This window comes from Mus musculus, chromosome 8 (genome assembly GCF_000001635.26).
Source record: "Mus musculus strain C57BL/6J chromosome 8, GRCm38.p6 C57BL/6J".
Classification (NCBI taxonomy): domain Eukaryota; kingdom Metazoa; phylum Chordata; class Mammalia; order Rodentia; family Muridae; genus Mus; species Mus musculus.
Window position 1 is genome coordinate 68,779,939 of NC_000074.6, and position 72,089 is coordinate 68,852,027.

The 72,089-nt window shown below is 42.5% G+C and overlaps 1 protein-coding gene and 1 pseudogene across 13 annotated transcripts; both read left to right on the forward strand.

Annotated features, from left to right (window-relative positions):
* The first annotated feature begins 13,990 nt into the window (after nt 1-13,990).
* Nucleotides 13,991-49,472, forward strand: Ints10 (integrator complex subunit 10). 13 transcript variants are annotated; one of them, NM_001359129.1, is made up of 19 exons: nt 13,991-14,210; nt 14,673-14,740; nt 16,779-16,882; nt 17,821-17,960; nt 22,378-22,459; nt 22,945-23,085; nt 24,876-25,047; nt 27,524-27,693; nt 28,438-28,571; nt 30,641-30,794; nt 31,973-32,055; nt 33,628-33,780; nt 34,319-34,427; nt 39,350-39,429; nt 40,717-40,879; nt 42,219-42,312; nt 44,252-44,329; nt 45,114-45,191; nt 47,339-49,472. In NM_001359129.1, exons 1-19 carry the CDS (start codon nt 14,082-14,084, stop codon nt 47,493-47,495), a joined length of 2,289 nt encoding a protein of 762 aa, NP_001346058.1. In that variant the 5' UTR covers nt 13,991-14,081; the 3' UTR covers nt 47,496-49,472. The 13 variants fall into 13 exon arrangements, with proteins under 13 accessions (NP_001346058.1, NP_001280720.1, NP_001280721.1 ...); XM_006509741.3 differs by having other exon boundaries at nt 13,992-14,210; nt 30,638-30,794; NM_001293791.1 differs by lacking the exon at nt 45,114-45,191.
* On the forward strand, nt 18,928-19,635 carry Gm15549 (predicted gene 15549; annotated as a pseudogene).
* Nucleotides 49,473-72,089: the final 22,617 nt, after the last annotated feature.

A 72,089-nucleotide genomic window follows, 5' to 3' on the forward strand; every position in this document is an offset into this window, starting at 1 on the left:
TTTGTTTTATGTGTGCACTTGTGCTATGAACCTTCCTCTTATCACCACTTTCACTGCGTCCCATAAGTGGGAACATTGTGTATTTTTTCATTGGGTTTTAGAAAGTCTTTAATTTCTTTCTGACCCATTTTTCATTCAAAAGTGAGTTGTTCAGTCTCCATGAGTCTGTAAGCTTTACATTGTTTCTGATGTTGTTGATACCCAACTTTAATTTATGGTGATCTGATAGGATGCATGGAGTTATTTCAATGTTCTTGTATCTGTTGAGACCTGCTCTGTGTCTGAGTATGTGGTCAGTTTTGGAGAAAGTTCCACAAGGTGCAGAGTAGAAGGTATTTTTTTTGTGTGTTTGGGTGAAATGTTCTGTAAATGTCGGTTAGATCCATTTGGTTTATAACATCTGTTAGCTCCAGCATTTCTCTGTTTAGTTTTTGTCTGAATGACATGTCTATTGGTGAAAGGTGGGTATTTAAGTCTCCCACTCTCAGTATGTGAGGGTCATTATGTGATTTAAGCTGTAGTAGTGTTTCTAGTACAAATTTGAGTGCACACTATCTTTTTAAAGTAAATAGAATATATTTAAGTTTAAATTTCAGTCTCAAATTTGAGAGTAGGCCAAGGTGGTACGTACCTGTTCTCCCAGTGCAGGTGCAACAAGAGTTCAAGGTCATCCTCTGCTCTGTCATGATTTCAAAGCCAGCTTGAAGTTTGAGAACTCTCTCTCTCTCTCTCTCTCTCTCTCTCTCAGAAATCAAGGGAGTGGTCCTTAAAAAATGGTTCTAAGAGTGAAGTGGTTGTTTTATAAGTATGAAGGTCAAATCTGTATATCAAGCACATGGGTAAAATGCCTGGCAAGATGGCATGAGTCTGTCACTGTAGGCCAGGGAGGTAGAAACAGGCAGATCACTGGGGCTTATAAGCCAGCCAGCCAAATTTAGTGAGAGACTCTTTCTCAAAATGTAAGATAACAAGTAAAAAAACCAGACATCAACCTCTGACCTTCACACATGCCCAAATTCAACAGAGAGAGAGACAGAGACAGAGACAGAGACAGAGAGACAGAGACAGACAAAGAGACTGAGAGACTTGTAGTCTACAATGGTAAAAATGCTTATTTCCAAATGACTGCGTTATAATTTATCTTTTTTTCCATGTGCTTTTCTGCACTTTTCTAATTTACCACAATAATTATTAGTTATTTTTGAAAAGTTAAGCATTGCTTGACTCTGATGAATAAAAGCAATGGCTTTTGCAAAGGCCTGGGGAATAAAATTTGAATGGTGAACTGTTAGATTTATGGGATATGTGGATGATTTATAGTACTGATTCACAAACTATTACAAGGTGCTCTACAGTTAAAATTGAGTAATAGTGGCCTTTTCCTATTTGAAAGTTTCATTTATTTTGTTTAATGACTTATAACCAAATGTAAAACATCCAAGTTATCAGCCAATATACATGCCAATGAATTATTAACATGCCAAACAGGGTCTGGCAGCAATAAAAGTTATGGGGGAAATTTAAGCCATAATTTGGACAAGAACATCAAGAAAAATCTCTGCTTTCAGTCCCATCAGAATTCTTACTAATGTAGCATTTTCTAAAATAAAACTTTTCTCCCTATTTCCATATGTTACAAATTAAAAGGCATAGGTTTCTCATATCTTGAATAATTAGCAAATATTAGTCAAATAACAACTGTACTCAATAGTGCAAACCATTAAGAAAACTTTTAATCATGATGTTTGACTTCAAAGAATTTGGAGACATAAGGACTGTTACAATTTGGGTAGGGGTTGTCCCCACTTGTTCTCTAATAGAACAGTGTTGGAAAAGTGATGGGACCTTAAAGGCAGAGAGCCTGGGGCATTAATCCTACCTCCCACGAGTGAGGCACATATCAGGAGACTGTGATAGCTTCCTTAAGAATGGATTGTGTTGAAGTGAGCTTGTGTGAGCACTCATAGCTGCACACAGTCAATCTTACTCAAGGTTCTGGGAAGGTGTGCTTTGAGTTTATTAGCTTCTGGGAATTTTTAAATGTCCTCCCTGGTTTCTCCACGGCTATTCTGACCGCTCCATGGTGAATGGTTCCATGTCCACAAGTTTGTACAGCTTCTGAGTTCTGTTGTTGGTCTCAAGTTTCATTCCATTTTTACTTGGTAGGGCACAAGAAATTATTTCGATTTTCATGTTTTTATTGAGACTTGTTGAACACTATAAAATGTGAACTATTTGGAGAAAGTTCACAAGTTGCTGATAGAAATGTGTATTCCCCAAATGTCAGGTAGAATATCCCATAGATATCTGTCAAGTCATTTGCTCTGTGTGTCAATTAACTGTAAGGTCCTTTGTTGAATTCTTAAGTTGTCTTCAAAGATTGTTCCTCCTATTCCTGTGTCTTTATTATCTCCTACAGCTAACTTTGCCTTGAGGCCCACTCTATTTGATATGTGTTCAGCTACCCCTTCTTTTTCAGTTCTGTACACTTACAGTATTGTGTTTCATCCTCATTTTAGCCTGTGTGTGCATTTACATTCACCCATAAAGAAGAACAAAATTATGTCATTCACAGGAAAGTAGATAGGACCGAAGGTCATTAACTGAAAAAAAAAAAAAGCCAGACAATGAAAGACAAATATATTATTATTGGTCATGTATCTAGATTTAAAAGTGGGTGGGGGGGAGCTAGTGTAAAAGCATGTGGGAGTGTGTTGTGAGTATATGTATGTGTATGTTTGTGTGAGTGATTTCACCTACTTATGATAATATAGAGAATTTAAGGTGAAAAGGGGACCTGCAGTAGGTGGAGGGACTACAGAGGATTGTGGGGAGGTAACCTGCACAAACTACACTGACACACACTTGGAATGTTCTAATCAAGCCTGGCCTGGTAGTTTGCAATCTATTTAAACAAATTAATTTTTAAATGACTTCAACTTTCCCAGCTTGCTCTCATCTGATTCCTTATAATGCAATTTCTTCTGCACACTCTTACACAGTTTTCACTATGTAGTGTCATAGTGGTACCACTATGTATTTATACTATATACACTGTGGTACAGAACCAGGCCTGGACCAGATACCAGCATCATGATGTTTGAGTTTCACTGGGTATTGTGTTATGTCAGAACCAAGTGGTCCAAGACAAAAGGCTTTATGAAAACAACAAAATGTATCAATGATTCAGAGAATATAATAGACTTAATTATAAGTAGAATAAAACAGATTTAACTAAAAGTAGAACTAAAGGTCCCTTTCAGCTGGGACCTCAGAAGTTGTCCCAGGAAACAAAAAGGTTATGCCTGTGCCAGAAATTCTTATGAAAAAGTGATGAGCTGGGTAGTGATGGCGCATGCCTTTAATCCCAGCACTTGGGAGGCAGAGGCAGGCAGATTTCTGAGTTCGAGGCTAGACTGCTCTACAGAGTGCGTTCCAGGACAGCCAGGGCTACACTGAGAAACCCTGTCTCAAAAAAACAAAATTAAAAAAAAAAAAAAAAAAAGAAAAAGTGACAGATTTTTTTCAGAGTTTAAGATAAAACACCTCAAAAGAAATCTGTAGATGTATTTTTAAAAATCTATTTTATTGGGTTCTTATACTTCTACCTCCCTTCCATCTCTTACTCCATCTTAATCCCTTCCAACCATCAACACAAAGTAGGAGAGAAAGAAGGTTTGAAGGGGAAGGTAGCAAAAAATCTCTATAGGCTACTTCCTGCTGACTAGGGACATTGAGTTCCTGGGGCAAGTTCAATCTTCATTGTCAGGCTACCTCCAACTTCTTTTCATCTGTTTGCTCATGACCACTTGACAAACCTCAACAACGGGGGGAGCAGCAGCCTTCTTAGTGCACCCTCCACCCTCTCCAGGCCCTGGCAATTATCCCCTATCCAGAGTCCCCAGAATTCAACTATCTGCAGCTGGCAAAAAGCATGACCCTCCTAGAACTGAAGACAATCATAATCAATATGACAAACGGAAGCAGCCCAATACCCCATACCTGGGATGAAAACAAAAACATATTCACATAACATAACTGGATTTTTGTCCAGACCTCATTACAGAGGTCTGGACAAAGATGCTTCCAAGAGTAAGCAGGAGATGCCTATCTATGAGTAAGCTGAGCACTCCTACAGGCAATAGAGTGAAACTACAGAACTAAGACTTTTATGGCTAAGATGGCATGACAAGCTGGCAATTTCTATGTATTGCAGAGCCCAGCTCAACAAGGCTTCCAGTACTATCCTAGAATGAAATCATACAAGAAGAAATTGCCTAAGCAGGTAATTTATTTGTTGTTTAATCTCATGGTAAATACAGCCTCATCGTCATGGAAGAACTGATTTTTTGATATCTGGACTGCTGGTAAAGTTTAGAATTGGGGGTCCTCTGGCCCCTCAATAACCTTCTTCATGAGGTAGAATGAAGAGACAGAACCCACTTTATGGAAGGCTGGCATGCTCTTGATGGTAATGAAGATCAGATCAACAAAGCTGACTAAAAGATGAACTAAGGCATTGGCTATAGTATGACTGTAGTATGACCCATTGACTAATGATGGCTGCTGGCAATAAACAAACAGATAAAAGTTAACATAAACAGATAAAGAATTTTTAAAAAGAGAGAGAAGCCTGATACAGGAACATAAACTTTGGCTCTTTTCCCCTCATTATTAAGACTCTTCTTGAGCACTTGGTACTGCAACAGAAGCATGGAAACGCTATGGTATGGTCTCATGTAGTACAGGTTAGCCCAAACGTGCTGTGTAGTTCAATATGATCCTGAGTTCCTTATTCTCTGGCTTCAGTCTCTGGAATGCTGAGATTACAGGTGTGCTCTATTTGAACCTGGTTTTATATGGTTCTGGGACTGAACCCAGGGCTTTGTGTTCTCTAAGTAATACTCTTTATCCACTGAGCTGCATCCCTAGACCAAGATTTTTTTGAATCTAAATATACTATACCTTTTTCACTTTTAGCACGGTAGCAAATTACTAGTTGTAAGGAAATCTCAAAGCTGTAATTCTCCAGGAATCCCAACTTTTCTCTGGTGTGATTCTAAAGCTAGATTTTATTTATGTACAAACTGCACCTTCTCATGCCCTTGAATAACCCAGAAAATAACAGAAGTCCTTGAGATATCATAAAAAAATTTATTTCCTGCTGACTCTTGATGGTCCTAAATTCCACATGGCATTGCTGTCAGTTTTCATAAATGTTAAATTAATTTTGACACCGAGCATCTAGGACAAACTTTAGAAGAATTGCAGGACTGAATACCTTAGGGTGTCAGGGAAGTGTCAGTTCGGCATGGTACTGACCATCAGGATTCATCTGTGTTAAGTATTGGGAAATTCTGCAGTTGCTTCAAAGGCTTGTAGGCTCCAGGAGCATGGCCAGTAAATTGCAGTGAACTTTGACAAATTTCAGCCTAGTGCTGTAGAGAAATTATGAAGAGCCCCAGCCCAAGTCCTATGTCAAGCTGCCATAGTGTCCCTAAGGCATATAGTGTCCCTAAGTGCCCACAGGAGTCAGAGTGGGCAAAATAGACTTTGCTCTCCAAGTGGACTCTCTGTGCTCTGACCACTGTTGGGCACTCAACAGAAGAGAAAATGGGGCTGGAAGTCATTGTCAGGTCTCTCACACCATGACTTCTTTGTTAATGCCTTTCTACCATCAGCTGGGGATTTTAAGAAACTCTTGAAAGGCACAATGCCAGTGCATGTAGATCAAGGCTCCGACTTTTGTATTATGAGGTTCCAAAAGTGGGTAACATTTGTTTCATTGTACAGGATCGAATGAGTGCTCCCATTAGCTTAGCAGAGGGACTTCATGACTTCATAGGCAGAAAGGATCCAAAGAAAGCAGAAATGAGGAATGGCAAACAGATGGCCCCTTTCAGCCATTCATCTCATAGAACAGAGGAACTTTCCTACATTACATTTACAGTAATTGACCCTCTTACTGGCTGCTAGTTCTCTTCTATTTTTTTTAAGAAAGCGTTTACTTTTTTTCATTAAAACATATTTACATCATTTTCCCCTTTCCAGTTTCTTCTTCCAGACCTCTCACCTTCTGCTCTCTTGAAGTCATGACCTTCCTTTATCATTTTCTTTCACTCTCTGTTGTCATTCTGAGTATATAAACATGACCTGCTGAGTCTATATAGTGCTGCTATATGTATATGATTTCAGGGCCAACCACTTGATATTGAGTGAACAATTAGGGGGTTAATCCATAGGTAGACTATGTTTCTTTTTATCATTCCCTAGTTGCCTGCAGTTCTCTGTTAGGGAAAGGAATGTTAGCATGTCCATAGGTGTTGTAGTTGTTTGGGTCATGTTTAGGCATCCATATCATTGACATGTCATTGGGGAAGCATCCCTATTATTTCTAGGAGACAATCTCACAACAGATGTCCTGGTCCCTTGGCTCTTATAATCTTTCTGCCCCTTGTTCCTCCATGCTTCCTGAGCTCTAGGTGCAGGAGTTGTGTTGTAGATATATTAATTGTGGCTGGGCACCCCTCCCTCCATTCTCTGCATTTTAATCAGTTGTGGTAATCTGTAGTGACCTCCTTCTATTTCAAAAGGAAGTTTCTGTGATGAGGAGGGAGAGCTACACAGATCTGTGAGTATGAGAATAAGCATTTAGAATGTAGCTAAGAAACTATGGTGACTTAGTAAAGTGGCTGTAGTAGGTTCTTCTCCAGGATGCTTGACCTCACTAGCCCTGAGTAGTTGGCTCTGTTTCCAGTCCCAGGACTGATTTTGTTCCAGTTGAGAAAGCCATAAGTCCAATCACACAGCTCTTGGCATCTACTAAGACACAAATGTCACTCTTGTACCCTTAGGATGGTCATGCCATGCTGGTCACTGCTGTGATTCATATGTGTCACAGTCGGGTAGGACTCTCGGTTGCTTCCTTCCCTTGAAAGCTTGCATTGCACCTTCTTGTACTATGAAACCTAGTCCTCAGGAAGGAAGATTTCACATCGGCTCTAGCTCAGGGCCTCTGGGTCCTGGGTCTGACTGACATGCATGGTGTTTTCAGCAGTAGAGACTCACCTTGAACCTCCAGGGGGCAACCAAGAGCAGGTCCAATGAGAGATCATGTCTCAAAAAGTAAGGTGGAGAATAAATGAGAAAGACACTTGAAATTGACCTTTGGCCTCTACACACACACATGCACAAGGTATATATAGTGCATGTGTACACACACACACGCACACACACACACATGCTATATTAAAAATCTTTCTTTGTTGGGAATGGTAGCATGCTCCTATAATCCCAGGATTGAGGAGGTGGAAGCAAGAAGACCAGTTCATAGCTTGGTAAATATATTACTCTTGGGCATCTCCTGGAGAAGAGGGAGAAAAATAGATCTATCTGAAGGTAAAATTAGCAGAAGAAAGGCCAGAAAATTCATCAAAAAGACCAAAGAAAGACAAAGGCAGCAAGGTTTGAGAACTATGAGCTGAAGAGAAAAGCCACATGGAGCCAAACACAAGTCTCTGAGTGAATCCGAGGAATGCGTGGTAGGACATGTTACAATTTAAAGGTTGTAGAGAAAACCATGAGTGATGTGCCCAGTTTCACGAGAGCTCATGAATGCAACAAGGAAGCCAAAAAGCATGGACTTCCTTCCATAGTGTGATACCTCTGGTCTGTGCTATGAGACATTAGCATGACATCCAGGCCATGTAAATCTTATTAAAGATTTACTCAATGTTAGAAAGCTTACTAGAAAATAATCACAAACTTTTTCAGAGGTCACCTTACCTAACTGAATCTCAAAAGCATCCACATCTTCCTTATTTAGTCCCTACATTTAAAATCTAACTATGATTCCACATAACACTTCCCATCTAAGGATTTGGGGTACTGTATGAGGGGTGTTTTTAATTCTTGTTGTTTTGCAGATTGAACCTAATCTGCTAGGCAGGCAGTGTTCTTACCACTGGGCTATATCTCCAGCCCTGTTTTCTCTTTGTTTTGAGATAGGGTCTCAATAAATTGTTCAGGCTTGTTGGTCACATTTGCTTCTCTGTTGGGGTGCTGGAGCACTGCCAGCTTTCAGGGGAGGCAGAATGATAGGGGTCCCAGCCTGAGTTCTTCTAGGCAAGAAGCAGCAAGATCTGGGATGGGTGCTGTGGTTCTTAATCTTCTGTGTACACAGATGCCACTGGGGACCAAAGGGAATTGAGAACAGAAGCTATGGGTGCCAAGGGTAAAAAGAAGCTGAAAGAAGGTCTCCTCTGGGAAATTTAGGTGAGGCTCTTTACAATGAAGGCCTCATCTTGTGTTGATCCTTAATGAAGGAAACAGTTCTCTATTGTCCAAACTATTTTATTTTATGGTGAATGTGAATGCACACATCTTACTCAGGATAAGCCAGGGATTAAATACCTTTTACAGGATGGAATGCCCAGGAAGGGAAACCCAGGAAGTATACACTTGGTGCCTATCCAGATACCTTATTATCATGGAGCACTCCAGGTTTTTATGTACTTGACTAATTGTCATGGTCCTCTCAGTGGAATGTCATGGTCACCTGTTCCAGGACAGGTAGAACTTGGCAGGGAGCTGTTTCTATGCCTACTATTCTCAATTCTGAGATTCAGCAACGTTTTGAGCTTGTTTCAACCTTACCAGTTCTTTTGTCTAGTGGCACTTGCCCCACACAGGCTGACCTTGAACTTTCTAAGTATATGAGGATGACCTTGAACTCCTAATCTTCCTAGTTCAGCCTTCCAAGTGCTGATATTGGGCTTTCTTGTTTCTTAAAAAGGAAAATCAGAAAGTTTAATTACAGAATCAGATATTTTTGTCATTTGAAAAATTTACATAACACTTCATATATTAAATAAATAATGAGAAAATGCTTAACCTATCAATCTTTTTTTATGACACATAATTTTTAAGATAAAAAAATTGTTCTGATCTGTTTAAGTTCAATTTTCTAAAGCTGGGGGGGGGGGAATACGCATGTAAATAAGCTTTAAAAAAAGTCAGTATTCTGCCTATAAATAGGCAAACACATTTAGAGTTCTTTTTAGCATATTCTACAAAGTTCCAAGTACTTCATCACCTGGAAAGCCATCACATAATTTTGGTCGCTCCTGGCATTATTGGAGAAAGTAAGCAACATCCTTAGGACCATCAAGTTTCCAGGAGCATGATACCCCAATAAACACAACACATCACAGAGTGAGCACGTGAACCATAGCTAACGTCAGCTCAGCTATGCATCGAGGCTGCTAAAGAAACTAAATCAAATCTCAAAAAAATCCAAGTTAAGAGGAAGGGTTTATACATTGTCTTAGCCGGTGTTCTTTTGCTGTGAGGAAGGAGCATGACCACACCAACCCTTATAAAGGTATGAATTTAATTGGGGCTGACTTACAGTTTCTGAGGTATAGTCTATTGACTTCATGGTGGGAAGCATGGAGGCAGTCATGGTGCTAGACAAGAGCTGAGAACTCTACATCTGATCCACAGGTTTCAGGAAGAGAGAGCTCTTTGGCCTTCTTTGAAACCTCAAAGCCCACTCCCAGTGATATACTTTCTCCAACAAAGCCATATCTCCTAATCCTTTCAAATAGCACCACCCCCTGGTGATCAAAGATTCAAATCTATGAGCCTATGGGGGCCATTCTCATTAAAAACACCACATTACATTCCTGGCCATATCTGACGGTAGCCAATTTCAAATGTCCTCATACTCTATCACAGTCTCAAGACTGCTTAAAAGTCCAAAGTTCAAGGTCTCTTCTGAAACTCAAGGCAACCTCTTTAACTGTTACCTCTGTAAAATCAAAATCAAAGAGCAAATCATGTACTTCCAGCATTCAGCAGCATACAATACTCATTGTTATTCCAAAGGGGAGAAAAAGGAGCAAAGTAAGGAAATACTGGACCAAAGCAAGACAGAAAAACATCAGGGCAAAAAAATTCTGCATCTCCACGTCTGATGGCAAAGTGGTCTTCAGATCTCCAACTCCTTCCAGCTTCATTGACAGCCATATACTTCTCTCTCTTGGCCTGTTTCCACATGCTGTTATCAGTCCTCCTTGACAGGTATCCCATTACTCTGGCATCTCCAACATCTTCTTTCCAATGAAATCTAGACTTCAGTTACACAGCTTCTTATGATGGTCTCTCTGGGCCTCCATGTAGGGACACTCCTGACATGTGCCTGGCCTCAGTGGCTTTCCTTTCCACAGGAGGATATTTCACAAACACCTTTCTTTCATACTTGACTCTGATAGAACCTAGTGGGGAAACCCCCACTCAATTCCCAATTCGGTGTGCACCCAAAGAATCACGAAAAGGCCTTGATGTAATTACACGGGGTAGTTTAATGACGGAGCTCCGGACCGACATGCATCCCACACAGGAGATAATGGATGTTAGCCACGAGGCTCAGAAGCTAGGGTTTTTTATGGGGTAAGGGGCTTAGGGGTGTGGAATTCAGCATAGCAACACACTATTGACTTATTCAAACATCAGCAGAAAAATTACATGTACGTGCAGGGTGTCAGAGTTCTGTGAGTTGTTGACTCAGTTTAGATAGCCCTGTTATGTCCTCACATTCCTCTTATCTTTATGGTCAAGATGTTCCCAGGAATGTTTTAACTGTGGAGTATTCCCGGGTTTGTTTTTCTTTATTCTCAGCCCCAGGCAGCCTCTAGGCTCACAAACAACCAGCAATTTCTGAGTACTTTGTATGACTTACAGGTCTTGAAATTTCATCTTTCTTTCAACTCTAAAGCCAAAACTTTGTTGTCAAAGCTGACAAGGTCTCGATCTTGCTAGGGGTAGAACTTGACCTCCTTCTTCAGATACATACATTTTCACCAGTTTTCTGGTTTTGATGTTTACTTAGCTGCTTAAGCTTTTCTTTAATTTTAAATTTAATTTCCCACAATTGGAAGCTCAGCTGGGTAGAGTCTTGCCTGGAAGTCACCATTCCCTTTATTTCATTTAGCATTAGGCCTTTCTTTAAACTTCTTAATCTCCTTGGGCACTAAACTTAGCTCCATTACACTTTTTGGTGCTCGTTTCCTCCTCAAACTGTACATTTTATATTATTTCTTTCGCAGCTTTCTCTTTTTCATTATAGATCTGTATAAGAGTGACTTCTAATAACACAACAGAGTCAATACTAAGCTGTCTTGAAATCTCCTCTCCCAACACCATTAATCTAAAACTCTCCAACTTAGCCTCAGATAGATTTATTTTTTCAGACAAGGGCAGAAAGCAGCTACATTCTTCACCAACAACTATCTTTAGTCTACTTACTAACATTCTTCTCTGAAGCCCCTTGAGCTCACCTGTCATAACGGGCATCTTTCAGCACTACTGCCTTTGGTGCTCCTTGTAGTATGTCCCATTAAAACCCAGTCAAAGTGTTCAACTGCTTTTCTAGTCCAAAGTTCGAACATTCCACCAACACGCAGTATGGTCAAGCCTGTCACAGCAATACCCAACTCCTGGCACCAACTTCTGTCTTAGTGTTCTATTGCTGTGAAGAGACACCAATGCCAAGGCCAACTCTTATAAAGGAAACATTTTAATTAGGGCTGGCTTACAGTTTCAGAGGTTTAGTCCACTGCCATCATGGCAAGGAGTATGGCAGCATGTAGATAAGCTGCTCAAGAAGTAGCTGAAAGTTCTACATCCTGATCTGCAGGCAGCAGGAAGAGTGAGACTCCAGCCAATGACACACCTCCTTCAAGAGGACCACACCCCCTAATTTTTTTCAAATAGTTCCATTCCCTGGTGACCAAGGATTCAAACCAATGAGCCTGTGGGGACCATTCTCATTCAAACCACCTGTGAATTTTCAGAACTCCTATTCCCTCTTTGGTCTCTCTCTCTCTCAGATTTATTTATTATTCTATGTAAGTATACTATAGTTGTCTTTAGACACACCAGGAGAGGGCACAGATCTCATTACGGATGGTTGTGAGCCACCATGTGGTTGCTGGGATTTGAACTCAGGACCTTCAGAAGAGCAGTCAGTGCTCTTAACTGTTGAGCCATCTTTCCAGCCCCTTTGGTTTCTCTTTTTTGTTCTTTGCCTTGTTTAGTCTGACACTGCCTACATAAACCAGGGTGGCTGAGCCATCTTTCCAGCCTCTTTGGTTTCTCTTTCTGTTCTTTGCCTTGGTTAGCCTGACACTGCCTAAATAAACCAGGGTGGCCTTGAAGTGACAGAGGTCCACCTGCCTCTGTTCCAAGTACTGGTATAAAAGGTTTGAGCCACTATGGCCAGCTAAATTTTCAGACTTCCTTTAAAAATTCAGGATAACCAAACTTGAGTTTGACATTTTTTGGTGTTTTACCTAAAACGACACCCCTCTGTCTCTGCACTTTTTGAATCAGCACACTAATTCACCACAAATTTTTACTACTTGTTTATAAATTATTCATTAGCAAGCCTGTATTTTTACATTTCTATAAATAAGATCGATATAAAACAATAAAGGAACTTAAAAGAAAGTTCATTCAAAGCTTAATATGAATGAGATGGTTTGGCCAGGTCTCACCTTGCCTTGGATGATATGTTCACGGTAGGGAAGCCACCTGAGCTTCTAGGATCACAGAACAAAAGAGAGCAACAGATCAATGCATTTGCCAGCATAGACATCGGGTAGCTGGGCTAGAGAAAGGTTGGGAAACCTCTTCCATAAAGACCAGGTATTATTTCATTCTTAACTTGAAGGTTACTGGAGCTTCAAGTCTTCCAGGCTTAAAGATCCCTCCTAAAAAGCTTATCTGGAAGAAGACAGTTAGGTCAGATATCAGAGATGATGTAGATGTTTATTGCCCCAAATAGTTTTGTTTCGTAGCCTATGTCCCTTCTCTTCACAAATAATCTTTGACATAAACAAAGCTTCATCCAAGAACTGCAATTCACTATTGTAATGTTTATATTCATATTTATTTTTAATATCTGTATTTTTTACTTAAATAAGTAAATTCCTAATTTCTTTGTTAAAGAAAAAAAAATTAATCAGAACAGGCACATGTCCTTAATTCCAGCACTTTGGAGATGGAAGTCAGGAATCAGGAGTTTAAGATCATCCTCGTATACTTGCCAAGTTTAAGGTCAGCTTGGGCCATGACCGAATGTCTCAAAGGAAAAAAGAAAAGAAAACCAGCTCTGAATTCTTCGATGTCCTGGTTTTAAGTGGCAAATGATGGCTACAGTTGATAGGAACTATATACAAACACCTATAAGAAATATATATATATACATGCACTTAGACGGAAAACCAAAGCTAGCAATTCACTTTCCGGACACTTCCAATTCAATAAATGAATATTGCCTTGTCAACAGAACAGGGGGACTGTTTTGTTATTGTGGTTGTTCAAATGCAAAACCAAAGCCAGGATTTCGGTACCGATTTATACTGCAGCTATTTTCCATTGTTCAAATGATCAAAGTTTTTTTGTTTTTTTTTTGTTTTTTTGTTTTTTTTTGTTTTTGTTTTTGTTTTTTTTTTTAACTCTTGCAGAGCAGGTGGTTCGGACATCCAGCCGAGCATCTTCTAAATGCTAATTTTTCCGTATAGGAGAAAAAGAATAAGATTCAGGCGAAATAATGCCTGGGGCAGGGGCAAAGATGTTGGCAAAGCTCAAAAGCAACAGGCGATCCAGGGTCTTTCCGCATGCGAGGGTGGGGTCGTCTTGCACAGTCCAGGCCCAGCCCTCCGCGACACTTCGAAACTACACCTTAACCCTGGGCACCAGGTTTATTTACACCGAAGGACCGCCGCTCCGTGTCTGAGCGTGTCGCGGACCTTCAAACCCGGGCTGGAATCAAAGGAGAACGCAAGAACCTGGAGCACAGGGTTGCCGACTCTGACGCTTACTCCCAGGCGGTCAGCGGCGCGCTACCATCGACGGATGGCAATCCGAGTAATGAAAATCCAGGTCTCCGTAGTTTCCATAGGACTCTACAGAACCTCTGCGGCCTGTGGTTGGCTGGTCTCTGGGCATGCGCAGTGGCCACCTGGGGGTTGGCGGCGCCCTAGTGTCGCCTACTGGAAGGGCAAAAACCCGGGACCATGTCGGCCCAGGGCGACTGTGAGTTTCTGGTGCAGCGAGCCCGGGAACTAGTGCCCCAGGACCTGTGGGCAGCCAAGGCATGGCTGATCACGGCCCGCAGCCTCTACCCGGCCGACTTCAACATCCAGGTGAGTCAGACCCGGCGCGTCCGCACGCGCGGAAGAGAGCGTTTGGCCGAGCCCAGTGGCCCTGGGCGCTTTGCGCGGCCGCTGTCCCCCTCCCCACGTTGCTCCTACCCTGCTCCACAGGACAGTTGACCAACCTTTTCCCCAGCACCTGCAAAGGCGGAAACCATACAGTAAATCCGGGTCTGGTTGATCCTGTACAGTGCATCTTTGCCACTAGGGCCCAGGGCATTCATTCATTGATCATGGTAGCAGCCATCTGTTCAGTTGCTGCTTCTTTGGGGACGTTTCTACTCCACTTGATCCTAGAAGCCCTGCAGATGGGGTGAATTCTGGGCCACCAGGCTCTCATTTCCCTTCGTGGGTGTTCTGGGTGAAGGCCCACCTCTGAGCAGTGCTGCAGGTGGGCTGGAGCTGGACCAGCTACCACCGTGGAAGCCGTTGACCCTGTCTGCCTTGTTTCAGTATGAAATGTACACCATCGAACGGAATGCCGAGAGGACTGCCACCGCAGGGAGGTTGCTGTATGACATGTGAGTTAACTGGGATCGTTCTGGGAGCTATTGTTGATATCTGAAGGGGTCCTCTTCAGATATGAACAATTGATAGTAGCAGTCGGGGCTCTGCAAGATCATCCTCTTCCCTGGTACCCAGAATTCAGGCCTTAATTGCCAACAGGCGTTCTACAGAGACGACTTTTTAATTCTTGTATTTTAATCCCCAAATTTGTAGCCAGTGATTTATCATAGGCTCATTACAAACATTCAGACAGCAATTGATAGAATGAAATGTGAAATCCCTTCTAACCCAGAGCTAAGTTTTGTGTGTCTCCATATGTATACATACATACACTGGGTAGCTGATAAAAGCGAGGCCATTCTACCCTGAAGTGTACTTTCATAACCCGCTGTTGTGGACCCTCTGGGTCTAGTCTATAGAGACAACTGATGTTCTTAATGGCCATGTATCATTTTCTGGGTGCATGGTTAATTTCCAATTTATTTATGTTTGGAATGTCAGTGAGTAATTCTGCACCCATATTTTGATGTTTTGTAGCTAAGGGATATGTACAATTCATCATCTATCAAATTACTCTTTAAAAAGGATAGCCTAAATATCTGTTTCCACAAATTATATATATGTATGTATATATATATATATATATATATATATATATATATATATATACATATATATTTATATGTGTATATATATGAATTGGCAGTTTTCCACATTTTTGCCAACCTGTATATGTTCATCTCCTCCACCACCACCACCCCTGTTTTTCCTTTTCTTCCTCATGAGACAGAGGAACCTCACTTTATTGGGCAGGGTAGTGTTGAACTCAGACCCACTTGTTCCTCTTTTCTTAGCTGGGACAGAGGCTATGCCGCCACACCCCACCTGTATCATGGGGAAAATGATATCTTACTATATCATTGTTTCTTTTTTTCCCCCGAGACAGGGTTTCTCTGTATAGCCCTGGCTGTCCTGGAACTCACTCTGTAGACCAGGCTGGCCTCGAACTCAGAAATCCGCCTGCCTCTGCCTCCCGAGTGCTGGGATTAAAGGCGTGCGCCACCACCGCCCGGCTACTATACTGCTGGTGCCCCTCATACGAGTGTCGCTGCGACTGTTCTCTTTGGTTATTTCTGGCCTGTGGTTTACCTTTGTGAGTTTTGTTCTTGTTTTTCTTGTTGTTTTTAATAGAGTGTTATTTTTTTCTGTTGCTGTGACTGATAGAAAGCAGCTCAGAAAGGAAGGGTGTGTCCTGACTCAGGTTTTAAGGATACAGTCCATCCTGGTGGGGAAGGCATAGCAACAGGAGCTGGAGCTGACTGGTCACAGTGTAAACGGGTGAATGCATGAAGGCTCTTGGCTTGCTTTTGTTTTCTCTTTCTGAGACCACGTCTTTTGTGTCCTCTAGATTGCTGTGGGTTCAGATTTATTAAAGTATCTGAGGCCAGGAAGTGGTGGCGCACACCTTTAATCCCAGCACTTGGGAGGCAGAGGGAGGTGGATTTCTGAGTTCGAGGCCAGCCTGGTCTACAGAGTGAGTTCCAGGATAGCCAGGGCTACACAGAGAAACCCTGTCTCGAGAAAAGAAAGAAAGAAAGAAAGAAAGAAAGAAAGAAAGAAAGAAAGAAAGAAAGAAAGAAAGAAAGAAAGAAAGAAAGAAAGAAAAGAGCCGCTCCCCCCCCCCCAAAAAAAAAGTATCTGAGGATGACCTTGAACCTCTGATCTCATGCCTTTATGTCTCAAACACTGTGACTACTGGCATTCACCGCCACACCTGTGCTGTAGAATACAGGATTGGAACCCAGGGCTTTGTGCATGATAAGCAATCAGTCTAACTGAGCTACATCTCCAGCCCCTCATTCACAACAATGTCTAAAGATTTTTATGAGTACTCTCAAATTTTTCAAACTGATAGATTATTTTTGTGTATTTCTATCCTTTGTTCAGACATATGTAATCATTCACCTAAAGAAAAATGGGTTTCTCTAAATGCTATTGTTCTTCCTTGTTTGAGTTTCACATCTTACTTTAATGCATTCATTTTAAAAACAGGTTTGTGAATTTCCCGGACCAGCCGGTGGTATGGAGAGAAATCAGCATCATCACGTCAGCATTGAGGAACGACTCACAAGATAAGCAGACCCAGTTCTTACGGAGTGAGTACAGTTCCGGTCTAATTATAAATGGCCACTTCTGGAATAGTGCGTCTGCCACAGGCATCTCAGTCACACCTGTCATAGTGAAACCCACTTTACTTTTTATTCTAGGCAATGAAAGTCCACAGTGATATTAACTGGTCCTTTTATCATTTACTTAGAACACTTTGTGCCTGTGTGATAGTCATCTGTCAATGAGATCAGAAGGTTGAGTGTATTTTGAACATATTTTACATATTTCTGATGATGAAAACGTCTATAGATAATGTCTTAGTTAGGGTTTTACTGCTATGAACAGACACCATGACCAAGGCAACTCTCATAAGGACAACATGTAATTGGGGCTGGCTTACAGGTTCAGAGATTCAGTCCATTATCATTAAGGTGGGAACATGGCAGCATCCAGGCAGACATGGTGCAGGAGGAGCTGAGAATTCTACATCTTCATCTGAAGGCTGCTAGCAGAATACTGGCTTCGGGTATTAAAACCAACACCCACAATGACACACCTACTCCAGCAAGACTACACCTCCTAATAGTGCCCCTCCCTATGCCAAACATATACAAACCATCACAGGTAAGCCAGATAGAGCTTCACAAGAGAAGAAAAAAGCATCAAACTTCTGTGTTGATTGTGATAGCTCCTCAAAGACTCCCAATTCTAGATAATTAGCAAGCGGATGGTGTTGGCCATTTCAACTTAAGCAAGTTCATGCTTAGGATAGTTAGTGTAGTCAGTGGTGATGGATTCTGCCCCCAGCATCATTAGGCCTCCAAATGTTTCATGGTCATTCAACAAACAGCTTGTGCCAAACACTCTGGATTTCAGAAGTATGCTAGTTTGCAGATGAATTCTGAGTACTTTATGAATGGAAAGATGCCTATTTTCTTTGTGGGGAAAATAAGAACAAACTTAACAGGTGAAATGTTGTTGACAGGTTTATTTGAAACCCTTCCCGGTCGGGTCCAGTGTGAAATGTTGTTGAAGGTGACAGAGCAATGCTTCAACACGCTGGAACGATCAGAAATGTTGCTGCTGCTGCTGAGGCGTTTCCCTGAGACAGTGGTGCAACACGGGGTAGGCTTGGTCTTTCCTGTTCTTTAAGAAAAGACAACAGTTGCTTAGCAGTCATCTCCCCAGCTCATTACACATTTCTAGAAGGCACAGTTGCCACAGGCCTGCCTGGCCTTAAGGGCTGAAATGGGACCTAGCATTGGACGAAGGCCAAAAGACTGATGATCTCCAGCCTGGTAGGAAATTTAACTCTTTCTTATTGCTCTGTCCTAAAAAGTTAGCTATTTCTTACTGTTCTGTGCTTTGCTGAAGAAACTTAAATCTTTATCTCTCTTATTATTTACTTTATAATTCTCTGTGCTTGAGTAAGCACTGGAAAACTTAACTCGTACTTTACAAACTTACTTTATAATTCTCTCTGCTCGAATAAGTGCTGGAAAACCTACCTCTTACTTACTTTATAAAGTTACTTTATAATTCTCTGGTCATGAACATATGCTGTGTAGCAGCAGGGAATTCAGTAGAGCATGTATTGCTAAGGCTCCTTTCTCTCTTGCCCAGAAGCCTCCCCTCTTGCTGACCAGGTGAGAGGGAGGCTTGGAGCAATTAACTTTAGGGAGCCAGGAAAGACATGCTTACAGAAGGGAAAACTTTTACATAGGCAATAGGCACAGAAACATACATTTTTATACACATACACAGACATGTTCACATATTTTGTCGGGCCTGGCCACCCGTCTCAGTCTCATCCACTCCACAAAAATTCATGCATACTTACATACACACACACACACACACATACATGGTAGATGGAGCAAAAGCCCCTACAAGCAGGCTTCATTGAGTAAGCACCATCATGGAACTCAGTCATTCTGGATGAAATATAAGCTCTACCTTTATTGCTCAGAGAACGAAAAACTTCTTCCTTTTTATTGAGTATGAAAAAGCCCTGTAACCTTGTCAATTAAAAAAAAAAAAAGCTTCAGTTAAGAAAAAACTGTCTTTTTTTTCCTCTGGTACACCACCAACTGGCTGTCACCCCACCAGTAAGGTGTTACTGGTATTGTAAGAACAAGCCATACCCAAAGTCTCATTTCTTTGTGGTGTCCCTGATGCTAAGATCCGCATCTTTGACTTGGGATAGAAGAAAGCGAAAGTTGATGAATTCCCACTTTGTGGCCATATGGAGTCAGATGAATAAGAACAGCTCTCTTCTGAAGCACTAGAGGCTGCCCGTATTTGTGCCAACAGATACATGCTAAAGAGTTGCGGCAAGGATGGCTTTCAGATCCGAGTGAGGCTCCACCCTTTCCATGTCATCCGTATCAACAAGATGTCCAGTGCTGGGGCTGACAGGCTCCGGGTATGCATGGTGCCTATGGGAAGCCCCAGGGCAGAGTGGCCAGGGTTCACATGGCCAGGTCATCGTGTCCATCCACACCAAGCTGCAGGATAAGGAACGTGAGGCTCTCTGCAGAGCCAAGTTCAAGCTCTCCAGCCAGCAGAAGTCCACATCTCTAAGAAGCGAGGCTTCACCAGGGTTAATGCAGATGAATGTGAAGGTGTGGTTGCTGAGAAGCAGCCCATACCTGATGGCTGTGGTGTCAAATATATCCCCAGTTGTGGTTCCCAGAACAAGTGGAGAGAGCGCACTGCATTCCTGAAGGCTTCCACAGTGTTCTCCTATACCCCACCAAATCATGTTCAATAATAAATCTCACATCCAGTCTGCTTTAAAAAAGAGAGAAAAAAGAAGCCTGCCTCGTGGTAAGAAGAAGCCTGCCTGCTCTCTCTGCTCTGCTCTCCTCTTACTGGCATTGTTCCTCGTTCTTGTACTTTTTTAGGATACGCGATCACATGGTCTGCTAAGCATCTTTTCTCAAAAGTTCAAATATAAATTCAAATCTTAAATTGAAAAGAAGTTACAACAGAACGGTTTACATGTGTTTCTGTTAAGACTAGTTATTTAATTAAACATTGATTATCTGTCACTAGCTCCCACAGGTTCATTAGGAGTCTAAAACAATAATTCTTAGGTCTTAAGTTAGCACAGTTTTGTCAAGAGGCAAATCATCTGCCTTGTTTCTGATTCGTATTGAAGTTTATATAGAAAAAGCTAGTCAATATTTTATCTTCTGTCCTTGCACCTACAATCAATTATCCATTCCCAGTTTACGACCTCAGTTATAAAATAATGGTTTCACAACCAACCCAGAAGGAATGTTTTCCCTGATCATGAATTTGCTCAAGCCTGCTTTCTATCCTAGTACAATTAGCCCATGATACAGGACGGTTTACAGAGCCTTAATTGCAGCCTTTTGTATAGAGAGCTCAAAATTACCGGTATATATTTAGGAATTCTATAGAATCCTTATTAAGAATTATGAAATCATCAATTTGCCTGTTCAGCATTGTTACAAGAGAGTACATCTTTGTTGATCTGCAGAAAATCTGCCCAGTAGGGTGGGCTAATGCCTAGGAATTATTAGACTAATTTAATAATGACCAGAAAGGGCATAACAGCAATAAGAATCAATCCAGAGATGAGATTTCTGAAGACCTTGCAATTCAGAATTTACCCATCACAGACCATGCAAAAACGGTGGACCATCTGCAGAAAAGTCAACTGCTAGCTTTTGCCTCTCCTAGATGGCTCCTGACACACAGCCTTATCAGCCTAAGGAATAGTCCCCAAGTGTCAACAGTAGTATTCACTGGCAATCTGAATAGTAGAAAGTCACTTATTTCCATTGGGTTTGACAATGTGTTAGCATTTAAGTGAGAGTCAGAGCACTGGCCAGATGGATCAGTGGGTAAAAATGCTGCCAAGCCTGACAAGCTGAGTCCCACCCCTAGGTCCCTCATGGTGGAAGAAGGAAACTGATTACAGCAAGTTGTCTTTTGATCTCTACCTTAGTGCCATGATGGTGCATTTGCTACCCCAGACCCATAAATAAGTGAATTTGAAATAAATAGGAGTCATAGTTTATATTTTCAAGTGTTCCTGCACTTCGAGCCTGTTGGCTCATCTAGTCTGGCACTTCCCTAGTTCTAGGATGCGTAGTGAGTGCTGCTGGCAAACGTTGGTGGGTTGGTGTTACTTACCCCAAAGAAACTTAGTTCTAAATGTTACTAACTTCCTGTAACCCATGGGTCGTCACAGCTCAAACCATTCATTCCTTTTATTCAAAGTCTGTTGTTGGCTTTTCCCCTGTCATTTTTCTAGTGCCTGGCCTAGTTAACTTTTTCCATATTTCCTTGACTAGCTTTCTATGTCTGCCATTATAGCACACCAGAAGTGGGGTATTTTTTCACAATTCTGAAAGCTGCAATCAATCCTAAAGGAAGGTGTTGGTATTCCCCCTAAAGGCTCCAGGAGATATTCTTCCAGCGGTGTCAGTTATTAGCTGTTTCACTCCAGTTCTTGGCTCAGTTGTTACCTGGTCCTTCCTCTGTGTATCTCTCTCTTTCCTTGGCATTCTTTAGGATGCCAGTCACTACGTTTTGGCTATTCCAAAATGACCTCATTTTAACTAACTTTATCTACATAGAGTGCTTTTCCCTGAAGATGAGCTATGCAGTCATGAAGCCCATAATGTGATTTTGGTCAGTAATGGTTTATGTACATGACAGTGGTCCTGTGAAATTAAACCGTCCGGGGACAGTATGGTTTGTGATGTATACTCTGTGAATGAATTGCCTAATGATGCATTTCCTAGGCCATACCCCTATTGTAAGCCACACGTGGCTATACACAGACATATATATACACATACATGCATACACACACACACTCACACACATATTATACATACATATATACAGAATATATGTATTCTTAGGTCCTCGGTGGATATGAGTTTGGAGGACACAACTCGGACCATACATTCTTTGATCATTGCAGTGGCTTTTAACTTTGTAAGTCATGTGATCTTTTGCACTGTTTCGCTCTCACCTCGGAGATCTCTACAGTACTGCAAAGAGAATGAATTGAACATTTGGGTGCATTTTGATAGGAGACTTTCTGCTGTGCTAGGACACCTATGAGAGGAAGGTGGTCTGAAAACCCAAGACATTTTGTCCAGTATTTCACATACTGGTGGTCTTCTGGGGTCTCCGAGAGTAAGCATTGTTAGTCTTGTGTGTCTTGACAGTGTAAAGTTGGTTTCTAGTTTCTTAGAAAATCTCTCCAGCTATCATTATCTGCTTTCCCTCCAGTGTTATGCTGGGGTTTCCGTGGACATTTTGTTACCCCTTTAACTCTGCGAGTTCAGAGCGGAGTGAGACCAGAATGGACAGGTACTCGGTGAACCTGATCTTCCCGGCAGTGTCACTGACGTACTCTGGTGTTTCTAGTCCTTAAAGTAGAACTGTTTGTTTCTTTGAAAACTCTATGTGATAAATAAGAGAATACTGCTGCTGCCCATAATTCTGACATCTTGCACTGCACACATTTAAATGATATTTTATTCTGAAACAGGTTGGCCTCGGGGAGGCCCTGCTGGAAGCTGAAACCATTGAAGAACAAGACTCTCCTGTTAACTGCTTTAGAAAGCTATTTGGTAAGAAACGTTGAATTTTTATTGTTTTTTTTTTTGGGGGGGGGTAAGTGGAATACCTAGAATTGTCATTTCAGGAGTTATGTCACATATACAGCAAATGAGCTCTTTGTCATAAAATTTAATCTTGCTTTTATATTCTCAAGCTGCAAAGCATTTTAAACAACTCTTAGTTGAGTTATTTAACATGCCAAATCTCTGATAGCATGTGTATAGCATATGTGTACATATGAAGCCTAGTCATGGACACTTGTGCCTCCTCACAGGGCCAGTGGCAGATCTGTCCGTGGTGTCAGATCCACAGGCGTTTGTGTTCCTTCCTGCTCCCTCCACTGATGTCTGTTTGTACAGCTGATTTAAACAGTTGTGCCACAAGTGAATTCCCCTGTATGTTTTAGACACTAGGTTCAGTGAACAGGAAAATGGATTAGTTTCTGTCTGAACTCTAGTGTAAACAGCCTGATGAGTCCATTTCCTCCTTCCAACAGTTTGTGATGTCCTTCCTCTAATAATCAACAACCATGATGTCCGCTTGCCCGCCAATCTCTTATATAAATACTTGAACAAAGCAGCTGAATTTTACATCAACTATGTCACTCGGTCCACACAGTCAGAAAATCAGCATCAAGGTAGGTGCAAGCTTAGACTGGCTTTGCTAAAGTCATTTAGAAGGCCCACTGATTGTCACTCTCTGGATATGTACTTGTTTGGTAGTTTTTCTAAAAGGTGACTCTAGGGAAAAAAGTATGTAATAATTAAGAGCTGATATTTTTCCTACTTGACTGAAATAGTCTGGTTGCTAAGCATCACACAGGTGCCATAGTTCAGAAGCCACTTCCTGCTTTGACCAGCCACTACAGTCATCCCACACGTGTGCTGTTAGCGATTTACTGTATGAACAGCATAGGTATACCAAGCTAGATGGTATAGCCCACTATGCCATGGGCTAATTCTATGTGGAATAGCTTACTGCCTCTAAGGTACAGACCAGTACAGTTACTGTACTGAATACTGTAGACAACAGTGGCACGTGGTGTTTGTGTATCTCAGCATTCCTAAATATGGAGAACTCCTAATTGAACATTGTATGTAAGAGACGATCCAGCTGATTGTGGCACTTGCCATAGGTGGAGCTTGCAGGACTGAAAGTTAACTGGGTGTGGCAGGGTTCAGGGGAATTGAAGGCCTCATTTCACTGCATGCAGCTGTGGACTTATAAACTCAGCCTATGCAAAATTTATTAAAAGTTTTTTGGCTTTTTTTTTTTCGGTTTTTCGAGACAGTTTCTCTGTGTAGCCCTGGCTGTCCTGGAACTCACTTTGTAGACCAGGCTGGCCTCGAACTTAGAAATCTGCCTGCCTCTGCCTCCCAAGTGCTGGGATAAAGGCATGCATAAAAGTTTTGTCTTTCTTTACTAATAAATTACTATTATAACTTTAAAGTTTTTTATTTAAAAAAACCTTTTGACTCTTTTTAATACTTAAACACATTGCTTAGCTGGACAAATAGTTTCTTTGGGACTTTATAACTTTTTCACCAGGATATTTTTTTTTTATGTTTTAAACTTTAGGATTGGAGGGTCAGATGTGGGGAGGAATGGGAAGGGGAAATTATATAATTATATTTTAATTAAAATGTTATGAATTGAGAAAAATAAAGCTTTCTAACACAAAAAAGAAGGGACAAAAAGAGAGAGAACCACCCAAAACTATACCCCTCAGTGAGCAGCCATTAAAACAACAAAGGCAGGAGTGTTCAGTGATAGGCTGCTGACCTATCTTCCACCCCAGGTCCATCATTAGCCCTGAGGAGATCCTGGGAGAAGGACCTGTGGGCGGGCTCCTTGGGGAACTGTCACTTTTGCAGGACTGTGCCACTTGGGCTTTGCTTGGTCATTATTAGTTTGTTTGTTTGGTTGTTTTTTATAATCTCAGATTTCCCTCTAAGCAGTGTGCTCTGCTCTGTGAGGACCTTTGGGTGTCAGTGTCGGTTTCCAGACTTTGTGGGGAGCTGTGACGTGCCCTGGGGTCCTTCAGCTGCTTCGGCTCCTCCTCTCTTGCCTCTTTTCTAGCTCTTTGCTCCTGGGTAATCAGTGCTTCTCAGTTCCAGCATCATCTTTGAGGAGACGCCCTTTAGGGCGCTGTGCTGCTGATGTGTCAGGGTCAGTGGTCAGTCATCCGTTTGAGTGAAGATTTAGATCTTCCTCGTCTCTATCCAGTGCCGCATAATTAAGTAGTAATAATTGTAGCTTATGGGGTTTTTGTTTTAATTTTTTTTCTATCCCTATGAGCTTCCCCGCCCCCACTGTGATGTACAGTACTTTTGTCTTGTGAATGAAGAGTCAGATTTTTTTTCTCTGTCAAGTACCATATAAATAAGTAGTGATACTAATTGTGGGTTATTTTCTCTCACACGTCAGGTGCACAGGATACATCTGATTTAATGTCGCCTAGCAAGCGTAGCTCTCAGAAGTACATAATAGAAGGACTGACTGAGAAATCATCCCACATCGTCGACCCCTGGGAGAGGTTGTTTAAGATTCTGAATGTTGTTGGAATGAGATGCGAATGGCAGATGGATAAAGGGAGACGGTAATGAAGAGTTGATTTCTAGAATTCAAAGTTTTTGGTTGTGTAGAAAACAAAACCAGTTTGTTAAAAAATCAGTGTCATGCACAGATACACTTCTTTGGGGAAGTTTTGCAAGAGAAGAGGGTAGTTTTTTTTTTTTTTTTTTGATCCAAAGATTCCTAACTGAAGGGTAAACACCTAAAATGCTATTGGATGGGGATGAGCGATTGCTCACTGGATAAAGTGCTCATCATACAAGTGTGAGGAACAAGACTAAAGCTGGGCGGGCCCAACCGCTGCCTGTAATCCCAGCGCTAAGGAGGCAAACTGGCCAGCTAGACAAGTCTCAACTGGCTTTCTCTAGCCTCAGGGAGAGCCCTTTCTCAATAAGGAGTGCAGAAAGTGACCAAGAAAGAGTTTGGACGTCAACCTCAGGTCTTCACATGCACATGCATTTACTGTACTCTCATAGCACCCACACACTGCGCCACACACACGCACGCACACACACACTGCGCCACACACACGCATCCACACACGCACACGCACGCACGCACACACACACGCACACACACACACACGCACGCACACACACGCACGCACACGCGCGCGCATACACACACACACGCACACACATGCACGCGCACACACGCACGCACACACACGCGCACACACACACACGCACACACGCGCACACACACACACACACACACACACACACACACACACACACACACGAGCACACTCATGCACACACAGACAGTGCTGGAAAGCAGACTTCAAGGCCAGGGTCTACAGAGTGAGTTTCAGGATAGCTAATGCTTTACAGAGAAACCATGACTTAAAATCATAATAATAGTAATAATAATAACAGCCAGAGAGAAACTCTGTCTAGTAGTAGTACTAGTAACAAAATAATTTTAAAAAGAGATGATGTTAAGAGCTCCATCTTGTGTGAAGTCCTGCAGAGAAGAGTTAGTTAACCTGGCAGGCTTCTGTCGTGAGATTGTCTTTGTTCGTAGCTGCAGGTCAGAAGGGGAGTCCACCCCTCATGCAAACAATAAGGAATAATTCAATATGAATAAACGTCTCAGAAGAACTTGAAGTGACTAATGCAATGATGTAAAGATGAGAAATAATAAATCCTTAGTATGGAGAAAAACTAACACTGAGCTGTTGACAGGAATGTAAATTAGTACAGCTCTTATGCAAAATAGTGGGGGGCACATAATCTGACAGTAGACCTACCTTAACTGTTGTTTCTAAAGGAAATTAGCATATCAAAGAAACATCTGCATATTTGTGTTTGTTACTGTACCGTTTGTAGTGACTATCAATCTAAATGCCCATGAGTAGATAAAATGTAAATGTGTGATATAGGTATATTACAATAATATTTAGTTATAAGACTTGATAGTACATCATTTTTGGCAAAATGGATGGGTCTAGATGACAGAAAGAAAGAAAGTCAGACACAGCAAATTCACCGTGTTCCTTCTTTTCTTTTTTTTTTGGTTTTTGTTTGTTTGTTTGTTTGTTTAGTTTGGTTGGTTATTTTTTTTTTTTTTTGAGACAGGGTTTCTTTGTATAGCCCTGGCTATCCTAGAACTCACTTTGTAGACCAGGCTGGCCTCAAACTCAGAAATTCGCCTGTCTCTGCCTCCCGACTGCTGGGATTAAAGGCGTGCACCACCACTCCCGGCACCATGTTCCTTCTTACATGGATGTTAATAAATGACTGGTGATTGTACTACCATTCCCAGGTTCTTGATAGTGCCAAGCCAAGTTCTCCACTGCTGCACCACAGCTCTGTAATAGCTTAGTATATATTTAATTTGCATAATTTGAATAGAGGAGCTTGAAGTTTCCCAAGTAATGATATGAAGGCACAAACCTTACTACCCGAGGGCCAAGCCTGGTGGTCCATTCCTTTAATCCTAGCACTCAGGAGTCAGAGCAGGTAGATTTCTGTGAGATCAAGGCCAAGTATGTCTACATAGTGAGTTCTAGACCAACCAGGACAACACAGTAAATTCTGTCTCTAAAAGAAATTTAATTACCCTTGTTTGATCTGTATATGGTGAAACATATAGATATAGATATAGATTTAAGGAGCTAGACATGTTCATTACCCTGATTTGATCATATACTATATCAGATTATCACAATATACCATATGAATTTGTACAGTTTTTTAAGGGGATGACTCAGCAGTTAAGAGCACTCATATGACCTGGGTTCAATTCCCAGCGCCTACATAGAAGCTCGGGGGATTTGATACTCTCACACAGACATTCATGCAGGCAAAACCACTAATGTACATAAAGCAAAAATAAATCATATAAAACTCGTTTTTTAAAGCTTCATTTTAAAGCGTCTTGAAAGCTTTTAAAGTCTCATACCTGCTTGCCTCTGGCCAGTGCGGTGCTTCTCTGGGAGCCTTTATTCCGTGCTTTTGCTAACAGGCAGTAAGGTGACTCTTATCCCTTCCCGGCAGAAGCTGCAGTGACCTGCTGCACCGGATGAAGGAGCTCTGCAGATACATGAACAGCTTTGACAGCGAAGCTCACAACAACTATAAAAACCAAGTGCTCTACTCCACGATGCTGGTGTTCTTCAAGAGTGCGTTCCAGTACGTCAGCAGCATACAGCCATCTCTCTTCCAAGGTCAGTGCACATGTTCTGTGTAAAACCCAAAACACTGGCTGAGTGCAGGTAGGAAGGAGACAGAAGTGCTCTGCCTCCACCAGTGCTGAGGGATTAAAAAACTGCAGGGTAGTGCCAGTTCTCATTGTCATTGATGATTTTATATAAATGTTTTTCACTAGGAATTTCCACTTTAAGACCTATAGTGGTCATATAAAACTAAATAGGAATACTGATTCCTCTTTTTGAAAGGAAATCAACTCTTTGGAGCATGAGAACACAGGATGAGGAGTTCAGAGACAGCCTACATCCTTTCTCAAAAAGCCCCACACAAAATTCAGAGAAACCCCTGAAAACAGATTTTTATGAATACAGCACAATAGACAAAAATTTAAATAAACTATACATTATATATAGTGCATGTTGACTTACGGCGTTTCATATGTTCTGTTTTTGCTTGGAGCATGTAGTTAGGATGTGCATGTAACATTCATGATCATTTTGTACTACCTGGTCATTGCTTAAACACAGATACATAAGAACAAATGCAAAGAAGGAACCCTTTAAGAACACCTTATAAACAATTCAGTGTAGATTCCTGTAGCCTTTTTCCTTGTTTGTGTGTGCACTTGCGTTTACTTCGTCACACTGGGCATATTTTTAAAAAGCTTTATTTACATTTGGCATTTGACCTCCTGCTTCCTCTCATGTTCGCTACTCTTTTTCTCACTTTATTTTTAATGTTCATGTGTGTCCTTTGCACAGGTCCTAACGCCCCAAGCCAGGTTCCACTAATTCTTCTGGAAGATGTGGCCAATGTGTATGGTGATGTAGAAATTGATCGCAGTAAACACATACACAAGAAGAGGAAGCTAGCTGAGGGAAGAGAAAAAACCATGGTAACCCTTTCCACTTAATTGCTAACAGATTGTGTGTATCATTTGCCAGAAATGAATCTTGGTAAAATGTGGTTTTGGAGCTAAAATAATACAGTTTATTAAACGAAAGTAGAATTAAGTGTAAGTTATTGCCTTCAGTGGAGGCAACTTTGCACCCTTTCTGTCTCCCTGGTTCATCTGACAGTGTCTGGAGACATTTTTGATTGTCACAGCTGTGGCTCTGTGAGGAGGGATTGGTAATTGCCATCTGGTGGGTAGAAGCCCGGGAGAGGACCAGACATCTTACAGCGTACAGAACAGCCAGCAGCCAGAAAGTGTCAAGGTCTAGGAATCCTGTTTGAGTTGTTTTGACTGACTGGTGTTGATTACATTTATAAAACCATGTGGGACCTGTTGGCTGCTGGCATAGGATGCTGTGATGGATGTTGGCCTCAGAATGGAAATGGCAGCCTGGTCAGCCCCACAAGATCCAGGAAGGCTTTCATCAAGGTCAGCCTCACTGAGCAGCTTTTGTCATGGGCCTGGGAGCTGACCAAACAGTGGTCCTGCTTTTAGGCGCACACATATGTGTTCCCTTCAGTCCATGAGTATTGCACCAGTGCCTCCTCTCAGAGCTTCAGTGTCCATTGCATTTCAAGCTGGACTTCTCAAAGGTATGCATGCTGTTCAGAGTGCTGCACTGTCTTCCCCCAAAACCGAGGTTCTTTCATAAGTGTCTGGCCTCATTTGGAAGCAGAACTGTCTTTCACCTGTTGCAACACTATAGAATTCACCATCTATGATAGTAAATAGGGTCTTAGTTCATCACATTTGCTATGGAACAGAACTCTGATGCAATAGGATGTCCAGAGGTTAGATTTCGTTTGTGAAAAGTGTGTGTGCATGTGTGTGTGTGTGTGTGTGTCATTCCTGAAGTGGAAGGAGCAACAGGACACTAAAGTCTGAAGGTAGAGAGAAAGGCCTTTAGACAGGAGGCATCTGGGACTGAAGAAATTGCTCAGTGGTTAATAGCACTTGCTGCTCTTCTAGAGGGTTGGAGTTTAGTTCCCACCACCCATGTCAGGTGACGTACACCTATACATAATTAAAAATAATGAGAATATGTATGTATGGTTTGTGTATTACTTTTAAAGAAAGGAAGCATGGGGAGGGGGGTAACTATGTGAGACCAGCTGAGAAATGGGCTGCTTCACTGAAACCTTGTGCATACTGTATGATCTTGGTGTGGTCAGAAGCTAGGGACCACTTATCTGATGATTGACCTGATAAAGTGATTGGGTAGGATATCTGATTGAAGAAATTTTTGACAGCAGTTTCCTTTCCTTTCTATGTGACATTGATTTGGTTCCTCGGAGCAATGTGTCACACAGCAGAATAACTGACACAGTATAACACAGTATAACTGAAGCTCATACTGAAGCTCAGCAGCCTGTTTTACCTTGACTGTTTGGGCAGCGTGGCTAGCCACGCCCGGTCACATTTGGCCTTTCTCTCCACTCTGGCTTCTTTGTGACATGAAATGGAGAGTGGTAGAAACCTTTCCTGTAATCACTGAGCATTCCTGAGTAGGTACATCAATTCCAGACTCACACCTCAGCAGAGCGGAAGGTGGCGTGGGTGTGGGCCTGGACATGTGTGCAGAGTAAGAGGGCCCCTTGTGGGGAGAAAGCTCGGACTTCATTCTGCTGTGTGACAGATTGCTCCGAGGAACCAAATCAGTGTCACATAGTAAGGAAAGGAAACTGCAGCAAGTGCCACTTACACACTCTCAGTGTAAGAATCTGCTCCGACTTGAATTTAACTAAGTTGATGTGTTTGGGATTTATAAAATTTTCTCTTCAGAAACCAACCAACAATTTTAAAGGCACTTGACTGCATGAGAATGTCAAGATGAAAATCAAACATTGGTCATTAGAGATCAGTGTTAATTTAGAAAGGCTGTGCACATGTAGTGTTCTTTGATATAAAAGCCATAGAAGACAGTGCTCAGAACAGAGACTAAATGATGTTTCAGTCCGATTTCGCTTAATCACCTTCAATGAAGCATACTCTTGCTGTCCCACAAGCAGAGTTCAGATGATGAAGAGTGTTCAGCGAAAGGCAGAAACCGGCACATTGTTGTCAGCAAAGCTGACCTCAGCAACTCCATCGAAGTACTGGAGAGCTTCAAACTGGCCAGGGAAAGCTGGGAGTTACTCTACTCTCTGGAATTCCTTGACAAAGGTGAGCTTGTGCTCGTTGCCGTCAACATCTCGTGATCTCTTCCTGTCACCTCTCATAGCTCAGTGCTGGGTCTGGCACTCCTTTCCTTTCATAGGATGCAGTTTTGGTCAGGAGACTATTCCCCTACTATTCAGGTGACCACTCATCCCGGAGCAGGGCCCTGTTAGACAGACGGAGCATTGCCGTCAGAGTTGGGGTGGATGGGAAGGATGGTGCTTGGTGTCTCCCTGTGTCTGTATCCTGCCCATCTACTTCGTGCTGTTTCCCTTCTCCCTGAGCTGCCTGTGTTCAGCAGTGCAGAATACAGACAATGTGATTTTGTCTGTCATCAGCCCATTGCCTTGGAAAACTGGAGAAAGCTATTATCTTTCTTGAGACGGAATCTCACTATGTAACTCTGGCTGGTCCGGAATTTGCTATATAGACGGGACTGGCATTGAACTGGCAAGAGATCCTCCTGAGTCTAGCTTTGCTAGCCAATAATGTTTTGCTTTCATGTGACAATGGGGTTCATTAATTTCCTGCTAGGCAGTGACCATGCATCCCTTGGGCTCCTGTCACATGACCAGGCATCCCCATGTCAGATAAGCTATGTTGTATTTTCTAAGAGAGGACAGCCTCCGTTTCTTTTGTTTTATTTATTATTGTGGATATGTGTGTGATTATTTGAAAGAAATTTTCTTTAGTCATAAATTGTGCTTTTTTTAAAAAAGACAAATGGGCTAGTGCAACTACATAAGACATTGGGGTGATGCACGGGAAGTGTACTTCTTAGCACATAATACATGCTTACAGATGCTGCCATATAGAAATCCTGTGGGTTGGTGATATAGCGTCAGTGGGCAAAGGCACTTGCCAACTGGCCTGATGACCTGGGACTCGTAAGGAGAAAGGAGAGGACCAAGTCTTGTCCTTGTGCTCTCCTCCCTACCTGCACCATGGTGCACACGCACACCTAAGTGAGTACAGTGTGAAAAAGGAGTCCCTGCATATCAGCAAGAAGCGTCCCTGGCTTTACTGCCTACCAGAAAATGCAGAACAATTGTAAGAGGAACCGTCCGTCTTTGATTAGTGTGTGTGTTTTCCCTTTGCTGCCTCTGTGTTTAGTGTGTGTGTTTTCCCTTTGCTGCCTCTGTGTTTACCAGTTTGGGTGAATTTGCTTTTGAATTCTCACGCAGAATTTACAAGAATTTGCTTGGCTTGGAAGACAGACACCTGGCTGTGGCTAAGAATCTTCCTCACAGATATGATCATCTACCAGGTAGAGTGGCAGCCTTTCCCGCTCCCTGTCTGCAGGGTGGGCTGCTGCAAGCTGCTCTTAGTGCTAGTCCACTGCCTCACGTCTTGGAGCATTCCGTGGTTGTGAGATTACAGCCCACTTTCATCTCCGGTGTCTCACAGTGACACTTCTTGGTGACATTTGCTGTGTCCAGTCATGTTCCTGCTGTCCCTGTGTATAGAAGCAACAACTCCTCACACACATATTAATCTCTACCCTTGTGCACATTGAAGATGGCATAAGTAATTTTCAGTGTTTGTAACTAATATTTCTCCATTTTAACCACCTTACAGAATCTTTGGTTTCCTTATGGCATTTAAATAGAATTTGCTTATGTTGCTCTGCCACTACCCACCTTCCCCTTTGTGCCCTTGCACCTCTCTGTCACCATAAAGCTCTGTTTCCCTCCCTCTTTCCCTTCCTCAGCTCTTTTTATCCCTCACTCATGGTCCCCTTTCTAGTCTCATGACCTCTGCCTGCAGTACCCGCATAGGAGAGAGAACATGTAGTGTTTGTCTATCTGAGTAAGGGTTACCCAAAAAAGCAATATTTTTGCTTCATGAGAAGATGACCTGTTCAAGCCCTTCATCCTCTGCTCTGCCACCATCCAGCCTGCTGCACTTCTTGTAGCTACCAGAATGGGGAAAGTAGACAGTTGCTGCCCAAGTGCTGACATGGACAGATTGCTGCTTCTGTTCTTCATAAGAAGTAGTTAGCTGATTCTGTAGAAAGGACATATCTAAAGTGTGCTTTGTCACAAATCCTGTGCTAATTTGTGTGTGTGTTCATGCATTCCTGTGGAGAGCAGAAAACAGCCTTGGGTGTTACTCCTCCTCAAGGACTGTCCATTTTGATTTTTGAGACAGGATCTTTTACTGGCCCAGGGCTCGAGAGACCCAGGAATCCAGCTGTCTCTTGAATACATGTGCCATGATCAACTTTTCCACTCCGGTTCTAGGGATGAAAGTCAGGTCTCCATGCTGTGCTGTAAACACTTTCCTAGCTGAGCTATTCTCTATCCTACTCTGTTACTTTATTTGCTTTGAAGAAAGTCTTTGTACACTTGCCTCTCAGTATTGTAGGTTTAACACCTGCAGATTAAACCAAGTGTGGATAATAATATTAAATTGTTATTAAATAATATTAAATTGTAGGTCTACTAAAACCTGTGAGGCCTTTCTCCTTTATGATTATTTTATAGTATAGCATTTATTTTAACTATCTTAGTAAACTAGTGGTAATTGCAAGCATATATGAGGGTGTATATGGGTTATATGCAAACTCTTAGTGTCTTACATTAAGGACTTGAGCATATCTTGGTGTCTATGGGTTCCTGGAGCTAATCTCCTTAGGAGTCCTACAGATGGCTGCTTCTAAACTTTATCTTGCATTGATTAGATTCTCTTCCTAAGTCCCCTCTCCTCCAGAGATGATCATGAAAGTGCATTACATTGCTTATTACTTCTTGTATAATAAACTCAGAAGTAAGCGTGTTTGTGTGTGTGTGTGTCGTGTGTGTTTGTTTTAATGGCAATGCCTTTGTGTCTTTCCAAGGGTCAATATAAGAAGGCCATAGCCAGTCTGCATCACTTAGCAGCTCTGCAAGGATCCCTTTCTCAGCCACAGATCACAGGACAGGGGACTTTAGAACACCAGAGGGCGCTCATCCAGCTGGCAACGTGTCACTTTGCTCTGGGGGAGTACAGAGTGAGTACCGGGAAGCTCATGTGGCGGCGTTATCAAAGGCTGCAAAGCACCTTGGGACATCTCTCCCCTATAGTGGGTTTTCAGGTCAATGTTTCCTTGAGTTTGACTTTACCACTCAGACCTGTTACTTAATTTGTTGCTGAAAATCACAATGATCGTATTTTACTTGGTGTTTCTATAGCATAACTTACCTGAAATTGGGCTTCAATATTACTTGTTTATTGTTCTATTTTTGACACAAGGTATCATGTATCCCATATGAGTTGCTATGTAGTTTAAAGATAGGCAATGTATATGCTTTATATAAAAAGTCAGGGTATTTTTTAACAGTGAAGAATAGATTACCGCTCCTCCATTTCATAGATTTAATCTGACTATAGCTTTCTTTGCACTCACTGTTGACCACTGAGCAATGGTCATGGGAGGACAAACCTCCATGCACATATGCTGCCTGCTGCTTTGCTGTAAATGTTTGCAGTTGTATTTCTTGTTTTCAGTTTAGCACTTCAGGTTAGTACCTGTGTCTTGTCTCCTGCAGATGACGTGCGAGAAAGTCCTAGATCTGATGTGTTACATGGTGCTCCCCATACAAGATGGCGGGAAGCCACAGGAAGAGCCGTCCAAAGTAAAGCCCAAGTGTAGAAAAGGTACGGTGAGGTCTTAACTCTTCGTCCATGGAATTTCCTCAGAGTTTCAGGGCCTGTGACGTGATATCACACCACAGTGGACTGTGGAAAACTAAGGGCTTTTTTGGTTGTAAATCTTTTCCAAACCTGACTTCCACTTCCTGAGTTTGATATCTCTGAAGGACAGCTTTCCTGTTGCCTGGCACTAGCAAAGCTTAAGAGACTATCAATATGTCCCTTGGGTTGTCACCAGATTCCTCTGGGGACATTTTGAGCTTTACCTGATTCCATATTGCTTGAAAAACTAATATGTAGCTAACTATAAATTTCCACCTAAGAAGTTAGAAGTACATATGCAAGTTAAATATAAAGAAAGTAGAAGAGGGAAATAATAATAACTAGAGCAAAGCCAATACAATAAAGAAATGAGTAAAGTCAGTAGTTGGTCTGTAAAAATATGCATAACATTACTAGCATTCTAATAAGATTGCCCTGGAAGGTGTTGTCTACAAATTATCAATATCAGGAATAAAGACAGTACCACAACACATCCTGCTTACATCAGAAGGATAGTAAAACAAGCTAGGAACAACTTTATGCCAAGAATTAAAAGGCTTAGATGCTGTAGGAAATTCCTTGATGAGCACTACTTATAAAACATGACACAAAATGGAATAGAAAGAAATTTGTTATTATGACAAAAAGAAATTAAATTTGATATTTAAAACAACAACAACAACAAAGTCTTTGCACAAAGAAAATGTCAAATGGTTTTAATGGTAACTTTTTATTAAGAATTTAATGAGAGCCAGGCAGTGATGGTGCACGCTTTTAATCCCAGCACTTGGGAGGCAGAGGCAGGCGGATTTCTGACTTTGAGGCCAGCCTGGTCTACAGAGTGAGTTCCAGGACAGCCAGGGCTACAAAGAGAAACCCTGTCTCGAAAAACCAAAAATCAAAAACAAAAACAAAAAAAAAGAGAAGAATTTAAGGAGAAATGGCACTAAAAGCTCTTTCACAGAGTAGGGCATGGTTCTGGACTCATTCATTAAGACCAGCCAAACAAGAGGTTCTCTGTGAGTGAGGACTACAGGTCAGTCTGTCTCCATGAGGTAGAGATGCAGATGTTGGGTACGAACAGACGCGGGCAGCTGTTGGGCTCTGTAGACTATGAACAGGTCAAATGAGCAGCAGCCAGCAGTGACTCCTCAGGACCAGTGGACCATAAAGCAGAGCAATACAGCAGTGTGATTCCCTGCTTAACAGATTGCAGGAGAAAAGGCCCAATTGTCTTTACAGATGAAAAGTTTAGTGCTAACTTGTAATTTTAAACAATTTTAGCAGGCTGGAGAGATTGCTCAGCCGTTAAAAGCACTGACTGCTCTTCCAAAGGTCCTGAGTTTAAATCCTAGCAACTACATGTGGCTCAAAGCCATCCATAAGGAGATCTAACACCCTCTCCCAGTGTGTCTGAAGACAACTACAGTCTACTTACATATAATAATAAATAAATCTTTGGGCCAGAGCGAGCAGGGCCAGAGCAAGCAGAGGTCCTGAGTTCAATTCCCAGCAACCACATTATGGCTCAAACTATCTGTACAGCTACAGTGTACTCATATACATAAAATAAATAAATCTTTTCAAAAAAAAAGATTAAAAAAAACAATTTTGGCAAACTAGGCAGAGGAGGGAATTTCTCTGGTACCACCTTTAACTATAAAATATTGTATAAAATATTGAATGCTTCCTTCCAATACAAAAGTTTGTTTCTCACCACTAAAGTTCACCAGGCACTAAGTACTGGTCCATCCATCAGACAACAAAAAAGAATGATGGCATATGAATTTTAAAAGATTACCCAGCTTTGTGTAATGGTGCATGCCTTTAATGTCAGTACTCAAGAGTCAGAGGTGGGTGTATCTCTGTGAGTTGGAGGCCAGCCTTAGCTACATGGGAAGGTCCAGGCCAGCCAAGGTTAAAATGAGACCGTAACTCAAAAATAAACCAAAAGACTCCCCGCAAATACTGCTTTCTTAATTCACAGCACACACTTGCTTCTGTTTATAGAAAAGCCTAGGCATCTTCTGAAAGCTACCAAAATTAATAAGTAAAATGTCTAAAACATTTCAGTGTGAAAATAAATTTATGCATGCTAAGCTTTTAGAAAATGGAAATGTTGGACTGTGGCTTAAAGTGACATTAAAAAAATCAAGTATGTAGATGGAGAGACAAGCAGGTCCTCCACAGTGAATCTGAGACACTTCTGAGAGAAGGGAACCAGCCTTTGAAATGATGCCATGTATTGATCTTCAGCAGCCTTGGTCCTGTTAGAGTGCTGTTTCTCCCCCAAGATTCAGTATGACCGCAACCAAAACCCCAGCAGGCATTTTTTAAAAGTAAAAACTTTGGGTGTAAACTTTGAAATTTTGTATATATGGAAGTACAATTCAGAATAGTGAAAAAAACATTTTGAAAAAGAAACCATTGTCAGCTGATCACAAGATTTATTATTTAACTATAATTGGTAAAACAGCAGGAGCAAAATATAGACAAAGGAATAGAGGATCAAGAAGTAGACCAATGGGCTAGAGAGATGACTCAGCGATTAAAAGCACTGAGTTCAATTCCCAGCAACTATGTGGTGGCTCACAACCATCTGTAATGGGATCTGATGCCCTCATCTGGTGTGCATGATGACAGAATACTCATAATACAATAAATACACATATACATACATACATACATACATACATAATTTTTTAAAAAATAGAAGTAGACAAACACAGACAGGTCAAAAGATTCTCAATAAAGACACCAACGTAACTGAGTGCAAAGAGGGAGGCCTGAACACACAGGGCTGGAGTAAGTGACTTGGAATACATTTGAAGCAATCTCTGACTATCACTAAGCAGGTATCTCTGGAACAGAAACACATGTGGCTGGTAGACTTGGCTCAGCCTGACACCAAGATCATAATTGTAAAGCTATAGTTTAGTTAAAGTAGTGGTGTAGCATTGGCAGAGGAGTTGAATAATGGAACTAAACAGAAAGCTGAAAATCAGGTTATATTACAGTTCAGTGGGTGAAAGGCAAAATATGAGACCCAACCTTCAGGCTACACAATGATATTTTCAGTTCTAAATTTTACATGTGAATCAAGACTTACAATCTTTTAGAAGAAGTTCTGAAAGAAAATCTTCATACCTTCTAGTTAGAGAAGGACCTAGATTACAAAGAATGCAGACCGTTGGGACACGTTAGTAAATGTGGTCAGATTAAACTTAAACTGAATATGCCACCAGGTCACAATGAGAAGGTAACCCACAAGCTGACACAAGATTATACAGCACCTAAAGACAGTAAAAATGTGGCATCTAGAAGTTTCAGTAAGATCCCTCAGGTCAATAAAAAACAGCCAGCCAGTGTGTCCGGGGAGAGTAAGTAAAGAAGCGTGGGCGGCAGGCAGCAGAAACAACTGCTGTAGACACAGACCGTTTGGAAGCTGCCCGGCCTGTCAGTGGCCTGAGCATTAGGACTGGCGTGGTGAAGCACCCACCGTTCTGCAGGAACCAGACTGCAGGTACCAAGACCGTTCAGCACTGCTCCCGAGACAGGGTGGCAGAGAACAGCCAGCTTTGCCAGGATGAGTGCCTCCTTACCCTGCTCCGAACCTCGTGTTTTCAAACCGAGTCATGAGTTCCAAAGAGAAATGCTTTTTTTTTAATTTTTTCAATTTTCTTTCTGGAATGGAATATTCTTGCCCCCGAGTACAAAGGATAAATACTAAAAATGATGAACGTTTCATTTTAGATACATCATGTGTTATATAGGATCCCTAGGTATTAAAAGACATTTCTTTCTTGCTACTTCTTGACTCTGAGCAGAGGAGGATTTAAAGACCACAGGCCATGATGAGGAAGATTGAGATCTTGATTTGAAAGTCATTACTTATTATTTTCTTATAAGTACACATGAAGTCACCTGTAAATGTGTTCGAGCAAACATAATGTTTATTAGTGAAAATTTAGAAATCCCATGAACCAGGTGTGACATCTGTGACCGAATGAGTCCCTTTTACGTATATGTGTAAACAATAGAATACCTCGTAATCCTGGAAATTCCTTGTTGACAAACCTGAAACACAGAACATACAGTACAGAAGCCAGTTTGCAGAAGATACATACGCTATGATACCACTTGGCATAGTAGACTGAAAACATGCCTGACACTTTTGTGTGTTGTTTGTAAATACAAACATTGCTCAGAAGCATCCAGATTACATAGGAGTTGCAGGAACATGCAGACTGCATAGAAGTGATAGTCACCACACTCAGGACTGTGTCTACCCCTACAACAGGAAAAGACAAGACGGTATGAAAAGCCCCTACGGTTTTGTCATAATTTGTTTTAAAATCATTAAAGCTTAAAGCCAGATGTTAGCATTTTATAAAACTGAGAGACCAGGGCCTGGAGAGATGGCTCAGCGCTCTCGCAGATGACCTAGGTTATAGTCCCAGCACTTACATGCCAGCTTCTAATTATCGGTAATGCCAGCTCCAGGAGATCCAACACCCTGTCTCACCTCCACAGGTACTGAACACATGTGGTACACGTACATATATGCAGCCTAAATATTTATACATGCACAGAAGGTGAGTGACAAGCACATTGGGTTTGTTAGAGTCCCTTTATAGATCATTGTGCATATTTGAAATAAATTATAATTATTTGATAGAAAAAATAATTATAATTATTTGATAGAGTAGGAAAGAAAATTGAGAAACCAACTCTAGAAATCAGAAACCATTGTCATCGTTACACAATTAATTGTTGTCTGCTGTGTCTCAGATTCTGTGACTTTTTCTCCTATTGAGGGAGCATGTGAGACATTTGTTTGTCAGACCTCTTGTCTCTGGTTCACTAACAGTCTGGCCTTGTGGTAGGTTTGGATCTGAAGCTTCTGCCCTGTACCAGTAAGGCTATCATGCCATACTGCCTGCACTTGATGCTGGCCTGCTTTAAGGTGAGTCTAAAACGGGGTTATCAGGAAACACATTCCCTTTGAAGCACTCCTGGTAAACTGGCAAGAGCTAACAGCTCTGTTCACACTGTTTTATACTGTACAAGGCAGATGAGAAAAGCTTGTGGGCTGGAAATTGACAGGTGGGCTGGGGAAGTAGAAAATAAGCCCTGTGCTTGAGGAATAGAAGTAGGGAAGGCAAGCAGGTCCCCTTGCTTGTTATGGCAAAATTGTTGCTGTTGTGTATGTCAGAATATATTAGCTAAAGAAGAAGGCAATATAAATATTGGGGTCACCAGTGTATAAGGAGTTAATTCTTTTAGACATGAGGGTCAGCACCGTCAAAGGCTCAGTACCATCAAAGGCTCAGTAGCACTGGAAAGGCTCCAAGACTCTTGAAGGTACCACAACCCTTGGCTACAGTGGAATAGAGCCTTGGGGTCGGAGTATAGCCATTTCAGTAGGCTTGTGTGCAAAAGGCAACAGTACAGGTTACTGCTTTATGCAGTAGTCCCACACTAACTAAGCGTTAATAGCTGCCTGGAACCAGAGAAGTCCTCTGAAGTGTGATTTTATGGGCCTGTTCATGTCAAGTCGCACCTTTGGTCTTGTCTTTAGCTTCCACTTTATTGTTGGATGTCTTTCCTTCTTCCAAGCTCCATCATCTCCAGCCCTCCTGTGATGGCTTCTTGCCTATCTTTCTACTCATAGTTATCCCCTTAAAAGATACCTCTAAGGTTGAGGAGAAGGCTTAATTCACAGCGTGCTTGCCCAGCATCCATGGGTTCAATTCCTGCCACTGCGTAAGCTTGGCATAGTAGTGCATACCTATAATCCCAGCACTTGGGAAGTGGAGGCAGGAAGATCCAAAGATTAGGCATATCCTCAGCTATCTAACAAATGTAGGGCCATCCTATTATACCCGAGACCCTGTCTCAAATACACAGGACAAGAACAAAACAGTAACAAAAAATTCCTATTCTCTTCAACGTATAGGAATATGCAACCTTCTCTATCCCTGATTCTCAAACTCACAAACTCCCAGTTTACCTATTCATGTCCAACTTTGGTCTAAAATCTTGTGACCTGCCGTGTGCAGTCCTCAGAGGGGTCCTGGGCTTCTTTAGAATCCACCCTCCTTAGAAGAGTGTGGTGTCCAATGGCAACAGTTTTATAGTCTTAATGGTTTGTAGCATATACTGACATATGGAGCCCCTTTTTAGGAGGTGATATTTGGTATGGCCTATATTTCCTGGATTTATTTCTTCTATATAAATCTTTGTCTTGCAGCTGAGAGCTTTTACAGACAGCAGAGACGACATGGCACTGGGCCATGTGATTGTACTGCTCCAGCAGGAGTGGCCACGGGGAGAGAACCTTTTCCTGAAAGCCATCAGTAAGATTTGCCAGCAAGGAAATTTCCAGTATGAGAACTTCTTCAGCTATGTTACAAGTATCCTTCGTCTGGACAAATAAGCTCGGTGGCTTTTGAATGTTTAGCACAGGGGCATTGTCCACTAGGACCCGTTGAGCTTTTACTATTTGTGGGGAAAGAAGGAGTAAGAGTTAGAAATGGAGCTGTGGCAGTTGCTTTGTAAAAGTCAAATGAAGTTTAAAGCTACAATTCAAGGAGTCAGGACAGTCAGGGCCTGTTTGTTGTTCCTCCCAAGAAGGCAGCCAAGATGCCCACAGTTAAAATAGCCTCTGGCCAGCCCAGAGCAGTTGGTTTAGCATAGACCTCGGCTTTTTTTCTGTGGAAAGAGTATCCCAGTGGTCTCCCCTGGGACAGAGGCTGCCTTTGGGATCAGGTGTTAGCACTGGGCCTGCACCACCAGAGCTGCCAAAGGTTAAGCGAATGAGGCAGAGTTCTAAGTCGGGCAGCACTTGACTTCGCATGCTTGGAAGGGAAGACAGCCTTTGAATGGAGGCAACACCAAACACTGGTTTGGTTGCTTTCATTTCTTTGCTTTGCATAGTACAACCTCTCAAGTTGTAGGATGTGTGTACTACATATTTCCCAGTGCCTGATCAGCGGTTTTTAGTATTTTTTTTTTTAAAGATTTATTTATTTATTATATGTAAGTACACTGTAGCTATCCTCAGATACTCCAGAAGAGGGCATCAGATTTCGTTACGGATGGTTGTGAGCCACCATGTGGTTGCTGGGATTTGAACTCGGGACCTTCGGAAGAGCAGTCGGCGCTCTTAACCACTGAGCCATCTCGCCAGCCCCAGTATTTTTTTTTTTAAAGACTAATGAAAGTTACATAACTTTCCCCCAGAAGAATGCACCATCTAACACTGTGCATGGAGTTCTCTGGATTCTCAGAAGACCTTGTCTGCTGGGTCTGAAGAAATAATCTTTTTTTGTCTAACTCATTCTGTCATCAAATATCCTCCCAATTCGTCCTATCTGCTAGCTTTTGTCATTTTAACTAAGAAATGGCTCGGGTGGCCCTGTGGAATCCGTTTGCTTGTCTCTCCAGGGAGACCATGTGCTAATGCTTTCCAGTTTGCTTGTCTGAAGCTTGAGCTCATGCAGTCCACCCAAGGCATGAGTCTCGCCCGTGTCGCTGAGTGACATTACCACCCCAGCCTGGCACCTCTTGTGCAACGAGCTTCTTTCCATAGGGCAGTTTGGTTAACGTAAAAGTCAGCATCTGGATCAGGAACCGACTGTGGTTCTTAGTTGGAGGGTGGTAAGCAGGCTCTTTATCTGCTGAGAGCTGTTTCTTCGCCTGGGAGAACAGGGCAACATGTTACCTGTTGGTTGACCTGAATGTGACCTGCAGACATTGATATGCTGGAGGAATTTGCTTATTTAAGAACCCAAGAAGGAGGGAAGATTCATCTGGAATTACTCCCAAATCAAGGAATGCTGATCAAGTAAGCAGATGATCTTTTGTTCTTCGAAGCTCGCCTTTCATGTGCTGCATGACCTATTTGTAAATTTCTGTACCTTTCAGAAATTTAATGGAAAGGATTCCAAACTGGTCTCAGTTTTCAAGGGTCTACTTGTTCTGGGTGTCTTAAAGATATGCATTTCTTAGTGCATTTCTGCGGGAAAAGTGTTGCTTAAATTGGGATATTTTTGTTACTTTGGAAATTTTTTACTAGATAGAAATTTCTATATGTCTTTTCCTTTCCAAAATTTAGTACTCATTTCTGATTTAATTGAAAGCAGCTGTGCTTGACATTGTACTGGATTGGGAGGATCTACAGGTTCTATTTAGAAACTGTCTTAAGCTTCTCTGAGCTTCCTCATTGCTTGTGCAGTCAAAGCAAATTAGCTGGTTCTAGTGCCTCTAAAACACACCTGCTCCCCAAAAATGGCCCTGGACGTGCATCCCCAGTGTGGCCCCTGAACCCTTAAGCTACTACAGAAACCCAGGTTATCTTAGATGAAAAGATCAAGTTAGTGACCACTCATGATGTTTAACTAGCTCATAAATCCTGCTTCTCTCCTCGGTCCGCACTGCAGTTTGGCTAATAGATCCTCCCCACTGTAAGCGCCACATGCTTACTTCCTTCTTTACTTCCTGCATACTCTGTGTTTGTAAGTCAGTGTCAGAGTTACAACAAGAGACGGCCCAGAACAGGAAGAGTGCATTGCTGAGACTGGAAACCTGCTTTGTCCCTCCGTTTTGGCAGAAGCAAGTTTTTAATTATTGAAAGCAAAAGTCCTTCCTTTGCTCTGTCTTTGTAGAGTCTTAGGGGTGTTGGAGGATAGAGGTAAGAAAGAAATGCTTATGTTGGGTTTCTGTAACTAAGGAATTTGTCCCATAGTGAGCAATCCCTTCCTTATTGCATCTTAGCAAGAGTAGGGCCCAGTAGAATCTGTCCTAAAGAGCAGAAAGAAGAATGGGAGCTCCCCTCCCCATCCTGTAAATGATATTGCATGCCTTAAACAGTTCCTATAAGGAACGAAGGAAATGCTTAGGAGTATATGAGGACCTTTGTAGATGAGATTGTGTAGTCAGGTTGTCCTAGACACTGTCCTCTCCCCTTGTCCATTTACTACTTTGATTATGAACCAAAGTGATGGGGGACATAACTGCATGGTTCCAAGTGTTGTTGACCACATTTAAGAACAGGTTGCTTCTATATATGGAAGCCCAGGTAACCCCTATTCTGTGGGGACTTCTAGGTTCTGAAATTGACTATGCTGGCATATCTTTAGCAAGGTTTTTTAGTTCAACAATAAGCCACGATTCAAAATGCCATACTGTGAATGGTCCTAGAGCCCAACTGTCCCTACCACGAGTCGATCTGCAGAGGATTGCCTCGTGACTAAGAGAATGTCTGAGGTAGAGTGAGGGAATGACTCTACAGACCTCAACTCCAGCCTCACTGTACTGGGCCTTTGCACTGTCCCCATATTCTCTTGGTTTGAACAGTGTCAACCTGCAAATAGTCCCTAAGACTTGGAATTTAAAATGAGGACATATCAACTGCCCAGATAATGTCACTGGAAAAGTTATTTGTACAAGGAGGCCTCTGTCTTGCTTTCCAAGGCTCTCCCACTTTGATCAACCAAAATTTCCTTGAACTTTCTATAGGAGATAAGCCTCCTAAAAACCCATGGTTGACTTGGCTTGGACAAAGGACTAGGGATTATTAACTAGCGATCTGACCTTGTAGGAATGTTCTCTGTGAGGTCTCAATATGAATTTGAAATCTGTATTTTAGATAATCTCTACCTAAGTGACACCAAGAGAATCAAACTGCATAAGACAGAGCTTTGACTGAATGAGGTGTGATTAGACTCTTGAATAAAACTATCTATATTCCTTTTCCCTTTGGGTTCCAAACAAATTCTCTGAAGCCATTGCAGACCTTTTGGGTGGTCCCTCCAGATGAGTGGCAGAGATGTTGTGAGCAGTGTACCTCTCCTCCCCTTGGGGTAAGGTTGTGAGTCCGTCCTAGTTGTAGCATCTCGGATGCAAGCAGGTACAGTACAAACACCAGGCACTTGGTGCCAGGCCACAAGGAGGCATCAGTTCTTCATTTGTTGTATAGATATGTTGTTCTAATTTGTGTTAAATCAGAGAAATGTTTCTATGCTGATATTCACAGTACCATAGTTGCATTAGACTGGATCAAAATGGAAAAAAAAAAAAGATATTCTCTGGGGTGACTACCAGCTAATGTGCTAAATTTTTATTACAGAATTCTGCAAAACCATGGGTCCCAGCCTTGCCCCCCCCCCCCCGAAATCTGAAGCTCACCCTTTCTTTACTGAAAGCATTGCCAGCCCTTCTGAGCCCTTTTTAGGAGGGCCTTTCAGTTCAGGGCCTCAGTCCTGCCAGAGGTGGCTAGCTGGCATCTCCAGGTATAATTCTGGGATGCGTGGGCATGAGAAGAGTGAATGAAGGAGGCTGGATTTTGAATCAGACCTTCTCAGAAGTTACCCTCCCCCACTCCCCCCTCCTCACTGATTTATCACAAGTGGGCAGAGCTCTGGGACCAGCAGCCAAGACGCCTCTAGACTGGCACCAGCAGTGGGTGCGGTGGGGCCCTCAGCTTCTCCCAGTCCCTTGAAGACATGCCACGGCCAGGGGCTTGTGGAGGTTAAAGTTTCTGTACAGTCCGCTTCCAGTCTCGTGTATCTTCTCTGGAGTGTTGTTTTGCAGTGCAGGGTGAGCTGGTGTGGGTGTTTGAATGCTGCTGTTTGCTGTTTTTTAAAGGCCTTCTAGCCCTCCCATGGGGTTGCTGCAGCAGGAATTCTTACCTGTGCTTCAGCCCAGCATACAGACTGCTGACAGGTACCAAGTGGAAAAACACCTGCTCATAGTGTGCTGTTTGTCACATGTTTTCCCGCCCATGGTTTTCAGCTCTTTGTCCCTCGGTGCTCTTTTTCATGCTTTATTTATTTGTTTTTAATTTGTTCTGCATCCCTCGGCAAACCATCTGGTTGTAAATATTGTAACATGTTTAATTTTTTTTCCATGAGTTGCCAGTGTGTTTGTGTTGAATTTAAAAATCATTCTGGATCTGGGGAGGGAAACCTGTTTGGTAAAACTGTCTTAGACTGAGTGAGTGTTAGAGGACGCGCTAGGCTGCGACTCTGTTGTAATAAAATGCAAGGGTTTGGGTCATGGGTATTCAAGGACCTTGACACACATGTGCCACAAGTAAATTTTTATTGTAGATTTCCATATTAATGATCAGGACTTTTTTTGTTCTACGTAGACATTCACACAGTCTTTCCCTGCCTTAGAGTTTCAGACCTTTCCTTTCTGAACTGGCAGTATTTAGTACGTAAGCTAAAATGATGCTGTTTATTTGGCTAGATTCTCCTGTTCTTAAGCCGTAAGACCTAGCTATCTCTATGTGCCACTTGACACCAGGGACATGCCTGCTGTGCACTGTGCTGTTGCATGGCCATCGTACTGTGCACTTACTCAGACCTACATGCTACATACCCAGGCTGTAGGGACCAGTGCAGTCAATCATTGCCTGTGGAGCATGACTGTAGTTGACATCATCCAGACTTGCATAGAGGCTCTGATGCATGTATATTGAGTTGTGTTGCTGTTAATGTGTGGAAACAATCCCACAGGACCATGACAAGCAGATATTTAATTGTGTGTTTTGTAGTATTAGGGGAGAATATGTCCTCTGTCATACGGCCTGCAGATAATTATAACTTGTACTTGGCTCAGTTTTGGGTTGCAGCCCAGGGACTCAAGTTAGAAATATCTCAAGGCACCATAAAGTACTATGCATCAGTTTGTGCCCAGCAGGAGTCAGATCTTTAACCCTCAAAGACACCGAGCTGAGTTAGCCAGCTAGACTAGAAATGTCCGTGCACCACTATTTTCTCGTGGCCCTGCTGTCTTCCCAGAAGCTCTTTAAAATGCCTGGGTTGTTCAGAGTGGTTTGTTTTCACCCGGTGTTACTTCTGCGCTGCCGCTGCCGAGGTGACTCCTGCTCACTTTCTATGTAATAATGCGGTTTAGAAGCACAAGCCTTCAGCGTGATAGCCACAGCCTCAGTTTTCTCAGTAGTTGAACTTTGTGACTTGGAGGAGAGTCAGGGGATAGGCAGGAAACAGAGGTAGCTTTTGTTTGTCTGAAATTGTCACATTCCCAAACTAGCAGCCAAAATGCCTCTGTTTGTGGTGGAGTCCACTGAATTTTGCTAGACTTTTCTTTTCCTCTGTTCATTTTGTTGTCCTTATTTCTGGGGTTCTGTTTGTCCTTTCCCGTCCTAACGCACGGCTCTTGGCGCACAGTTAGACACCTCTTGGCTTTTGCTCCCATTTAACCCACCCACAGATGAGCAAGCACATGAATAGCTCTACTCTTCATAGACCCTCACAGGCAGTGGTTGTACCTTTCCAACCTGTGACATGGTTCTGTCTCAGGACAAAAGTCTGGATGGACATGGCACTCAAAGGACCTGCCCTGCCTTAGCTCCCTGGGGATAGGCCTGCACCCCGGGACCCCAGCGGCTGTGTGGAGGCCAGAACTTCTCTGCACCTAGCAGCCATGGAAGGCCTGCCAGAGAGCTCCTTGGTGACTGGGGCATGCTTCCCTCTTCCTGCTGTTGTCTCTCTGGTCTGTGGCCTGGTCTCCGGCACAGAGAGGCTCCTGAAGGTGGAACCTAAAGCTGCCCAAGGCACTGCATTGTGTGAGCTTCAGGAGTTCAGAGGCAAAGCAGGTGACACTTCACTTACCATTTGGCTGTGTGAAATGACCCAGTCTAGGACAGGAAAGATATCTGCCTAGTATGGAGACTGAGACGAATGGTCAGGAATGGTTATCTGGTTGCAGCTTCTCTTTTTAAGTTTGGTTTAAATGCGTGACTATACTTAGCTATGAGGCAGGCTGATTCCTACCCAGGTAACACTAGGTTGTGGTGCTGCTGTTAACCGTGGTCTCTTCTGTTTCCCTTTCGCTGACCTCAGGCACCACACAGTCACTCGAGGCATCACCAAAGGTGTGAAGGAGGACTTCCGCCTGGCCATGGAGCGCCAGGTCTCCCGCTGTGGTGAGAACCTGATGGCGGTACTACATCGCTTCTGCATTAATGAGAAGATCTTGCTCCTGCAGACTCTGACCTGATAGACCTCCTGGCCACCAGCGGCTCAGCCATGACAAGCGCTGCCAGACCAGGGCTGATGAAGAAGAAAAACACCAAGTTCTAACTCCCTTAGTTGCTTAAAAGTCAATCCGAAGAGTATAGGAAGTTATTTCTATTTTTAAGACTTCAGGTTTTTTTAGTTTGTACAAAATAAGATTCAATCCATTTTGTAAATAAAAACCCGAAAGATTTGAAGTTTTAAAAAAAAACTTATTTTTAGTTTCAAGTAGGGTACATTTGTCTTCTATTTTTCTAATCATGGCAAAGGGGCAAAAATCCAACACAATTAAATGCAGGAATGAATTTTTTGATATATTTACCTAATGGAATATGTCTTCCATGACCTCAGGTGTGTTTTATTGATATGCTTTGGTAAGTATTACACATCAGGATAACATTGGACCTTTCGTTTTATTTATGCACAGTTGAACTTGGGCCTGTCCTGTCCCTGCTGAGAGCCCATTGCAGGCATGGTACTCTATAGTCTCTGAAAAGACAGGATGAGAAATATCGGAGACAGCAAAGTGCAGGGGACCCTCCTCTCTGCTGGGGCCTCTGGAAGTCAGTCTGGCTCTGTGGACTCTCCTAGGCCCTTGGGGCCGTGCATCACTGCTTGACAGCCATCTGGCACCCTGCCCTGCCCTGCTCTGCCCTGCCCTGCCCTGCCCTGCCCTGCCCTGTACTTGTCTGTGTGATCAAGAATGAACATGTGCAAACACAGACACACACACACACACACACACACACACACAGAGCAACTAGAATTATGTTTTCTAGGTGCTGCCAAAGACTAGGTTGTTTTACAGATATTTTCTAAAAAGAACAGGCATTCTTATTTCTTCCAAAGGTCACTCTAGTGTATGTTCTGGGTCTTAACTTATGGAGGCATAGGTCTTAGGTATAAAGGATTTTCTTGTTAAATCAACTGTCATAATTTGAATAGTGTCACCCAAAGGTCATTGTGTTCAAACTGGCCCTAACTTCACACTAGTTTAGTGTGTCACACATACATTTAACGATGGTTACTTATAGACAGTCAGTAGGGGTTTCTATTTTTTTTTTAATTTCACTTATTTATTTCCTGCTTTATGGGCCCCAGCAAGCTGGAGAATAGACAGAAGAAAAATAAAGTGATTTCATGATTTGAGTGTTATTGTCCATATTCCATTAATAAAACAAAGGTAAAAAGGTCACATAGTAGTTTATATTTAACGGTTACATTCCTAATGGATGCCAAGTTCAGATGTGAGTGACATGCCAGGTCACCTTGAGCCCAGTGGAGGGCTTCCCTTTCGTTGAGAGCAGCTTTGTGGCTTGTTACCCATGAAAAGAAATGACTGGTGAAAACCAAGGTGCTAATGTTTTAGCCAGAACTCCAAGTCAGCCAGCTGCCCAGAGCCTTGCTTGTCAAGGGAGACAGCTCCACACCTCCGAGAACCTTGAGTTAATGTTCTGGGCTACAGTCAACAGTCACATGCTGTGACCTATAGTTTGGCCAGTGTGCTCTGGAATGCTGCTTGGGCCAGTGTGAGCAGAAATTTTTGTTAGAAATTCAACATAGTGTTGACACCTTATGGTTTTGTGTATCTTCTTAAGTTTGGAACTTGAGATAATACTAAAGAATGCCTCAGTGGTTTTAAGCAAAAGTAAAGGAAGTAAGGTTTATCTGTGTGACCTTTCCCTTCAGCCTGACTCTGCCTCCCTTCAAATCAAGACCTGAGTTGACTTTTTACCTGGAATACACTTCTGTGACTCAAGACTCTGCTGGGATGGCTTTTCTGAGAACAGGAACCTGGTGTGCGGGTGCTGGGTCTGAGGTCAGTTCACCACAAATCGGGTGAAAATTAACTTTGATACACTAAACTGTAGAAACAGCTGTTAGCTTCTGAATGACCTGTACTCTCACTGGTCAGTTATTGGTTTACATAATAAAATAATTCTAACATTTGTTAACTCTATTTCAGGCCTAATGCCATGTATTTCACACATATTTTCTCCTGACAACCCCGTGAGGCAGGTCTAGTGAGCAGATGAGGATCTGAGACTTAGGTTCTGTGTTGGTGCTGAAGTGACAGGGCTCGTGACCTATGCTCGAGGTTTGTGCTCCTGGTGTTGGAATGAGGCTGGACATTTAGTTGATTCCCTGAGAGCGCCCCATGCTGGTGTTGTGCTGTACTTTGGAAGTAGCTATCTAAAAAGACTAGAAACTAAGGGTGTCGTTTCATACCTAAAGAAACTTGGCACGTGGGAGACCCCCGTTAGACCAGAAGCCTGGGTCATCAATTAAACTCACATTTAGAGATGATCATGAGGGGAGAGGGAGTGGGCAGTGCTGGAGAGACCTTCAAGAGACAGGATGTACTAACTAGGCCTGGAAACATGAAGTCAATTTTATTAGGTTGATGAACAGCAAATCCTGGTATAAGGCATTCAAATAGAAGTCTAACAGCAAACACAAGGACCAGGCTTATAGTTTAGTGGTAGAACCTTGTTTAGCGTGTTCAAAAGCCCCAACTTTGATTCCTAGTACTGAGGAAACAGTGTGATCAATGTAAATTATATATGGGTTATAGATGGTATAACAAAGCCTTTTAGCTGCTTAGTAAATGTGTGCTAATAAACTGCTTATGCACATGACAGACTCCATTCCCATGCTCACTGAGTTGATAGCTCATGGTCATTGCATCTCTGTGGATCCTGAGTTCTAACTCAGCCCCTCCCAAACCCCTTGTTCTTTCTTACTTAAACTCCCATAGTAGCCCAGAGCTCATCCCCCTGTCAAAGGAAACAACCAGTAGCTAACACACATCATCATGAAAGCTGCTTCACGTCTGCCTCTCCTAAGATGACTGACCATCTGTTCCTAATGGTGAAATTTCAAGTGCCATGATGGGGAGTTTTCTGAACAGATGGCAACACCATGTGACTGTAGTCGCACCACATAGAGCGAATCCAGCAGAGTGGGCCTCATCCCACTTTATCTCACATTTTTATCCCATCCGTTTGTGTGCTTCCCCCCACACACACCTTATTTTTTATAACACCAGCACAAATTACTCAGGCAATTTCTTCCTCTCTCTCTCTCTCTCTTTCTCTCTCTCTTTCTCTCTTTCCTTTAATCACTTATGCACACATTGCCCAAGCTCTGGGTATTTGGATCCCAGGGTGGTATAACAAAGGCTAACAAGCTGGGTGTCAAAGAGAGAGGTCTATTACAGTCATAAAGGTCCAGATCCAATCTCAGGGTCACCACAGCCTTATTCTGTTCCTCAGAACTGAGTCCTTTGCCTTTGACAAGTTTCCAGTCTCTCCCTGTGTCTCTTGCCATCTTCCCTCCCAGAAGGACACCTCTCATACTCCATTGTAGCCTCACCTAAAACTAACTGTATCTATGAGATCTCAGCATGCATTTTGAGGAGAAACAATTCAATAATACCCTAGGAACCATATGCTGGTCTTTGTAAAAATTTTGTTTATATAATCTTCAGGACTATTTTAGTTGTATTTCTCGTTGCTTTGGCAAAATACCTGATAAAAGCAACTTAAGGGAGGCAAAAGTCTGAGGGGATATAGTCTGTGTGGCAGACAGGGAAAGCATGCAGCAGGAATGTGAAACAGGAAGCAGGAAGTGGCCTGGCTATAAGGCCCCCTCTATGTCAGTGAGGCTCCAACTCCTGAGGCTCTGCAACCTTCCTCAACAGCACCAGCAGCCAGCTGGGGACCTGTGCTCAAGCAGCTTGAGCCTGTTGGGGAGATTTCACATTCGAACCCACATAGTAAGCTAAGCTCCCCTCTGCCTCACAAAGACATTTAAAAATTTTTAGCACTGTCTACACGCTTTAATTCTTCACATAAGACAGACTACAGAAGCTCTGCAGGAGCAAGAGCTTGCATTTAGAGAATCTGTGCATTGAATATTTCTCTTGAAGAGAGAAATACTTTAGGAGGCCTATCCTTCACTTTAGACCAACATATATAAACTCACCAGAGTGGGAGGATATAAATTTAAACTGACTTGTTGATTGTTTTCCCCCAGGGGCACCTCCTAAAAGTGAAGACGAAGATAATGGAGTATTTCTAGTTCGTGATTAAAAGTCAAACCATTATCTCCATCTAGGGAGAGGCTTCTCCGTATTAATTAATTACTACCTTTGTTTCTTATAGCATTTTTGGAAACTAAAAGCTATTTCAATGAAGTAAAAAAAAAAAAAAAAAGAACATGATTTCAATTGGCTTTTCTTTTCTTTTCCTTATAAATATCCAAGCTTATACTTGCACCTTGGTTCATCTCTTTTTGTTAGCAACTAAGGAGCCAAAATTCTAATGGTCCAGTGGACTTGTTAAAAATATTGGCAGGCAGTTCCTTGGCAATAGTGATCAATGGCAGAAAAATGACTGGAAGATATTTTTACAAACATTTCCTTGGGGTGGGGGTGGGGTTGTTGGGAAGGGGCCAGTGATTTAGAAATATTTTCTATGTTTTTAACAAGAACTTCTGCAGCCTACACCTACCATGGACAAGGAGGCTGTGGTTGTTTGTGGTGCTGGAGTTTGAAGGTAGGACAGGACCCAGCAGAGACACAAATGAGACATTCCAAGTGATATCCACTGTCTCCTCAAACGACTTCCTCAGCCCTTATGAGACCATGTCCTGACTCTCAGGTAAGACTCTCCCTATTTTATATGTCTAGGACCTGCCAGACTTGACCTCCCATAGATCCCAGAATGTGGACACACCCAAGTAAAAGCCTTAGTGATGCCCACTGATACCACTGCCATGTTCCTCCACCAAACTGGATGGATGTCTTTAGCGCTAAGTACCCGGAAACACTGTAGTGAAGTAACTTAAGGGGGATAGCACCCATTGGTTAGGATTCTCATTCCACATCCCAAGTCCTTATCACTCACCAGAAAGCCAAAGACAGCATGTCGTTTGGGGTCATTGATAATGCAAGTATCCTGGGAGCAATGACACACTATTTCTTACAAGTTTCTTTACCAGTAAAGCAATAGAGCTATTACATTTTAATGGAACGCATTTATCATGCTGTCTGATAAAAGCATTAAAAGGAGTAATTTAGAAATTGTAGCTATAATCTACTTATAGTTGAAAATAGGCAATTGATTCACATTATCTGAATTGATTGGATAAGTGATCAGACTTTATTTGGTTACTGTAGTATATGTATTTTGAAGCAGAAGAATTGTAGGACAGTGAGCTGTGCACAGACAACCTGGTCCTCGGTCAAGCACAGGCCTTGAACCGTGGTAGCCTGGTGGGCAGTGACTTACACCGGCATGGGACAGCAGGTATTAGGCCATGCCTCCTGGGCCCCTGGCTCCTGTTGCAGATACAGCCTCTCACAGCCACCCCCACCCCCACCCCCACCCAAGGTGTGTAGCTTTCAGTAATGGAGGCAATACCCAAGTTCCTGGTATTCTGTCTGGACTCCACCCCCACAGTTACCTGACAACAGCCAGGATGGCCCAGCCCTCTATAAAAGGGGCTGTTTGCCCCTTCCTCCCTCTCTTACCTCTTATTCTCTTGCTCTTACTCTTGCTCCCTTGCTCCCCCTCTCTATGCCTTCCCTTCCCCCTCTCTCCAAGTGGCCATGGCCAGCCTCTACCTCCCTACTCTCTCCCTCTCTCTGCCTTTCTGCAATAAACTCCTTAAAACCATGGACTGCCTCTTCTCATCAGGGCCCACCATGCTGGAGCAATGGAGCAGGTCTCCCTCTAACAAGCCGCGCATCAGCGGAACCCAGGAGCTTTCTAATGAAACTGAACAAAACGGGCTCCTCTTAGAGAAGCCCATGCTTGCCTGTCCTGTGTGTCACCTGTGTGGAGCATCTCTAACTCTCATGCTTAAGTCTATATTAAAATCATTTAATTAAATCCCAACTCTGCTATGTTTAACAAAGAGGGAGAGTGTAAAGACTTAGATGTAAGAAAAAAGATAAGAAGCAACCATAAGCTGGAATGGTTGGTGTTGACTTCCTTCTGCTTGTAGTTGAAGAAACTGTTTACTAAATTCAGCTAAGGATTTCAACGGTCATGCCTAGAGCATGCCTAAGAAACACACAGTCCTTGATTATAAGAATTTGCCCTCCTAAAGTGTGCCAGCCTGTTTGTTTGAGTACATAAAGCGGTTTCTGCAGCTCACACATTCAGTTTCTTATGCAGGAAGAGAAGATTGCAACATTACAGATGTGTTGAAGATTTCTATGAGAGCAATGGGAGTTCTAGCCACTGTGATATTTATATTACATTGCAAGTGCCTTGGGCTGTTGATTTATTTATACTGTTTTAATAGCCTCAAAGAGTTACAAGTTTCCTGAAGTACCATTTTTTCCTTTCTTATAATAGATTTATATACCTAATACCCCTTGTTCACGAAGAAAATAATAATAATCTTATAGGAAACAGAATCCTGGAAAACCTAAGTCCTTAATGATGCCATTGGTAGGTTATTTCTCCTCCAGTGACACGAGCCAATTCAAACCAGATTAGATTATATCAAAGACAGGTTTAGTGGGACTCTGCTCTTTCACGAGTTCACTAGCCAAGGGGAGAGGGAGCGGGTGGGGGAGGGGGAGAGAAAAGGCAAGCATGAGTGCACAGAGAGTGAGAAAAGAAGGAGAAAGAAGAAGAGGGAGGAGGAGGGGAAAGAGGAGAGGGAGGGGGAAGGAGAAGGAGAGAGAGAGCATGCAAGTGCATGCAAAATGTCTGGCCTGGAAAATTCAGCATGGGAACGTGGTATGTCCAATAGGGACTGAGGGATGCTGGGAGAACCTGGAGACAGGTCTGCTTTGATATGTAAAATATGTGCCTCAGTCTCTTGTCCTAGGGTCCACCTCTGATTTTCTTAAACTTCCAAACCTCCAGCACATGAGTTTTAAAAGTAAATTTAAGATGCAGTACTAAAAGCTGTGTACAGCATATGTCCATGACACAGTAGATTTTCAAATTTAACCCAAGTTAAACCCAACTCAATGTTCAGGTCACAAAGTGGCTCCTCTGAGACCCATGTCCTATCAGTTATCTCCAAAGCTAGCCACAGTGCTCATTGCTAACATAGAGAATGGATCCAACTGATCTCTTGGTCTGCACTTTGTCCTGTAGCACCATTCATACTATATATTTGAAAGTGTTTCTTATACAAAGGAACTGTATATTATATATAAATCTGGCTTCTGGGGCCATCGTTTCAGCATTTGTTCAACTCTGCCATTAGAGTGCAAAGGTGCCTCAGACAATATGTAAATTCTCACGTACATTATTCTTCTTTGTTTAACTGCAAGAAGATTTATTCTCATCTCAAGATTCATAGGTCTCTATACTCAGAGTTTGCTCATTTCCTACATGGTACAGTATAGTTCATTTCAAACAAAAAGAAGCAATTACCTTTAGGCATTTGGTCTATTCTGCTTTAAAACTCTATTTCTATTCATCATTTTTTGAGGGCTACTGAGCTTTACCAAAGAAATCATCCCCGGGGAGCTTTTCTGGGAAGAATATTTCTCAGTCCTTGTTAAAAATAGCAAGACAGGTTTTGTTCAAGACTATTGCGGTATCGGAGAGACTGAATTCAAGTGGAGAGCTGTAACCAGTGCACAGATGAGGAAGCTATGAATTAAGAGGTTCATTGGGCTGGGCCTGAGGGTCTGAGGTAGAGTAGAGGAAACTGCATATTAACCATGGTGAGGGAGTTTAACTAGAGACAAGGGGGTGGTGGATAGATCTTAAAAACTGGTTTAGTGCCAGGCATGGTGGTGTACACCTTTAATCCCAGCACTTGGGAGGCAGAGGCAGGCGGATTTCTGAGTTCGAGGCCAGCCTGGTCTACAGAGTGAGTTCCAGGACTGCCGAGGATACACAGAGAAACCCTGTCTGAAAAAAAAAACAAAAACAAAACAAAAAACAAACAAACAAAAAAAACTGGTTTAATGAAATTAACTCATTTAATGAAGCTGAACTCAGCAGACTAAGTCAGAGGCCTAATGGAGACATCAGGGCCCAAGGGACACTAACTAAAGTGTGGCCAAGAAATTAACACAACTGGTTTTTGCCAGTGAGCATGATTACTGAGTCACACATTGTTCTTGACCCATGTGTTATGTCACTGTGGCAGAAAGTCTGGCAGGAGCAACCTAAGGAAAGAAAGATTGACTGTGGCACATGAGTTCAGAGGACCCAGTGTGTCTTGAGGAAGGAATAGAGGACAGGCCACTCAGGCCAGACTAGGAAGGAGAGAGGGAGGGAGCAGGCAGCCAGGGATAACACATACCTGAAGTCTTTATCAGAAACTAGGTGGCTGTAACTGTGTAGTTGTTTCAGGGGTCTTGAGTCAACTCCATTTGTCTATGGGTCCGTTTTGGTGCCAGTACTGTACTGTTTATGCTGCTTCGGCTCCATGATAAACCTGAGAGCAGGTTTGTAGTGCCTGTAACTCTCCTCCCTCTGTAAGGATGCTCTGGGATTCAGAACTTCCATGCTTCCCTGTGAGTTATAGGATGATTTCCCTAGGTCTGAGAAGAATGTTGTTAGAATTTTAATGGTGATTGCATTGACTGCTTTCAGTAATATAGCCATTTCCACAACATTGAATATCTTTGTCCATGAGCCTGGAATGCCATTCTCCATCTCCTGAAGTCTTCAGTTTCTTCAGTGTTATGAAGTTTTCATCATAGAGGGTTGTTCCTACGTACTCTATTATTTCCTTGAAGCTTCTAAAAAAGGGAATTTTCCCCTGATTGTTTTTATCTCAGAGTTCATTATTGCTGTACAGAAAAGTTACTTGGTGGTTTTTATGTATTGATTTTGTGTTCTACTGGTTTGAAGATGAGAGCATTTATGAGAGTTAAGAATCTTCTGACAGAAGAGTATTTAAACTTTTAACCATGGAGTCATGTCATCTGCAAAGAAGGATAATTTGATTTCTTTCCTTCCTATTTTTAATCTTTTTTTCCTTCCTTTTATTCTAGGGGAGGCTTTGAGCATTATGTTGAATAAGAGCAGAGAGGGTGAGAGCCATTGCATTGTTCTAGATTTTAGAAGAAAAGCTCTCAGGGTTTTTTGTTTTTTTTTTTTGTCAGCTATAGATGTTATGCTTTGTCTTAGTTAGGGTTTTACTGCTGTGAACAGACACCATGACCAATGAAACTCTTATAAATGACAACATTTAATTGGGGCTGGCTTACAGGTTCACAGGTTCAGTCCATTATCATCAAGGTGGGAGTATGGTAGCGTCCAAGGCAGGCATGATGCAGGCAGAGCTGAGAGTTCTTCATCTTCATCTGAAAGCTGCTATCAAAATACAAGCTTCCAGGCAGCTAGGATGGGGTTTTAAAGCCCACACCCACAGTGACACACCTACTCCAACGGGGCCATACCTCCTACTAGTGCCACTCCCTGGGCGGAGCATATACAAACCATCACATGCTGTATAGATCCTTTATTGTGCTGAGTTATGGGCACACTGTTGCTAGTTTCCTGAGGACTTTCTCATGAAGGGAGATTGAATTTGTTGTACGCCTTTTCTGCTTTGGTCTGGATGACAGTGTGGTTGCTGTAGAAGATGTGGTAGAGACACACAATGGAATTTTATGCAACTCTAAAGAAAAAGGATATCATGACCTTTGCAGGAAAAGGGAGACAAACAGCATCTGTTCTTTCCTACGCAGAACCTAAGTGTAGAAGTCTATCTTATGTGTGCATGCATGTAACCATCTATGTGTGTTTGAGGAGGGTGGGAAGTGATAGACATGTAAAACAAACTCGGCTGAGACCAACGGGGAGAAGAAAGGAGCCTGGCTCTGGGGATGGGTGGTGAGGGGGACATCAGGAGAGAGGAGTGACGAAACACACATTCACAAAGAGGCCGTCTTGAAACCCATTGCTTGGAGTGCGGATATAAACAGTAATTTTTAAAAAAGATTACATTGGAACATTCCAAACTTCCTTTAAAATCCTGATCTAGGAGGGACAGCTGCCTGCCACATGTCAGAGTGATGAGTTTGTCTCTGGGGACCTTGAGTAGCCAAGAGAAAAGACATTTTATTCATCCTGAGGAGTTCTGTAGTGAAAAGCCCTACCAGTGATTGATCGAAAGCAGGGTAAGCCCTTTCCAAATGGCACACAAAAACGATTTACTGATGGAAACAAGAGTTGTGGGGAAGAGGAGAAGCGCAGACTGCTGTTACTATGCATCACTGGCTCTTCTCTGGTTTTAAACACACTAATGTTTTAGTTTTAAATTTAAGTGAAAATTATTTTTTAAAAACTCGTTACTTGCTTTTTGAAGGAAAACTTCAGCAAGTTCCATGATCAATTGTCAGCAGGTGGCGCTCTCCTTTTCTCAGCAGGAACAGCCTGCCTCTTCTCGGCCACTAGGGGTCCATGTATAGTGTTTTTTTCTTCTAAGGAACCAGAAACTCACCAATGGGAGGAGAGGCCCTAGGTCCTGTGAAGGTTCTATGCCCCAGGATAGGGGGATGCCAGTGGGTGGGGTTAGAGAGCAGGGGGAGGGGAGAGGGAGGGATAGGGGATTTTCAGAGGGAAAACTAGGAAAGGGGATAACATTTGAAATGTAAATAAAGAAAATATCTAATAAAAAAAATCACAAACAAAACGAAAACAAAAAACCAGAAGCTCAAGTGGATTGATCTTTAGCGAAAAAAATTGTTTGTTTGTGGAGAGTATAACCACAAGTAGTTCCACACTGACCACACTAAGCTGAAATCATCAAATTCTCTGATATGGTCCATTTCTCTTGGAAGTTTGTTTTGAAAAGCAGATGTGAATTCATTAAGCTCTTCTCTTTCCCAGCAATCCCTGCCTGCAGGGCGGAGCAGCGCGTTGCTGCAGAGCCCACTCATTCCTTTACTGACTTCTGAGAGTTTGTGTAAGGCACAACACTTTGAAAACACAAAGATACCGGTTAAGTGGACAGAGTAAACACTGATTCTAAAGAGGAGACAAGATCTAAGGAGGTTTGTCTCTGACCCCATTTACACTCGTTTTACATGATGGGACCACCTACATGTGTGTTACTTGCATGTGTGTGCACATAGTATTTGTGTGTATGTGCACAGGCATGTGGAAGCCTAAGATTGATATTAGGTGTTTTCCTCAATCTAACTCCATCCTATTTTTATTGTTGAGACAACCGTCTCTCATGAACCTAGAGCTTGCTGATTTGACTGCACTGGCTGGACCGCACGCCCTGGGGATCGCCTTGTCTCTGTCTTTTGTGCACTGGGGTCGCAGGCACACCTGGTTTTTTTGGTGGGCACTGGGGATCAACCTCAGGTATCAACTGAACCATCTCCTCAGCCCTTTCTTTCTTTGAGTATGGATCTTGCAGCAATGCAAGGGATGCGTTTGTGCACATCCTAAAAGCTATTCACCCACAGTGGTGTTCTCTCTCTCTCTCTCTCTCTCTCTCTCTCTCTCTCTCTCTCTCTCTCTCTCTCTCTCTCTTTCCCTGCCACCCTCAAGTACTCTTCCAGCCTTAGCATCTCTGTGTTTCAGTAGCCCACCAACATATCTTCCCACCTACCCCTGACAACTTCCCATTACCTCCCATGCACCAACTCATGTCACTGTCTTTCTCTCACCTACTCCTGACTCCAATTAGCAAACTCTTTTCTCCATATGGTCTATCTCTGCTGGAACTCCTCTGCTGACTTTTTCTACAGTGCATTTCTTTCTCTATGTGAGCTGTGTCTTAGTTGTGTTCTATGGATGAGGAACTGGGTGATGATTCCTGTATGCCTTTCTGTTGATGAACCCTCGAAACTAGAGTATGCACTCACTCTCTTTATCATCATTTGGCACTTTCTGGGGACTTAGTGGCAACATTTCACCTCCCACAGAGAGAATATACAGCAGAATACTGAAAAGAGCAAAGAGCTAGATGAGCGAACGTCAAGACAGTGTGCACACCAGTCACTTGATGAGTAGAGAAAGCAAAAGAAACTGAAGCTGATCTTCTATTTTCTGATTTTAAGCAATTTGGCATTACTTGGTGACAGAAGTCTGTCTTGTTCTCATTTTAAGTAAGATGTGTAAATAATGAGGCCCTGCTGAAAGGTACCATCTGGGATTTGAATATGAAAGAGTAGAGACTTGTAAGACAAGGATCACCTGCTGTTCACATAGCTCCAGAAAACTTCACTTCAAGCTCAGTTTTTATCTGTAAAAGAGATACCATAGTAGCCATATTGGGCGCTCCAGGGCTAAATGGGCTTCCTTGGCTGTCTGTCAGGTAACTGCTCTTATAGTTCTGCTAAGCAGGCTCTCAATGAAGAGTGCCAGGAAAGAAAGGGGCACTGATAAGCCACTTCTCAGTGATTGACAGGTTACGATAGGTAAATTTAAGGGCATTGTTTGTACCAATGGCAGAACATCCGAGGGATCCATAACATGAGAGATTAATAGCTTCTTAAACCTTTACCCTGCCATTGACTGGAATCTGCATCCCAAGGGGATTCGTCCATACGATCGATCGTTTGGAATTACACCCTTTCTCCTGTTGTGCTTGGTGGGATGATTAAGTCATTCCCTCGGCAAAGATGTATTTATTCATGCTAAGAAACAAAACAAAATATGTGGTGGACTGGTGTGGGGGCTCAGAAGCTAAAAGTGCTTTCTGCACATGCCTGATAGCTTGATTCTGATCCCTGGAACCCATGGTGAAAGGACAGAAACAACTCCTGCTGGTTGTGCTGACTTTAAGACATGTACTATTGTACATAGGTGTTCTCGTTCTCTCTCTCTCTCTCTCTCTCTCTCACACACACACACACACACACATACACACACACACACACACACACACACTTTGCTCATTTCTATTCTTGATTCATGAAGCAGGGAGGGGCTTACAAACCGATATAGAGTCTTAAAAACTGGAACTGGAACTGGGGATAGGGTCCAGCACTGAGATCTAGCATGGCACCCTATGCCAGGCAGGCCCATCCAGCAAGTGCTTACTCTTTCTTGTTTTTCACTCAACAAAATGAAATATTTTGGGTAAAACTTGACTTGGTAATACCAATGTTGTGTATTACAGGATTAAAGTTCAGTTGTCGTATAATCATTCTTTCAACACACTCACTAAGCATCTACTATGAGTGTGTCTGGAGTCAGACAGAACCTTATAATCTGGGGAGGGGAGATAAATCAATTGATCAGTTGATTAATCAATAAGCAAACCAATGAGGAAAACACAGATACTGTGAGTAAATTCAGATTCCTAAGGAATGGAAGCTATTTTATTTATGTACGTATTTAAGAACATAATTCAGAGCCAGGCATGGTGGCGCACGCCTTTAATCCCAACATTCAGGAGGCAGAGGCAGGCAGATTTCTGAGTTTGAGGCCAGCCTGGTCTACAAAGTGAGCTCCAGGACAGCCAGGGCTATACAGAGAAACCCTGTCTCGAAAAAACAAAAATAAAAAAATAAATAAAATAAAAAAAGAACATACAGCAGCTGAGATTTTAGTAGGAAGAGAATGATAACCTTACTTAAGTTGGAGGAAAGTACAGTCCGGGCAAACTGACTTAGTGGTACAAATGCTCTCATGCCCAGCGAAACCTACAGCTTCTGACAAGACCTCTGAGCCTTGAGAAAGATGACAAGATGCAGGAGAAAACGGCAGGGGGCAGGCAGAAGTGAGGCTTATTCCAGGAGCCTGTGTGCGTTACACTGATGCTGGTAGCTTTGAAACGAGTTACATGTCTAGGCAAAACTGAATATGTCACAAATGTTCCCCAGCAATGTAAGAAGCATTCAAGTTCAGAGATGTTAAAACGTAAAAAGCTATGGTAGGGTTTGACTTAAGAAGTTGCCCTGCTTAGATGCTAAGGTAAATGTAGACTGGGATCAGGGATCAGTTCTCCTCTCTTCCATCTTTTGTGTCTGTCCCATTCTTATTTTTCCTTGTTGTGAATTTAGGCTCTTTCTAAATTGCTTATTCAACACAGAGAGGATATGCGTACATATATACCCAAGCCAGGAAAAGTAAGAATACTTCTAAAACCAACCTGAGAAATCCCAAGCATGAAAACGTCAGGTTGTCTTAGCCTTTTCCAGATAACTTCGTAGCGGATTCCCTACCAGCACTGAGCTATGGGTGCTTTTGTTTTGCCGATGGATGGCAGCACTGACACTACTGGCTTGGTCTAAGCGCCTCCTGCTCAGGGGGTTAGAATGAACTGAGAGGCTCCAAGTGGCCTTTGTGGGTTTGTTTGGGATGTAGGCTCAAGCTGTGGGTAGAATTCAGAAATCTGCTGAGATTTAACACTGTTCTGCCTGCAGGGCAGCAGCGCTGGGAGGGCCAGAAAGAGGCTGCAGGGAGCTGTGAGATTTCAGCTGTTACTCCCACTCTGCTGGGCAGTACCAGGCCCACGGAGACACTGTTTCCTCCCGAAGCCTCATGTCTGACACTCGCAGATTGCTGTTTATTTGCAATCACTACCCTTTATCGCAAATACTCATTCATGCTACCTTGACTTTCTTTTGCTTTCACAGCTTTCTAGAATTCCCTGTGTAAACTCAGATTCATTTTGTAGCACTTGCCTTTCACATCAGAGGGCTTATTATATCTTTCTGCCCTCTGCCACAGAGCCTACTCTATCCCACTTTGGATACTCTCAGACGAAGGTTCAAGAACAGTCTTGGTATTTCTCAAGGTTCTCTAGGGGATGGAACCCCCGGGAAGAATGTATATTAAAAGAGAATATATTAGATTAGCTCATACAATACGGCCAGAGTATGGTAGGTGCTCAGTCCATGGTGCTGCATGCCTGAGCAGTCCTATTTGCCATCAAAGGGCTGGAAGGTTCCTTTACCACATTGGGAGGCTGAAGAAGGTGGGTTCTGATGTCATTGTAGGATGACAATGACAGCAACAGGGTAGATAAAACCCAGGAATGGGGCAGAACAACTTCTCAGTGAGATGTGAAAACCACCAGCGGTTGAAAAGGAAAAGCTGTTCTTTGGCCTTCATTGACCTTCATAACCATCCCCTGACACTTGCTCGCAGAGGAGCCACTCACATACAAGATGGGTCTTCCCACTTCAACTAACGTCATGAGGAAAATCCCTCACAGACATGCCAGAGATTAAGATAAATCAATGATTCTCAAACTGTGGGCTGTGACCCCCCTTTGGGGGTTGAAGGACCCTTTCACAGGAGTTGCATATCAGATCTCCTGCATATTTGCTATTTACCTTATGATCTATAACAGTAGCAAATTATAGTTATGAAGTAGCAACAAAATAATACTACGATTGGGGGTCACCACACATAAGGAACTGTATCAAAGGGTGGCAGCATTAGGAAGGTTAAGAACCAGTGATCTAGAAAACCCACTGAGGCATCTCCAGAGGTTTGCCTCATGGGTGATTCTAGAGCCTGCCAAGCTGACAATATTGCCTTGAAATGCAGGTAATTTAGAGCCCCCAGTGAAGGGTATTTGTGGTGGATTTGGTTTAACGCTTGTATTATGTTAATTGAGTCCCCCAAATTGAGAGATTCTGCGTGTAAGACACTGAGGGTCCCTGCCCCCACGTGGCTTTGATTGGTAAATAAACTCGCCGGCGACCAATAGCTGGCAGAGAGACAGAGGTGAGACTTTAGAATTCATGGGCAAGGGGACTGGGAGAGGAAGGAGGATTTAGAATCACTGCCAGAAAGGAATAAGGTCCAGGTTTGAGAGCTGTAGAAGAGAGGGCATGCCAATCATGTAGGAGCCAGGAAGAGCAACCCCAGCCGCCCCCCCCCCCGGGTCTAAGGTAGCAAAGATGAAATATAGATTTTAGTAAGTAATAACTCAGGAATACTGGAGGGGAGGCGTTAACCATGTGGATGTTTGGGAGTGGCTCAGCCATTGAGCTGATTAAGGCATATTATATGTAAGACTGAGGTGTGTGTGTGTGTGTGTGTGTGTGTGTGTGTGTGTGTGTGTGTGTGTGTGTGTGTGTGTGTGTCTTTCATTCAGGAACTCGGAACATTGGGGCAGGTAGTGAGTAGCATTATTCACCTGCCACAACAGGCATTTGGAGGCAGAGCCAGCCGGAGAGAATAAGTAGGTGGATACTGTGGCACTGTGGGGGATGACTCTGGCTCTTGTCACATAAACCCAGGAAGTCACCACCCTGAGCCTGCTCTAGTCCAATCACACTCACGTGGGTCACTCCTACACTTGCTTTCCCATTTCCCTAGCCCTTTCCACTCCCTCCCTCCTACCTCCTGAGGCCCCTTCCTACATTAGATTTTACTGCTGAATAACAAATACACCTCGTCACCAGACCTTTATTACCTGTAAGAAAAGTTATCCCCTGGAATAGCTGGAAACTTGGATAGGCAAATTCTGGCAACTAAACTGTCAGCTGCACTTGACACAGCGTTTGGAAGCCATGTCCAGGGTTTTTTGTTTGTTCTTTTATTTCGTGTTTATCAATTTTAAACTTATATAAGTTAATGAGCCTCTTGTGACATATGCTGTGTGTGTATCTCTGTGTGTGTGTGCGTGCATGTGTGTGTGTGTGTGTGTGTGTGTGTGTGTGTGTTTCCTGATATGTGTATAAAACAGTGTACTCTGTAATTATTCATCCTCTTTCCCAACTGCCATCTCTTCCTTATACCCCACCCCACCACTAGCACCTTTTCTGGTCCCCTGTCTTCTGTCAAATAGTTCCTCCTGCCTTTTGTCTTCAGGTAACACTCATTCCACTAAATCATTCCTGCCCACTAATACAGTTCTTTCCTACCTGACTACCTGTTTTCAAAGCCTGTGTGGAAGTCTCTCAACACTTGTGTTTGTGTAGCATCTCCTTCTGCCAAGAGCTAGAGAAAACTTTCTACTATTAAAGGACTTGTGTAATTAGATTGAACTGATTTGAGTAATCCTGCCCTTTGGATTTTACCCAACTGACTTTCCCTGCCCCTTTTACAGTGTTATTGTCATATAACCTCAATCATGCAACTTTGTCATGTTCATTCAGTCCCACAAGTCAGGGTGGGGAATCTTGGGGTCTTATCTTCAATATCTAGTTTAATATGTCTCTCAGTTTTCTTACTTGAACCCAAATCCTTGCCTCCTGTCTCTGCTAGCAACATAACTCAAAATGAGATGTCTCATACATATAACTCATGGCTGCTTTAAAAGATTCGGTTGAAGGGCTAGAGAGGGAACAGGGTATTTAAGAGCACCAACTACACTTGCAGAGAACCTGAGCTCAGTTTCCAGAATCTCTGTTAGGCAACTCACAATTGCTTGTAGTTCCAGCTCCAGGGGGAACGTATGCCTCTAGCTTTCTCTATAAACACTGGCACCCATGTGCACTTACCTATACATAGATATACACATATAATAAAATGAATATATTTTAATAATCTAGTTGAGATTTCTAACACAATCAGAGGTTTTAGAGGAATATCCTCACTTACTATTTTCAGGCTTGAAACTTACACGAGAAATACGGTTTAAAAGACAACAATTTCTTAAGCTTCCTTAAGAACATCTGAGCTTAAAAAAAAAAAAAAAAAAGAACATCTGAGCTACATGAACCTACAGGCTGGCAGCTCTTTGCCTATTGATCTGATTTTTACAGTTCACCCCTTTGTGTTTTATATTCTTGCTTTTCTCCTTTAATACAGCAGGATTACCACACCACACTTACCTCATTTATTCCTTACATGATGCCTGAGAGACTTTATTGCCCTGATTTTATGGCCAGAAAATAGGACTTAGTTTCAGCAATTTCTTATGGTCCCACAGTGATAATAAACTGTTTGAAGATTCAGAGCTGTCAGATACGAGAAGGGGGTTGAGTGAGAGAAAACATGACATCAAATGACAGATCACAGACCCAGTCTCGGGGCCAAGAGCCTTCATTCCTCCAGATTCACTATACCCAGGCTAGACCAGTGCACAGAGGTGGGATGTGGCTCTGTATTCTTTTATTTTGGTTTGGTTGTGTGTGTGTGTGTGTGTGTGTGTGTGTGTGTATGAGTGTGTATGTGTTTTGTGTTGAGGCAGGGTCTCATCATATAGCCCTGACTGGCCTGGAACTTTCCATGTAGACCAGGCTGGCCTTGAACTCACAGAGATCTGCCTGTTTCTACTTCCAGAGTGCTGGGATTAAAGGCATGCACCAAAAATCATCTTAGAAACTCAGACCACTCTAGACCTGCTGAGTCAGAATCTGTGCTCTGTTCAAGTCCCCAAGGGATTTTTATGGACTGAAGGTTTAGAAGCACCCACCTGACTTGGCACCGAATTCAGAGCATGGGGACATAGTTCCTGGTTGTCCATGGAGATTAGTCCTCCCTGAAACAGGCTAGAATGTGTCCAGTAGAATCAAGGAAGACAAAACTCCATGTTATAATTTTGTCATTGACACTGGTGAGCCCAGAACATTCTTTGGATGCTATGCGTGGAACAGTGCCACTGTGAAGATCCAAGAATGCTTCTTTACCTAAAACTAGGAGCCGCATACATTCCTGGGATAAAGGAAAATCCAGTGAAAGGGAGAGCAAGGAAAAATGAGCCTTGTCCTTCCCAGCTCTTGGAGATGTTATTCTATGACAAACATCCCTCTCTCTCTCCCTCACTCTCTCTCTCTCTCTCTCTCTCTCTCTCTCTCTCTCTCTCTCTCTCTCTCTCTCTCCCTCTCTCTCTCTCCTGATATTGCTCTACTGTCCCCAAACATTGAGTTGACATTTTCCTCTGTTTATCTCTGACTTTTTTTTTCACTTGGCCTTCTGGTTTTTCCTGCAATAATATTGACTAAATGAGATGGTTATCAGAGACTAGTAACGGTTGCCAAGGCATCTGGCAAAAGAACCATCCTAAGTGCCAGCTGTTTACTTGATACCAGCAAACCCTTTCTTCTACCTACTTGTGGTCTCCCACTCAGAGGGCTTTTTACCTTATAGATGCATTTGGCAGTGCAATCCCTGAGTCTAAAGGTAACAGGTTGAATATAGTTAGTAACAGAGAGTAAATCCCAAAGTTCATATTCTCCCAGGTAGCTCTTAGCCTCAACCGGATCCTCACAGTGTAAAAGAGTAGATGTTTTAATTTTGACATGGAAAAAGAATCCACTTTATGCGAGTATCATGCATAAGATGTGATGGGATGTGTACCTTAGTCCCTCAGACTGTATATATTCTTGCTTGACACTCTATTTATAAATAAGCTTTCATGTCAGATTTCAAAGCCATAATGAATTAGGAAAGAAAAGCAACTTGTTATATGTAAGTATACCATAACTGCTATTTACAATGGAGGATGCAGTTAAATAGCAGAAAACCTACCCACATCTATACCCCTAGCCCCTCAAACACACACACACACACACACACACACACACACACACACACTCCAGCAGCAGAAACTTGGAATTACTCTGTATATGTAAAAACATTCACACCCATACTTTCTTTCTTGCCCCTGAGATCATGAGTGTATTATAATTCAGTAGCCCAGTTAATATACTTCACAGTAGTGCTAAGTCATGCTCCAAATGTGACCTCTCCAAAGTGAACAAATGATATAGCTATTTCATGTTTTATATTCTTGCTTTTGCCCTCTAGTACAGCAGGACTACACACTTACCTCACCTATTCCTTACAGGATGCCTGAGAGACTTTATTACCCTGATTTTATGGCCAGAACATAGGACTCAGTCTCAGAAATCTCTTAGGGTCCCACAGTAATAACAAAATCGTTTGAAAATCTAGAATTGCCAGATGCAAGAATTGAGTGAGAGGAAACATGGCATCAAATGACAGATACAGACCGTCTCAGGGCCAAGTGCTCTGTGTGTGTGTGTGTGTGTGTGTGTGTGTGTGTGTGTGTGTGTGTGTGTGTGTGTGTATTTTGTTTTTGAGACAGGGTCTTATCATGTAGCCCTGGCAAGCCTGAAACTCTGAATGAGACCAGGCTGGCCTTGAACTCACAGAGATCTGCCTGGTTTTGCCTCCTGAGTGCTGGGATTAAAGGCATGCACCAAGGTTCTTCTTAGAAACTCGGGCCATCCCAGACCTGCTATCCTCTGATGAATTTGAAACGTTTTCATCATTTCTAGCATTTTCATCATTTCTAGCATTTCAGTGCCCCCTATAATTAGCTCTCTGTAATTAGATGCTCTCTTTACATCTAGAAGCTTCCACAGTATCTAATCCAGGGATAGTGATTCTTTTCCTATTAAATAACACTAGGAAAACAGATTCAGAATTTAGCATCAGGAAATGTGTCATAATCATTGTCACTCATTGGTGGACCAGGTGCCCCATGAAGAGAAGGTGGCTTACACAGTCAGCAGCGTCATTCCAAATCACCTTTAATGGCATTTATGAAGATCCTAAAGAAGACACACTTGAGGGTTTGCTGGAAGATGTGGAAAGACTGGCAAGATGTTTACAAATACTGAACCGCGAGGGAGCACCTGCCCTTCCGGTCCTCCACTGTGAACCTCGAGGAAGCACCTGCCCTTCCGGTCCTACACTGTGAACAGTGAGGTAGCACCTGCCCTTCCGGTCCTACACTGTGAACTGTGAGGGAGCACCTGCCCTTCCGGTCCTACACTGTGAACCTCGAGGAAGCACCTGCCCTTCCGGTCCTCCAGTGTGAACAGTGAGGGAGCACCTGCCCTTCCGGTCCTCCACTGTGAACCTCGAGGAAGCACCTGTCCTTCCGGTCCTTCACTGTTAACTGTGAGGGAGCATCTGCTCTTCCGGTCCTACACTGTGAACTGTGAGGGAGCACCTGCCCTTCCGGTCCTACACTGTGAACCTCGAGGGAGCACCTGCCCTTCCGGTCCTACACTGTGAACTGTGAGGGAGCACCTGCCCTTCCGGTCCTACACTGTGAAATCCAACTAAATTGTAAAAGAATACAAAAGGCAAAAAGTATAACTCCTGCCTTATTTGTATATTTCAGATGTCCTGGTCAGGCACGGAGATACCAGATGAATCTCTGAAAAGTGTTTCAGCGTCTAACCAAACAGGAGTCCAGAAATGGCCAAGAAGTCAGATGCAGAAAGGGAGAATACAATTAGGTCTGTGCTTAGGGATAGAGACCTACTAGATTCATGATTGGGAGCTGCTAAAGGTTCCCAGGTTACTGCAGGGCAGATAGCATTGCTTAAAGAAAGTCTGCAGGCAAGGCTCCAGAGTTCACCTCGCAGCTGAGGGCATGATCTTAAACAAACTCTGAGTCTCTCCCTTCCTTCTTACCTGCAGCAGGACACACACACACACACAGATTTGGGGTTGAACCTAGTAACAGCTCTGGAGTTAGTAAGTTAGAATTTTACACTAAATTTTGTTCTAACATTCGGGCTGTATGGAAATTTCTTTGTTTTCAACACTTGCATGGAGTTTGAAATGTCAAGCCATTGTGAAAATGTAGTCCCCAGCCTAGCAGTGCTTAGCCAATAAGGCAAACAGCAACACATGTGAATTGAGTAAGATAAGGACTTTTAAAATAGAACAATCTTGCCCCATAGAACTTGTGTCACTGTGAAGACTGAGAAACAGTGAAGAACCATTTCTTATAGTTTCCCAATAGTCGTAGAAAAGGTTAAATAAAAGGGACAAATTGCCTAAGACTATTCATCTCCAAAACTCCAAGTGGCAGTCACATACAGCGGTTATCTGAACCCAGAAATCCTGAAACAAAAAGCTACTGTTTGCTGGAGCTTGGTGCCACGAAAAAGTAAATCTACAATGTGAACTAAGGAAATGGAGAATTCCTTTGGTGAGTATATAGCACATGTGGCTATAGAACTGTGAGCAGGGATAGCACAGGAGACCAAGGGCAGACCAGGTTCGCAATATGCTGTTATTAATCATTATTAGCAATAACTCTTTCCCTATAGTGTTCTATAATTGAAAAAGCATGTTCATACATTGTCTTGAGACTCAGCAAACGTGGAGGTAGATAGGAGAGTCTTATGTGGTAAGGCACCAGTCTCAACACCCCACCGAAACCAATGGTCATAATTTACAAAAGTTAACACAAAACCCCCTACAGTTCACATGACTGTGTGTATCGTGAAGCCAGCTGACAGCCACCTTCCTACTTTCCAGTCCCAGAAAGAATCAACTCACACACTCCCAAATCCAAGTGGATGCCAGTTATAAGTGTCTGGAAGTCAGAGGTCAAACAAGACCTTTATTATCAAAGGGCTGCACTTCTAAGCAAGAGCTCTTATATAATATATTCTTAATAACAATAATATATGTACCACAGTTATTCAAGGTTTTGATGCCCTTCTGTATGTAGGGCCAACCCAGGCACCATAGATCTGAAGATAGTAGAGGGCTGAGACTCTTTCTCTAGGACTTTGTCAGTGAGAATAGAGAATAGAAAAATCCCTTCACATCACTAACTGAAGATGGGGAAGGTAAACTTGGTTCAAATGGCAAAAGGAGGGAAAAGAAAGTGAGTTTCCAAAAACTCCTGTCAGGGGCTCTCACCCACCTTCCTGCTTGCAGTAGCCCTTAACTTGGCCTTGGGCCTTACAGTGTCTGAGCATTTGATTTATGATAGTGAGCTGTTGTGCAAAGAGGTTGTTATATAAAGTGTAGCCTTGGTATTTTTGCATTCGGTCACATGGAGCCATGCCTTCTCTGGCCTGGGGAATGGAGCAAGCTTAGCTACTCTCCACCCATAAATCAAGGTTTCGATGAAGTAAAAATGCAAGAAATTGAAATGCTCCCCAGAAACATGACTTGCTGAAGCAACAACCATACTGTGTTTAACCCTTAAGTGTCAAATTCTAAGGAGCCCCTCAATCAGGGCTTTCTATATCTACCTAGATATAGAAACACCTAAGGCAAAGAAAAAAAAATCAGAAGTGTTGGAGGAAAGATAAGTAGTATTAGCCACAACTCTGAGCCAGTAGAAGAGCAGCTAGACCAGAGGCAACAGTAGAATAACTAACCACCTTTGAGGAGGGATAGTGGCGAAGGGAGGGAAAATGATATAATCTTAGAATTGATGAAAATCATTTAAAATATAAAATAGTAAAATTGGTGCCACTTATAAAAATAAAATGCATTTAATCTCATAAATGGATTTCTACCTCTTGAGAAACTGGATAAATCTCCAAGAGTGGGTGAGGTCTCTTCAAACTGAGCTAGTTACTAGGAAAGCAGCCTAAAAGGAGCCTGGCAGCTTGGTTCCCTCTGTCTGGTATTGATTCACCTTGCCACTCTTTGCTGGTTATAGTTTGTCTTGACTTCATAGAGAGAAATGCCACCAAAGAAATTCTGATGGTGTTCTAGAGGCTTCTTGCTGCTTCTATGGACTTGGGCTGATTGGCAGAGCCTCGAGGTTTCTTCTGGATCAAACTGCCATTGCTGATTTGTGAATGGTGTTTGTAAGTGGATAGAGCTGTCACTGCTCGTTCCTGCGAACTGAACTGCTGATATCTTAACAATGCAGATTGAATTTATTCCAAAGAACTATTTCTAACAGGTCCACATTCTCCTTTGCCCTATTAACCTTTCCTTCTACTATCTCTGGTGGGTGGTGGGCTAGGAGAGAAGTCAAAGCATTTATATACCCTTATTAAAAGTAGGTTTTGAAAAATCTAAGACTACAAGCAACCCTTGCTCTTGTCCTCAGGTATCCACACATGTGTACATGCACCCCCACGTGTATCTATACACAAAAACATCTCTATTATTTAAGAAATTTTCATTGTACAGGAGGGTTCCAATATTGGACTCACTATAGCTTTTCATGTCTAGATTTAAAACTGATTACAACTCAAAGCTACTGGAAAGTTTTCACATATCTCTGTATTTGGTATAATGCAGATAGTTACTCACCACCTCTTAACACGTAAACAGTGAAACATATTGTATAAGAGAACTAATATTTCCATCTCTCCAAAGCAGCAGTTCTCAACCTTCCTATTTCTATGACCCTTTAATACAGTTCCTCATGTTGTACTGACACCCAACCACAAATTATTTCACTGCAACTTCATGACTGTAATTTTGCTATTGTTCTGAATTATAATGTAAATATATGATATTAAGAGTAGCTGATATGTAACCTACAAAATGGATCATGACCCACAGAACTGATGCTCTGTAGCCCCTTCTCAACTAAATATTCATAGGCAAGTATTCTTATAGTAAAATACTTTTTTCAAGTCATACAAAGATTTCATAGCCACAGAAAAAATCAACCTACAAAATATGAATGCCCCTTGTAGAATTCTAATCTCTGGATAACCAGCTCTGTTCTCCTGGTTGACTCCATTTCAGAAAGTTGAGCCTGGATCATTTATATTCACTAGCTAGTTTATAAGAAAAATCAATGAGGGTGGAAGCAGTGGTGAGACTTCTTTGAGCACAGATATGATGGCTCTGGTGAACCCTGGTCTAACAATCTGCTCAGGTGGCACCATGTCTCACCATTATCCACACCACTGGGCATTAGACATCAAGCTGGGGGGAAAAAAAAGGAGAAGAAGGAGGAGGAGGAGGAGGAGGAGGAGGAGGAGGAGGAGGAGGAGGAGGAGGAGGAGGAGGAGGAG

What these genes read in the sequence shown, in the direction of transcription:
- Ints10 (XM_006509741.3), top strand. Translation starts at nt 14,082, where the DNA reads ATGTCGGCCCAGGGCGACTGTGAGTTTCTGGTGCAGCGAGCCCGGGAA. An exon ending in AATCAAGGAATGCTGATCAA is followed by an intron (nt 42,313 to 44,251) that starts GTAAGCAGATGA and finishes AATTCTCTGAAG; the next exon opens with CCATTGCAGACCTTTTGGGT. An exon ending in GTACCTCTCCTCCCCTTGGG is followed by an intron (nt 44,330 to 45,113) that starts GTAAGGTTGTGA and finishes TGTTTTTTAAAG; the next exon opens with GCCTTCTAGCCCTCCCATGG.